This window comes from Carcharhinus amblyrhynchos, chromosome 19 (genome assembly GCF_965287045.1).
Source record: "Carcharhinus amblyrhynchos chromosome 19, sCarAmb.v2.hapA, whole genome shotgun sequence".
NCBI classification, from domain to species: domain Eukaryota; kingdom Metazoa; phylum Chordata; class Chondrichthyes; order Carcharhiniformes; family Carcharhinidae; genus Carcharhinus; species Carcharhinus amblyrhynchos.
In genome coordinates, this window is record NC_137342.1 from 23567456 (window position 1) to 23639544 (window position 72089).

Genomic DNA, 72089 nt, shown 5'->3' on the forward strand with positions numbered 1-72089 from the left:
AAAGAGTAATTTGCTTGTTCATTTCTGGCAGTGATCATACCGGAATTTGGCAGAGTGTCCATTCAGTGGAAAAATGGAGTGAATCAAGCCGATGGCTCTGGTGTAATTTCTGATCAATTCTTGAGCCTCATTTTTATGGCCACGAGAATAACGCCATGCCCATGGTGGCATTCCTCTGATTGACCTACCAAGGCTACTCTTAATTGCGCCAATCACAGGAGAGCTGCATACAAACAGCTCCCCAGCATTTGTTCCACAGCAACTGCAAGGGATGGCAGACAGGAAATCCGCACAGTGTTTCTCAGAGGGAACCCACACCAGACTCTGGATGGACTGGAGGAAAGTTGGGATGCTCCCTACTCCTGTTCCAGGAAGAGGCCTCCCACCAAGGTCACCAACCCCTCCTGGGATGCAGTGGCAGCCCTGGTGAGGGCAAGTTCGCTGTAGAAGAGGACAGGACAGCGGTACCGCAAGAAGATGAACGATCTTTTGTACTCAATCAGGGTAAGTCAACCCCATGGAATCTTTTTCTGGACACCCTCACACAACCCACCTCCACCATCATCTCTCACCTAATTCATAAGTCCAAAAGATATTGGAGCAGAATTAGGCCAGCCAGCCTATCAAGTCTGCTCTGCCATTCAATCATGGCTGATATGTACCTTAAAGGTGTCAGCCTTTGCCAACATCTGTAAGGAAGCCTTCCTCTCTCTCCCCCAATCACCATGCTACCACCCACCCCCAACCCCACAACCCGCTGCCATGCTCCTCACACTCCAGCTCCCACTCAAAACCCATGCCTGCCACATCTAATTTTAAATGTCACCATTGCCACCCATACTCTCCCTATCTGTGTCCTTACAGGGCAAACTCAACCACCACAAGCCTGAGCAAGCATGCCCAGCCAGAGTAATGCCAGAACAATACCAGATCTCATGTCATTTAGGGGAGAGACCTCCAATATCCATAGACATGATGGGCACCAGGTTCACGCTTACATAGAATTGGTGTAAATGGCACTGACATGGCATCACACTGGCACCAGCTGAATATTTGGTGTGGGCTCCGTATCCAGAGTGAGTGCTCAGTAATGTATGCTGATACAACTGAATTCAGTTCCAGCTTTTCCCCAGTGTGTTCCACACCGCTCTGCCAGTGAGGTTAGCCCAAAATCAGAAAACACCATCTCACCTGCAAGAATCGTGCTTTTCCGAACTCTCTGCATTTTCAGCCTGTGTCACCATTCTCATGGACAGCAAACATGGGCTCAGGATCTCACCTATGGATAATAATGGGACCCCACTAATGAAAAGAATTACCAACTGTACAATAGTGTTCTAGCAATAGAAATTTCTGGAAACACTCCACACTTAAGTTGGCATCTCTAAAGTAAGAAACAGAATTGACCTTTCAGGTTGACCGCCTCTGCTTCTATTATAGTTAAATAATGCTAATTCTCTTTTTTTAAAACTTCCTTTTTGTTCCAGTGCTACTCATCCATTTCAGCTCCTTTCTGGAGTAGGAAAAAGGTCCAAGTTGCCAAAAAGACTTGTGAGAGGGCTTACGCATCCAAACTCCACAGTAGTTAGGTTCTTTCTCTGTTATTCTTTTTTGTTACCTTTAAAGTTCCAATTCAAATTCCAAGACAGTATATAGAAATAAAGATGATAAATAAAACCATAAGTTTTATTCTGAAATCGAGGGTCAAAGAGGAAAATTTGGGGCCTTGATTATAATCAGAATAATAGAAAACTAAGGTAGATGTGTTCAGAAGGCTGATAATTGCATCCCTGTCCCTTTACAAGCAAGGATAAATTTCCATACCCTCAACTGAAGGGACTTCAAACCTTTATGTTAGCTGGGGTTATTATTATGTCAGTTTTAGCCCTGTTGCTGAGATTGATTTGGGATGAACAAAGCACAGTAAGAAGTCTCACAACACCAGGTTAAAGTCCAACAGGTTTATTTGGTAGCACAAGCCACAAGCTTTTGGAGTATTGCCCCTTCATCAGGTGAATGGGATTTGTGTTCACAAACAGGGTATATACAGACACAAACTCAATTTACAAGATAATGGTTGGAATGCGAGTCTTTACAGGTAATCAAGACTTAGAGATACAAATAATGTAAGTGGGGAGAGGGTTAAGCACAGGTTAAAGAGATGTGTATTGTCTCCAGCCAGGGCAGTTTGTGAGTCGTAGGGGTTACAGATAGTGTGACATGAACCCAAGATCCCGATTGAGGCCGTCGTCATGTGTGCGGAAGTTGGCTATCGGTTTCTGTTCAGTGACTCTGCGCTGTCGCGAGTCATGAAGAGTGCCTTGGAGAATGCTTACTCAAAGATCAGAGGCTGAATGCCAATGACTGCTAAAGTGTTCCCCAACAGGAAGAGAACAGTCTTGCCTGGTGATTGTTGAGCAGTGTTTATTCATCCGTTGTTGTAGCACCTGCATGATGTCCCCAGTGTACCATGCCTCAGGACATCCTTTCCTGTAGCGTATCAGGTAGACAATGCTGGCCGAGTTGCAAGTGTATGTACTATGTACTTGGTGGATGGTGTTCTCATGTGAGATGATGGCATCCGTGTCAATGGTCCGGCACATCTTGCAGGGGTTGCTGTGGCAGAGTTGTATGGTGTCATGGTCACTGTTCTCCTCAAGACTGGGTAGTTTGCCACAGATAATGGTCTGTTTGAGGTTGTGTAGTTGTTTGAAGGCAAAAGTAGGGGTGTGGGGATGGCCTTGACGAGATGTTCTTCTTCATCAATGACATGTTGAAGACTCCGGAGAAGTTGTTGTAGCTTCTCTGCTCGGGGGAAATACTGGATGACGAAGGGTACTCTGTCCATTGTATCCCATGTTTGTCGTTGAAGGCTCTAAGATGGCCTTCACTGCACATGACAGCGCAGTCGATGAGCAGAAACTGATAGCCAAGTTCCGCACACATGAGGATGGCCTCAGCCAGGATATTGCGCTCATGTCACACTATCTGTAACCCCCACAACTTGCCTGGACTTGCAAAATCTCACTAACTGTCCTGTCTGGAGACAATACACATCTCTTTAACCTGTGCTTAACCCCCTCTCCACTCACACTGTCTGTACCTTTAAGACTTGATTACCTGTAAAGACTCATATTCCAACCATTATCTTGTAAATTGAGTTTGTGTCTATGTATGCCCTGTTTGTGAACCCAACTCCCACTCACCAGATGAAGGGGCAATACTCCAAAAGCTTGTGGCTTGTGCTACCAAATAAATCTATTGGACTTTAACCTGATGTTGTGAGACTTCTTCCTGTGCATACCCCAGTCCAATGCCAGCATCTCCATATCATGAACAAAGCAGCCAGGAATGTCATACTGGGAATTCTCCAGTGAGCCCAAAGTTTGTTATTTCTTGAAAGCAATTTTAAAAGATCTTGCAAAACGCATGAAGTACAGAATTGACCCCCAATTCCATAGTGTTCACACCTCTCCCACTTCCATTGCTACTCCCCTCCTTAACACAGCCCCTATCAACCCCAGGACTTACATAATGCTGCATCCAGTAAGGGAAGCAACCCAATATTGTTGTAAACTGGCCACATATTTACTCAGACACACACACAAACACACACAAACAGCAACAAATCACTGTAATACATGTTTAGTAACTTAAGCTCTATTTCAGCCAGCATTCAAATCTTCCTGGGTGTTTACGTTCACCTCCGAAGTGCCCAGGGCTGGCACAATCCCACCACTTCACAGGACTCAGCAAAATCTAATCTATTTGTAGCCAGAACTAGTCCAGTTGTTTTCAGTCCAGAAAATCTAGAACATATGAACTATTGAATTACATGATGGAGGCACAAGAGGAGCAGTTGGCCTGAGACACAACTTAAGTCCTTAGTTGGTGGCAGAGTCCATGCATCTAAGTCCTATAAGGTCTACATTTTCCCCAGTAATTTAATGGTATGTACAATATAATATCACCCAGAATCATAGATGAATTTGCCACATAAAGAGACCATTTGACTCATTGGGTGGAATTTTCCCATCCCACTCTCCATGGGAATCGTAGTGGGTGGGACACGAACCATGACATTGACCTTGAGTGGATTCTCTGTTTTTGAGGCAAGCATGGCCAGAAAATCTCACCCATTGTGTCCATGCTGGTTCTCTCTGAAAGAACAGTGCAATTTGTCCCACTCCTCTGTCTTTCCCCCACTAGCCTTGCAAGTCTGTTCTCTTTAAGTAATTATCCAATTCCCTTTTAAAATCCAGAAACAAACCTGACTCCACCACACTCTCAGGCGATGCATGTCAGATCTTTATTTTGTAAATTAATTTTCCTAATATCGCCACTGGTTCTTTCACCAGTCATTTTAAATCATTGTCCTTGGGTTCTTGATCTTTCTTCTAATGGGGACAGTTTCTCTCTATTCACTCTGTCCAGACGCTCATGATTTTGAACCTATCAAATTTCCTCTCAACCTTCTCTTCCCAAGGAGAACAACCTCAACTTTTTCAATTTATCCATGTAACTGAAGTCCCTCATCCCTGGAAACATGTTCTCAAATCTTTTCTGCACCCAGTCCAATGTCTTTGAATATATCCCAAAGCACGATGCCTAGAACATACTTCCTAAAGCACAATGCAAAAGCCCTTGTTGAACACAAACTAGTGCATTATAAAGTTTGCCATAACTTCCTTGCTTATATACTTCTCATTATAAAGTCCAGGATCTTGTATAACTTTTTAACCACTTTCTCCCCCTGTCCTGCCACTTTCAGAGTTTGTGCACATAAATCCCCAGGTTGCACTGGCTCCTGCACTCCATTTTGAATTTTATCCTATCTTTTTCATTGCCTTCCCTTCTTCATTCTAATAAAATGTGTCACATCTCTGCCAGGTTTCTGCCCAATTGACCAGCCTGTCTATGTCCTCTTCTGAAATTGTGCCCTGAACACCCAAGTCTGTCATAATATAGATCAAGATAAGATTATTGTGACCCTCCAGTCCAAGAAATAACTCTTCACTAATACTCTCTGTTTCCTATACCTCAGTCAACTTTGCATCCATGCCTGACCTTTTTATTCCATGGGCTTTAATTTAGTTCCAGCCACTCCTCTTAATGCCCTATGTTCTGATCTCTGGTTATCCACAGAATCACAGAATTGTTATAGCACAAAGGAGGCCATTCAGTCCATCACATCTTCACTGACTCTCCAAATATACAATTTGCTTCATGCCCAGTTTCCACCTTATCCCCGTAACCCTGAATGCTTTTCCTTTTCAGTTAATAGTCTGATTTCCTTTTGCATGCTTCAGTTGAGCCAGCCTCTATCACCCTCTCAGACAGTCCATTCAAGTTCTCAACCATTTTCTGCACTAATTTCCTTGTGTCGCTTTTGCTTATTTTCCCAATTACTTTAAATCTGTGCCCTCTCATTCTTGATCCTTTCACAAGTGGGAACAGTTTCTCCTTATCTACTCTAGTTAGAAAACCGATTCATTCTGTGTGCCATGTAATTACACCAGCTGTGGACAATATGACATTTACAGGTACAGCATCTCCCATTGCTGTACTGCAGTTTCTGCCTAGTGACAAGGGTGGGACATGCTGCGAGTGTGTTGATAGGTTCCCCAGCTCAGCTCAAGGGTCAGTGACAAGCAGTTTAGGGGTGGAGTTCTCCCAAGGCCTCCACCGATGGGTTCGATGGTGAGTGAAGAATATGAGAGGAAGTTCAGAAATCAAGTACACGCCATCATGAATTTACAGCAGGGCCTTTGATTAGTATCTACCATGGCAGTTCGGAACATGTGCCAGAGGCCAGCAGGAACCTTACTTGCATCTAGTTAATGGGGTGTAGGTGGAGCCCCAATACCCCGCCCCGCCAATGCCAGATTCTCGGCGATGTCAGTGGAAATACACACTGGTGTGAAAGACATTTGGAACAAAGTGGCATGTAAATGCAGAGACTCATCTGAACAATTCCACAATTCCTGGAGCTGCCTCCGGAGTTCAGGATGGAGAACATCGGCAACCCTTGCCCTGGAACACAGCAGCAGTGGATCAGAGGTGCTTCTACAGGTGGACTTTCCAGATTCAGTGTCCTGGAGAGGGTCCATCTTCTAGCCCCAGAATGTTTCTGGAGATCCATCTTCACTTCTTTCTTCAATAGTAGTTAGTGGTATTGGTGCATTCTCGATATGGCACCCAGACACAACGGCAGACTGCCTAGATTATCAACAAATATACATTCATTTAAGTAATTAAAAACCAAACAAGAAAAAATGAGTCAACCATGGCTAACAAAGGAAGTTATAAATTGTATTATGTCAAAGGAAAAGGCTACTTCTAAAGCTGCCAATAAAAAGTAGCAAGCGGGCAGCACGGTGGCACAGTAGGTAGCATGACTACCTCACTACGCCAGGGGCCCGGGTTCAATTCCAGCCTGTGTTACTGCCTATGTGGAGTTTGAATGTTCTTCCTATGTCTGCGTGGGTTTCCTCTGGATGCTTTGGTTTCCTCCACAGTCCAAAAATGTGCGGGTTAGGTGGATTGACCATGCTCAATTGCCCCTTAATGTCAGGGGGATTAGCAGGGTAAATACAAGGATAGGGCCTGCGTAGGATTGTGCAGGTTCCATGGGCCAAATAGCCTCCTTCTGTACTGAAGGATTCTATGATTCTATGAAGTCTGGGTTTGGTAACCTTTTAGAATAGGAACATAAAAAAGAGTGTAAAATCTTCAATAGGTGTGAAAGAGCTAACAAAGATGAATGTAGGTCCATTACAGTCAGAGACAGGAGAATTTATAATGGGGAATAAAGAAATGGCAGGGAAGCTAAATAATTACTTTGTGTCTGTCTTCATGGAGGAAGATATAAAAAACACTCCCAGAAATAATAAAGAACCATGGAACTTGAGGGAATGAGGAACTGAAAGAAATTAATATTAGTAAAACAGTTGTACTCGAGAAATTAATGGGACTGAAAGTTAATAAATTCCCTGGGACCCAATGATCTCTATCCCAGAGTGTTGAAAGATGCAGCTATAAAGATAATGGATGCATTGATGGTCATCTTTCAAAATTCTATATTATGGAATGATTCCCGCAGACTGGAAAGTATCAAATCTAACTGATTAGGAAAGAAGGGAGAGAGAAAATGGAATGCTACAGACATCAGTATTAGGAAAAAGTACTAGAAACTATTATAAAGAATGTACTAGCTGGACATTTTGTAAATAATGATCTGATTGGGCATTGGATTATAAAAAAAATCATGTTCTACCAATCTGTTGGAGATTATTTTTGAAAACAGAATAGAAAAGAGGGAACCAGTGAATGTAGATTTTCAGAGGGCTTTCGATAAGTTCCCACTCAGGGGATTATTGAACAAAAGTAAAGCACATGGGGTCAGGGTTAATGTACTGGCATGGGTTGAGGATTGTTTAAAAGTCAGAAAACAGAGAGTAAGAATAAATGGGTCATTCTCAGATCAGCAGGCAGTGGTAGAAAATCACAAGGATCAGTGCTTGAAAGTCACTTGTTCACAATCTATATCAATGATTTGGTTGCGGGGACCAAATATAATATTCTCAAGTTTGCTGATGAAACAAAACTAGGCAGGAATGTGTATTATGAAGATGGTGCAAAGGTACTTCAAGAGGATTTGGACAGTCTTAGTGAGAGGGCAGGAATATAGCAGATGGAATACAATGTGAAGTTATTTAATAGTAAAAGACTTGAATATTGCTGAAAAAAGACATTTTGACAAAGCTTTTTGTCTTGTACTCATCAGGACAGTTGCAAGAATATCAACGTCAAGGGAAACAACAGGGGCGATTCTTCCATCCCGCCTTGCTAAAAAATTAGCACGGTGGGCCGGGAGGATTGCATGTGGGCCAATTTGTGGAATTTACGCATGCATTCCCACTGCCCATGCATCTCAGAGCGTTGGCTATCCGGCATGATCGGGACCACGTAGGAAACCGGCGGGAACACCAGGTAAGTGATTTAAATCTTATTTTAATGTTATTTACATGTGATTAGCAGGCCTGAGACTGAAGTCTCTGGGTCCGCTACCATCTCCCACCCTGCCAGTACAATTTCACCCTGGCGGGGTTCGGACTAGTTCCCCGCTATCGGGGAACTAGCAGGTAGACCCCGCTGAAGTGAAGGAGGCAGCTGGGGCCCCCCCAGGGGGCTGTGCAGTGGCTATGTTGCCCCCTGGGCATGAGCACTCTGGTAGTGCCAGCCTGTGTTCCTGGTACTGCCCAAGGGGTAAAGGGCTCATGCCTGGAGTGGGGTCTAGAGGGCAAAGCCTGCTAAGACCAGGGCCAAAGGGCAATCTGTGGGGGTGGGAGGAGATCTCACTGCCACTCTGCAGTCAAGGCTAGAGGGAGATTAGTCATTGGGGCAGGCTAGGGCGTTGTCTGCTAGGGGAGTCTGCCTCCCATGGGAGGTGAGTCTCCTGGGGTGGGGGATCTGCCTCCTGTGGGGGGGGGGGGGGGATCTGTCAGAAGGGGTCTGCGGGGTGGGGGTTGGGGGGGTTACTGAAGATCGGGCACTCCAAGAGGGGGGATTGGGGCTGGCCCACGATTGGATAGGGGGCCGCAATTGGATTGTGGGAGGGTGGAAGGGCAGCACTGCAAGCATTCCGAGCTGGCCAGTGATCGAGCTGGTCAGCAAACCGCAGGTTTCAAGGCTGCCATGCATGCGTAGAGTCCGGAAATGTCATCCTTTGGTGTGAATAGGTCCTGTCCCCCCTGAGCTTTCAATCACATTCCCGATTGCAACCTCTGCACTGAACAAGAATGTGGGAGATTGGAATGCGAACTCCCATTGAAAAAATAATGATGATTATTTAACAATATAAAACATTAGACAAGGGTCATGGGTGGAGGGGGGGACTGGTGGTGTTAAGATGGCGGCGCGGGCTCGTTGGGCCGAAGGGCCTGTTTCCCGGGCTGTTCTTGTTCTTTGTTCTTTGTTCTTTATTTACATCAGTTTTCCTGTGAATTCAGCACTTAGAACTTTTTGGGGGGGGAATCGTCCTCAACAACTTTATTCTGTATTGGAAGAGAGTGTTGATTGGCTAGTAAGTGGGCTCTGATTGGTAAAGACATTGCCATGGAGATTCCACCAGTTAATAGTGACTGACACTGCCAAGCAAAACCAGGCAGCTTGACTCTGATGGGTCAAGGCATCAGTCTGATGAATGGCTACATGTATTTTATTGAGCTGACACAAAGGGTACAAAGTGTTCCGAATATTGGAAATGTTGGGCAGAGTTTTCTGGCTCTTCCCACCAGTGGTCACCCTACAGCCTTACAGCTGTCATTCTACCAAATTCAATGAGTTGTTGAATTCACAACCTCCCTCAGCCCAGTAGTGTTGCTTTGACGATTCCTGCAGGGCACTTCAGAGACTTAGGGGGGAATTTTCCCACCCTGTCTGCCATGAAAAGTGTAGCAGACGGGGAGAGGAGGAGTGGGGGTGGGGGGTGGTGGGGTTGCGGACTGGGCAAAAGTCTATTCACCACTGGTGGAATTTGCCACTTTTGGGGAGAGTGGGTCCAGAAATTCCTGCCCTTAATCTGTAAAAGAAGAGGGAATGTTCCATTCTTTCTTTACAAGAGAAGTTAAAGGCAAGAGATATTACAAAACTTTTGTTAATTTTCAGGCCTGTTGTAGTAAAAGTATAAGGAACTTTAGGGACAAGAAATGTCCAAACTCCCTCCTCTTAATCAGCTGTGGGAACGGGTTTCTTCTGGTAGAGAGATGGTGACAATTGTGTAAGCATTGAAATATGTGTTCTCAAGAAACACCCCAATCACTGATCTCCCTCCAGTTTTGGCTGCAGAGTGGCAGTGGGACTTCCCCCCACCTCCACAGATTGCCCCTTTGGCCTGCTCCCAGAAGGCCTTGCCCACTAGACCCCACTCCAGGCATGGATCCTTTGCCCCTTGGTAGTATCATAGGCACAGGTTGGCACTGCCAGGGTGCCCATGCCCAGGGGGCAACACACCAACTGCACAACCTCCTGAGGAGCCCCAATTGCCCCCTTCACTTCAGCTGGGTCTACCCACTAGTTCCCCAAAAGTGGGGAGCTGGTCTGAACCCTGCCAGAGCAAAATTGTGCTAGTGGGATGTGAGATGCTAACTGACCTGGAGACTTCAGTTTCAGGCCCATTAATTGCATTTAAATAACATTAAAATAAGGTTTAAATCACTTACCTACTATTCCCACCTTTTCCTGTGTGGTCCCGATCATGCCGGATATCCAGTGCTCGGAGATGCACGCGCAGTGGAAATGCACGCGCAAATCCCACGAGTTGACCCACACGTGATTCTCCCGGCCCACCATGCTAATTTTTTAGCACAGCAGGGTGGGAGAATTGCCCCCTGCACCAAACCTGCTCCTCCCTCAAGTTTTTACAGGTAGGAAATTAAAAAAGCAAGATACTTCTTAAATGGTGAGACATTGGGAAATATTTATATTCAAAGGGACCAAAGTACTCTTGTACACAAATTGCAGAAAGTTTACATGCAGGCACAGAAAAAAATAAGGAAGGCAACAGTATGTTAGCTTTTGTTACAATGTGAATGGAGCTTAAGAGGAAAAGGTTGTCTTACAATTACAATGGTATTGGCAAGGCTATACCTGGAGTAGTGTGTGATGTTTTGTTCTCTTTATGAAAGGGCACTACACGTGCCCTAGAGAGAGGGCAACAAATGTTCATTACACTGGATCCTTGGATGATGGGATTGTCCTGTGTTGAAAGATTAAGTAGAGGGAACGACCGACACTCTCTGAAGTTTCGAAGAATGAAAGGTAATCTCACTGAAATATGCACAATTTTTAAGGCTCTCACAGGGTAGATGCTGAGAACATGTTTCCCCTGACTGGGAATCTAGAACACTGTTGCACTCTCAGAATGAGGGGTTTGAGTTTGCTTATTAGTCACAAGTAGGCTGACATTAACACTGTGGAAATCACCTAGTCGCCACCCTCCGGCACCTGTTCAGGTACACTGAGGGAGAATTTAGCATGGCCAATGATCGTAACCAGCACGTCTTTCAGAGGAAACCGGGACACTTGGAGGAAACCCATGCAGATATAGGGAGAACATGCAAACTTCTCACAGACAGTGACTCAAGCCAGGAGTCGAATCTGGATCCCTGGTGCTGTAAGGCAGCAGTGCAAACATTGTCCAACTGTAGGGTTGTCTATTGTGGGCTGAAATGAGGAGAAATTTCTTCACTCAAAAAAGCTGTGAGCCCCTGGAATTCTTTATCTAATGAGCTGTGCATAATCAAATATTCAAGATAGATTTTGGGTACCAAAAAAGTTAAAGGATATAAGAATAGTCTTGGGAGGTGGAATTGAGATACCAGACCAACCATGATCTTATTGAATAATGGAGCAGGGTCAAATAGGTCAAATAACCTTCTCCTGCTCCTATTTCTTATGTTCTTCTGTATGCAGTTAGTTTTACTTATTGTGTTCCCCAGCCAGATCATAGAATTCCTGCAGTGCAGAAGAAGGTCATTCGGGCTATCGAGCCTGCACCGACAAAAAACTCACCCAGGACCTATCCCTGTAATACCCCTGCTGATACCCCTGAGTAAGCATTGCATTCAACCTAGCCCACACATCTTTGGCATGTGGGAGAGCCCGGAGGAAACCTGCACAGACATGGGGAGAATGTGCAAACTCCATCCAAGGCCAGAGTTGAACCTGGGTCCCTGGCACTGTGAAGCAACAATGCCAACCACTGTGCCATGTTGTCACCCAAAATAAGTAGCCAGCAGAAGTTAAAGGAAGTTTGGAATGTGCAGTGAGTGCAGTGCACTTTCATTCAAAAACTCACGGGGTATAGTTTGCTTAAAAAGTAACAGCGTGTGAACAAAACTTGCTATTATTAATGTGCCAACCGACCAATTGTAGCAATGAAAAGATGCCCGACATATTGTAAATCTCCCGAGTTGCTGACCTATTTTCACCACTCTGAAATCAGCTTCAGAAAAAAAAAAATCTGGTCCTTAATCTCCCTCAGAGTTTCAAGCAGTTTCTACATTGGCATGTGAATTATTCATTCAGCCCACCACAAAAGTTAGGTCTAGTAATTAATATTGTAAGCACCCTGTTAATGATGCAATAATTGTTCATGATGCCATCCTCCCTTACCCAGAAGTTTATTAATTAAGTGAAAATGTGTAGATTTAATTTCAGGTAGCAAATCCATAGCAATTTTAAATATGTCAAATATTATAATTGAAAGCAATCTTCCTTTCTGCTCTCTTTGTTTTGTTACTATCTTAATTAATTTGTCTTTCCCTCTAATTATTTCTCTTTCTATACATTGCCTGATTTGACATTGAATTTGCCCACTCCAATTCCCACTTCTTTCAGCCCTTTGGTTTTTATTTCAATTTTTATAACTCTACTGAAATAGACTATTTTTCCCTATTCCTCATCAAGGTGCCAAATGTTCTGTTGCCTTCGATGCACTGTTTCAACACACACTTACAGGCAACTTTATGGGTAAAAGCTGAAGGGTTTGTCTCTAGGGTCACCGTTAGATGCCCTTCCTGCCTCACCAAATTTTGAGCCAAAATGAGTAGCTGTACCAGTTTCCCTTGTATGCTGTTCTGCAATAGATTTTTTTCAATGTTAAACAAGTCACTGTATGACAGACAATAGCTGCTATTTTATACTAAGAGTATTATCCTGTGGTTGTGTAATCTAGTCATGATGTTTCGCATGTGGTTCAAACAAGAAAAGGACAAAGAGACACAAAGCGTTAAGGGAAAACAAGCAGCAGAACAGAGAAAAAGCAACCCTGCAAGATATTGGAGGTAGGCATGAGAGTCACCTCCAACTTAACATGTGTGATGCCATTTGTAATACATATGTAGTTGAATCTTAGAATTATGGATTGATACAGTGTAGAAGGGGGCCATTCAACCCACCGTGTCTGTGCCATCTCTTTGGAGGAGCTATTTGATTAATCCCACTATCCTGCTCTTTTCACACACATATCTACTTTTTTCCCCTTTCAGTTATTTATCCAATTCCTTGGAAAAGTTGAATCTGCTTCCACTTTCCTTTCAGGCACTGCCTTCCAGATCGCAATAACTCACTGCACTTAAAAAAAATGCTTCCTCAAGTATCCCCTGGTCCTTTTGCCTGTCCTGGTCCCCCCATGCCAACACTATGGTTAAGAAAGCCCATCAGCGCCTCTACTTTCAGGACACTAAGGAAATTTAGCATGTCAGCTTCAACTCTCACCAACTTTTATAGATGCACCATTGAAAGCATTCTTTCTGGTTATATCACAACTTGGTATGGCTCCTGCTCTGCCCAAGACCGGAAGAAACTACAAAGGGGTGTGAACAAAGCCCAGTCCATCACTCAAACTAGCCTCCCATCCATTGACTCAATCTATACTTCCCACTGCTTCAGAAAAGCAGCCAGAATAATCAAGGACCCCATGCACCCCGGACATTCTCTCTTCCACCTTCTTCCATCGGGAAAATGATACAAAAGCCTGAGGTCACGTAGAAACCGACTCAAGAACAGCTTCTTCCCTGCTATTATCAGACTTTTGAATGGACCTATCTCGCACTAAGTTGACCTTTCTCTACACCCTAGTTATGGCTAACACTACATTCTGCACTCTCTCATTTCTTTCTCTATGAGCGGTATGCTTTGTTTGCATAGCATGCAAGAAGCAATTCTTTTCACTGTATACTAATACATGTGACAATAATAAACTAAATAAAATCAAATTAATCACCTTAAATCTGTGTCCCCTGGTTGCCATTGCTGCCTCATTTATTGAATACAGTTTCTCACACACCAGTCGCTACACTAAAATCCTAGGTTGCTCCACCAAGTGCTTCATTTAAATAACCTTACTCTCTCAGTGCAAATCAATTTTTATGTTCTATGATAAGGGAGATTGGATTCGCTCTCAAAGATAGTTGGTGTTTGGCTGGGTTATGCCCATCAGATTCAATTCATTCATTTGTGCAGCCAAAGCTACAATCAAAGTGAAAGAAACTATGAATGTATTGTTCAGGTGTAAAGCTATTCTGTACATTTCCTTCTGACAAATTTGTGTCATAGTGGAGTTGAAAAGGGAGGTATAACTATACTTGACTTTGTGGATGCTGCTGATTCAAAGCACAGTCAGAGCAATTGTGCTGCCTTCAATACGTTTGCCATTCTTTACTTTGCTGAGTTTAGATGCAAAATGCAAAGGTTCAAGTTCTGAACTTATAATAAGTCCAGGATCCGATTGTGACGGAATTGTGCTTTTATTGCACAATATGAAAATAAACACTAACCACAAGCCAGCGGTGAACACAACAGGTCCCAACCGGGTCTAAAAGGATAATGGACCCTCTCGAGGTCTTGCTTTATACATGGCTCAGTAGACGGGCTGCACCTGGTTGCCTAATTACCAATCCCCAGGGAGCTCATAATCAACAGGCCCAACTGAGAGGTCATAGAATCATAGAATCCCCACAGTGCAGAAGGAGGCCATTTGGCCCATCAAGTCTGCGCCAATCACAGTCCCACCCAGGCCCTTTTCCCGCAACCCCACGTATTTACCCTGCTAATTCCCTGACACTAGAGTCAATTTAGCATGGCCAATCAACATAACCCGTGCATCTTTGGACTGTGGGAAGAAACCAGAGCACCCAGAGGAAGCCTACGCAGACACAAGGAGAATGTGCAAACTCGGTACAGACAGTGATCCAAGCCAGGAATTGAACCCAGGCCGCTGGCACTGTGAGGCAGCAGTGGCAAAACTGTGCCACTGTGCCACCCCAATTAGTGATTCCCCATGCAGATCATGGGGGCTATCACAGAATTGAAATCAAGCCAGAATATTAGGCATTAATAAATATTTCAATTGTTCTGCTAGTAAGCATTTAGTTTTCATCATGTCATAAAGATTTCAAATATAACATGGACAAATTAAATTGTGTTGAGAGAAATAAGATTGGAATTCTGTTTCTTTGTGGCTCAATTGTTCAGACATGTTTATAATCATTTTATTATCCAGCACTTACGTAGTAATTTGACTAGAAAAGGCTCCTGGATATGCATCTCAAGTGCTATAACTTTCAAGGCTATGGACCAGATGCTGGAATGTGGGATTAAAATGGGTACTAGATTTTTTAATTTTTATTTTTCAACTGGCACAAACATGATGGACGAAATGGCCTCTTTTTTGTGCTGTAACTTTGCTATGGTTCAAGAATATTCTGGACTCCCAATGCATTTTAACCGTCTTCTGCAGTCATTCCTAGTTATATATAATTGCTTGGCCTGGGACAATCTTTGTCCAGATTTATAAAGGGGATTTTTCCAATTTTACACTCCAAATGGGGAATTTAATAATGACCAGCAAATCAATACCTTCCTCAGCCAAATTCTATGATATGCACTCATTAACTGGAAAAACCTTTTGATGTAAAACTAGAAAGTTCTTCTTTTATTGTACCTTTGCCAGTTATCATGCACAGGGTATATTTTTATAAATTATGATGCTGGAAGCTGTCTCAATATTGACATCGTCTATCAGTTTGTGGCCTTGTGTATGTACCTCTATTTTTCCAATCTATGAACATTTTTTTCATTCATCTTCTTTGTATAGGATTACTGACCTTCTGATAAAATGTCTTTCAATTTGTATTCAAACAGAAGAAAGAGTAAATGTTCTTGCAAAAAAACATGCTCTTGTTTCCAGTATCTTCCAATTGACATTATCATAAAATGCAAGCAAAAATAACTCAGCAAAATTGATCAGGGAATCAAATTTGTTCCGATCTTTTTCTGTTGACTAACATATTCATGCATTACAGATTGTGCATGTTCTTGCCAGTCTCAAGCGCTGGCTAAGGCATCTCTGCAAGGCATATTTTCATTTGCATCTGATGTACATTGAAGATTTATGTCTGCTACAGTTTGTGAAGTTAATCTGATTGTCATTAGGTAACTAATGGATTCGTTTCTTATGGCAGTTGAGATTCTAACAACATTACCTTCAAGAGGAAAGTTTATCCAAACAATTTCACTGAAAAGACATGATTGAACACTGTAACAGTTCAATCCCATTCATTTTTACAACATATATACTGGCTAATATTTGACAGAAATTACCTATAGCTCATCAATACTCGGTAGTACAGCAATTTTTAAATCTATCTCAATTATTGATGTCCATAGTGCTCTAGCAATCACAATTTAAAAACTGCCATATCTCTAAAATGATTTAATTATTAGAGAACACTTTGGCTGACCAGATAATTCAATCAGGCACAAGATGGCTGATTTTCTTTGTAAGTTTTGCTACAAAGTTTGCAAATTCTCCATGTGTCTGTATGGGTATCCTCTGGGTGTTCTGGTTTCCTCCCAGTGTCCAAAAGTGTGCAGGTTCGGTGGATTGGCTGTGCAAAACTGTCCCTTAGTGTCCCAAGATGTGTAGCTTAGGGGTATTAATGAGGTAAATGTGTGGGGTTACAGGGATAGGGTGGGCCTGGGTGGGATGCTCTGTCAGAGAGTCAGTGCAGACCTAATGGGCCACATGGCCTCCTTCTGCATTCTAGGGTTCTATGATTCAATGATTCCCTCTACATTCCACTGAATAAATTATTAGAACAATAATAGATGCTGATAGATCATCCACAAGATTCCTTGTGCTATAAATGTAATGGAGCAGAGTAGGCAGGTAGATTAGCCCAGAGATTGAGGGTTTTGAGTGAAGATATATCTGGTGACAGTGTGAGGACCAAACAGTTGACTGATTTTCAGAAGATTAATACTGTTGCATTCTGAAACCAGATGGTCTGCTGCTCTTAGTTCTGAGTGGGCCTGTTGTGATGCTAAAAGTTCTGCTCCTACATTGCTGCATGGGATCGCTAAACTCTTGGATGAGAAAGGATGTTTCTCCCTTTGCCTTCAGAAGAGCTGGCATCACAAAATCGAAGTTGGACAAAAGTTGGTCGAGGGGGGCCTGCAAGTAAACAATTTTTTAAAAATTCATTTAAGGGATGTGGCTTTTGCTGGCTAGGCCAGCATTTATTGCCCATCCCTAACTGCCCTGGGTAAGGTGCTGGCAAACTGACATATTGAACCACTGAAATCCATATGCAGTAGTTACACCCACTATTGTTATCAGGGAGGGAGTTTCAGCATTTTGACCCAGGACAGTGAAGGAATGGCGATATATTTCCAAGTCAGGATGGTGTGTGACTTCAAAGAAAACTCTCTGGGGGTGGAGTTCCCAGGTATCTGCAGCCATTGTCCTTCTAGATAGTGGTAGTCAAAGTTTGGAAGGTGCTGCCTAAGAATCCTTAATGAGTTCCTGTAGTGCATCTTATAGATGGTACGTACTGCTGACACTGTGCATGGCAATGTAGGGAATGATTGTTTGTTTATGGGATGCCAATCAAGAAGGCAGCTTTGTCCTGGATTGTATCAAACTTCTTGAGTGTTGTTGGAGCTGTACCCATCCAGATAAAAGGAAATAATTCCATTACACTCCTGACTTGTGCCTTGTAGATGGTGGACAGGCTTTTGGGAGTCAGGGGTTAGTTACTCACTATATGATTCTTTGGGCAGGATTTTACAAGCTCCCAGGTAAAAATCCAGCCTCAGAGCTCTTGTAGTCATAGTATTTATATGGCTGGTCCAGTTCAGCTTTTGGTCATTGAATGTCAAGTGGCAATTCTCTCTTTTTGGCAATGTTCATTGCCTGGCACTTGTGTGGCACCAATGTTACTTGCCACTTGTCTTGCTGCATTTAGACATGGAATGTTTCAGTATCTGAGGAATCATGAATGGAGCTGAACGTTGTATAATCATCAGTGAACAGTATCACTTCTGATGAACAGAAGGTCATTGTTGAAGCAGTTGAAGCTGGTTGAGCCTAGGATACTACCTGGAGGAACTCCTATAGTGAAGACCTAGAGCTGAGCTGATTGATCTCCAACCACCACAAACATCTTCCTTTGTGCTAGGTGCAACTGCAACAAGTGGAGAGTTTTCCTCCCCAATTCCCTTGACTCGAGTTTTGCTAGGGCTCCTTGATGCCACATTCGGTCAAATGCAAAGCAAGTAGGGCTGAAGGATTACTGATTTCAGAAAACCCAGCATCTGTCCTGCTGAGGTAAGAACAATATTTGTGTGGTTGCCCAGTTGAGTTTCTGGTCAGTGTTGATGGAGAGGGACACAGTGATGTTAGTACTATTGAATATCATGTTAGAGATGTTATTACCTGATTTGTGCCTCTTATCAGTCCAAACCATGCTGCCTTTGTGTGAGATATAGCTCAAGGCACTGGGGAGTCTTGTCCTGATCCCTCTTAGTTTTAGTTTAATTGGTGATCACGGTGTCACACACTATCAAATAATATACAGACATCAAGGGCAATCACCCTCATCTCAAACCTGGAATGCAGGTCTTATTTTTATGTTTGCACATAGGCTGTAATGAGGTTTGCAGCTGAGTTGTCCTGACAAAGTCCAAACTGAGAAGAAGTGAGCATGTTATTGGTAATTAACCATCGTCTGGTAACATTATTGATGCCACGTTCCATCACATTCCTGATAATTGGCTGCAGCTTGATAAGGCAATGGTTGGTCTGGTCGAATTTGCCCTGCTTTTGTTAATTTATTATTTTTAATTTCCTGCCATTGATTTAATTTGGTAGCATTTTAAATCATATTAACTTCTCTGACGAGATCCATTTGCGGTCTCAGCTTCACAGATTAAATAAAAATTTACAAGGTTCAGAATGGGATGTATTTCAGGATGACTTTTGTGTCAAGTATGTGGTCAATATAACAACCAAATCAAAACAATTTTCACAATCAGGCAATTTCTAATTAAGGAAAACAAATCAAGTTAGAGAAATGAATATTTCTCTCCTGACATTATTTATTGGGATTGAAATCTCCCCTTTGTTCTGGTGGGGCGTGATAGCATAGTGGTTAACATTGCTACCTCACAGTGGAAGGGACCCGAGTTCGATTCCCAGCTTGGGTCACTGTCTGTGTGGAGTCTGCACGTTCTTCCCATGTCTGTGTGGGTTTCTTCCGGGTTCTCTGGTTTCCTCCCACAGTCCAAAAGATGTGCTGGTTAGGTGCATTCTCAGTGTACCCTCATTCTCCATGCTACATTCTCACCCAGTATACCCGAACAGGCGCCGGAGCGTGGCGACTAGGGGATTTTCATGTTAACTTCATTGCAGTGTTAATGTAAGCCTACTTGTGACACTAATAAATAAACTTAAGCTTATAATAAATACAAGGGACTTAATTCTCCCATTGGGACATGGTTGGAGCCAGGAAGAGGGTGGTGAAATAGAAGGAGTAACATTGGGACAGCTCCTCAAAGCATTCCCGCCACTGTGGGACTTTTCCAGAGTTGTGCTAGGAACTGAATTACTGATCCACAGAGGCTGGCCACCAATTAATGCAATTAAGGTTCCACCTTAAGGTTACTTTGTGCTGGCACTGGTATCTTGCCAACATTCGAACAACTTCCCACAATGTGCAGAGGTTGCCAGCTCAATCAAGGCAAAACATTGGGAACGATCAGACCCAGGGTTTGCATGCCCCAGTGATGACGCCATGGGTTGAAAGGCCACCACCCTATCCATTAATTGTCTTGCAGCGAGCCTCTGCCCTTCAACCTGATAGCCCCACCAGCTTTAAGCCTCTTTGATTGATAAATTCTATGAAAATAGTGGTTAACACTGCTACCTCACAGTGGAAGGGACCCGAGTTCAATTCCCAGCTTGGTCACTGTCTGTGCGAAGTCTGCATGTTCTTCACGTGTCTGTGTGGGTTTCCTACAGGTGCTCCGGTTGCCTTCCATTGTCCAAAGACGTGTTGGTTAGGTGCATTTGCCGAACTAAATTCTCCCTCAGAGTCAAGTGTGGCGATTAGGGGATTTTCACAGTAACTTTGTTGCAGTGTTAATGTAAGCCTACTTGTTACACTAATAAATAAACTTTAAACTAACCTCTCTGACTCGGGTCTTTAAAATTTTTCATAATTTTTCCCTATTATCCTTAAAATGATCATGATAATTACAGATAGCGATGACGAATTGGATAAGGAACCACTTTTCTCTTTGGACTTTATCCTTTAAAACAATGGAAAACAGCGACAACAATTGCTAATTAGTGTTCATTCACAAACTTCTTCATCTCAAACTTGTTGCCACAGGAACAAAAGCAGGAAACGGTGAAGACAGAACAATATGATCACATTTCAAATATTGCATCATCAGACCTTGTTAAACACACAAGCTGCCTTTCCACATAGAATCAGTTGAAATGTGGAGCTTATAGTAAGATAGTAAAATGTGAGACATAGATGTAAAAACAAGTCAGAAAGTGACACAAAAGTCTATCAGCATTTTGTTTCTTTGTTAATTATACAGGGTGTGGAAGTGCTGAGTTCCAATAACTGGTGACCAATACTTATAACAACAACGGCTTGTTAAGTACTCTGAACAGCTCATAGTTTAAAGTTTCTTTATTAGTGTCACAAGTAGGCTTACATTAACACTGCAATGAAGTTACTATGAAAATTCCCGAGTCGTCACAGTCCGGCATCTGTTCAGGTACACTGAGGGAGAATTTATCACAGCCAATGCACCTAACCAGCATGTCTTTCAGATGGTGGGAGGAAGCTGGAGCACCCAGAGGCAATCCATGCAGACTCAAGGAGAACATGCAAACTCTGCACAGACAGAGACCCCAAGTTGGAAATCGGACCCAAGTCCCTGGCGTTGTGAGGCAGCAGTGCTGACCAATGTGCCATTGTGCCACCCATGCATCTTGTGTGTATTCACTCTGCCCTCGCTCCGGGGAGAACTACCATAATTCTACCACGCAACCCATTCCATCTGCCACAGGAATCGGAGGGGGTGAGGGCAGACCATCGAAAGCTCCGTTGACTTCAGATGGGATTTTCTGGTTTCGGGGCAAATGCGGCTGGAAAATTCCACCCTATAACTGACCTTTAGCTCAGTTGGCAAGGCAGCTGGTTAATGATGCGCAGTGACACCGACAGCATGGGTTCAATTCCTGTCCCAGCTGCACTTATTCATGGAGGCCCCGCCTTCTCAATCTTGCCCCTTGCCTGAGGTGCAGTGAGCCTCAGGTTTGATCACCACCAGTCAGCGCTCCCCCACAACTGGGATGGCAGCATATGGTCATCTGGGATTATGGTGACTTTTAGATATCTTGCACATCAAGTGAGCAAGTTTAGATGGTGAAGAGTCTATGTCAGAAAGCTCACCACACTTGGAATTCTATCCAGCTCGATACAGATGCTGAGCCTCATGGGCAATCAACAAGGAGGATAATTTGGAAGCTGCAACAACAGAAAACATGAAAGTCTCTGTCAGCCCTTTCAGTTACACTGCTCACATCTCAAGAGGAATTTTTGTTTAATTGTTTTAGGATGTGAAAATTGCCCTGGAAAATGCAGTGGGGTGAGTTGCCCTGTTGAGCTGCTGCAGGCCATATCATGTAGGTATACCCACAGTGCTGTAAAGAAGGGAGTTCCAGGTTTTTGGCCCAGCAACAGTAAAGGAATGGTGATAGTTTCAAGTCAGGTTGGTGTGTGGCTTTCAGAGGAACTTGCAGTGTTCCCATGCTTGTGCTATTCTTGTTCTTCTAGATGGGAGAGGTTATGGATTTGGAAGGAGATTTGGTGAGTTGCTGCAGTGCATCTTGGAGGAGTCCAACTCAAGTACTACAATATTGCGAGCCTTTATGATGATGATGTCTACATCTATGGAAAGAGTGGCTACCTGAATGATGCATCAAACTCATTAGTCAACTGAACGCATGCTTGTCCTCATCAATCACTTGAACACTTTGAATGCCATCTGAAGATCTAGCTCTTCTGTTCCCTGCTGATGTGTAGCAAAATGCTCCTCAACTCACTGTTAGTTGGGTAGTTTGGGTAGGCCATGAATGAGAAGGTGGAGAAAGAGAACATGGATATATGGAATTAGCTCAAAGTGTTTCTCACCCATTGCCCCACAAGCCCACAGTCAGAACCCACTGGCTGCATTCTGTCCGAATGGCCCTAGTCTGCACTGTGCACGTGCCAGTGGGGAAGTCACTCAGTAAACCCTCATAAGCTCCAAAACCCAAAGGATGTCCATTAAGGGTTTAACGGCAATCAGAGGTGGAATCTGAGCAGCCTGTCTCTGCTTCTGCTGAGGCCAGAGGGGCTGCAATACCTCAGAGTGGCAGGAAAATGAAGATTTGAAGTTGCACAAGGGTATACACATGACGTTAACACAATGTTACATTGTTTCAGTTTTGTTCAATTTATTCTTAAGGGAAAATAGATTTTTTTTTAGTTTCAAGGTTTTATTATAGACTAGTTTCATATCTTGGAAAAAGAATCCTAGGATTTTTCCTCCCGTATGTTTCCATTTTGCCTCTTCATGATCCATGATGCCAGCTGAGGTCATTAGAATAATGTACCCAAACTGACGGGAAGGCAGTAGACTATTTTGCCACCTTTCTAGTTCCTTTATGTGAATGTCAAATCTGGGGCTAATGACACCACACTTGTTCAGTCTGCCTGTGAGATTGACAACTATTTTCCCACCTCTATGGTCATCAATAATCTCAAATTCTCCAATATATCCATGCTTCATAATTACAGTCAAGAATCTCACAATCACTTTGGAGCATGGTCGGATGAGAACCTGGCATTTCCCATGTTTCTCTGCATTATTGATATTTGTCAGGGCATCGGCAAGTACATACATGTGCACCATGATGATTTGTTTGCACAATTTCCCCATAGTGCCTATATTTGCCACCTACCTGGAAAGTGAACTTCTTATTACTGATGAACGGTAATACTCGAGTTAAAGAATAGCAATACATGACTGGGTCAGAGATGCTTTGTTGATTACAGGACTGTTTTGTACAGGCAATGGGGATGATCAAATAGGTTTAGATTTTAGATGCCAAATGGACACAGTTCATTATTCAAATGGATTTGTGCCAAAGTTAACCATCCAGAGCAGGTGCGTGTGCTGCTGCTGGCTCCCTCACCACTTCAAGCTCCTTCCCCTCCTGTATGAAAAGATAATGTGCATTGCACCTTCTCTCTGACAGATCCAGTTCTTGTTATAACGCTATAACAGCACTATCAGTCTCAGTGCCCAGGCTGCCACATACTGAAGGATGCCTCCACATCTATCCAGGCATCTAAAGAAAATATTTAACAACCTGAAGATTGAGAAAATGGGAGAGGATCATGTTGCCTTTTTATTAGTATTGATTCACATTATGAGCATGCACCACCTAAACTCAAACCCCAACTCTTGTCTGTTCTTATTAACAGCCCAAGAGAACGCTCACCAACTCAACTAAAAATACAACTAACACTCATGGTCAGGCAACTCTCCTGCACATCACTGTCTGGGTTCCTAATAGGTATCATCAGCTGAATGTTCAATGGCTCTCGCCCTTGTTTACTCGGAGTCACCTCCACGTGAATGTGTGCAGAGCTTGGAGAGACCTGACTGGTGCATTGTGGCATTTCCCTTGAAAGCATACACCAACAAGAAATCTTTCTGTGATTGCACACGAGCTGAACATCAATGGAGTGAAAGCCCTTGTGACTGAGAAAGTGATCTGAGCTGATCCATATGGCACTTTGCTGACCATATGTATGAAGGTAATGACCAGGCCGAGTGCCCGCACTGGTTGCAAAGTGCACAGAAGTCTTGGCCCGGTAAACCTGGCGTTCTTCACCCGTGAGATGCATTCAACTTGTGGGAAGTAAGTTTTAAGTTTAAAGTTTATTTATTAGTACCACAAGTAGCCTTACGTTAATACTGCAATAAAGTTATTGTGAAAATCCTCTTGTCAGCACACTCCGACACCTGTTTGAGTACACTGAGAGAGAATTTAGCATGGCCAATGTATCTAATCAGCACATCTTTCGGATTGTGGAAGGAAACCAGACCACCTGGAAGAAACATATGCAAACACAGGGAAAACATGCAGACTCTGCGCAGACACTGACCCAAGCTGAGAATCATACCTGGGTCCCTGGTGTTGTGAGGCAGTAGTGTTAATCACTGTGCCACTGTGCTACCCATACGTATGTGGTGGGAATCTGCAAAAATATTTCCTGCAGATCACTGATAGGAACCGGAGGAGGAGAATTGAAGGATGGTGGTGACTTTGATTGCCTTTGGCAGAGCCTGCCCATCTAGTCCGCTTGGCAGGAGGACTTCTTCCAGGAGGCTGCAAATGTCAGAAACTACCAGACATGAAATCCGGAACCTCCTGAGACACCAGTACTCACTCATGTCCAGGCAGCTGATCCTCTTCTTATAGAAACTGTGTTACAGGGTATAATATTCTGCAGACTATGCGCATCCCCTCAGTCCTGCGGAGTGGCAGGTGGTTGAGAAAAAAAGGCTGCTGCTGCTCGAGTTGCTGGTTCATTTATTCCTCATCTGAAATCCAAGTGAAAACTGCCTAAGCAGCACCCATTTTGAACTGATGCTTGACAGCCGGGACACATAAATCAGACATAAAAAGAACTCCAAAGCGGTAGAAATGGAAATCACATGCAAGATAGTGAAAGCAGACTCTTAGAACAAGCCCTATGAGCAGAGGTTTTTCACTTAGCCAAGAAGGGGGTGTTGAAGAGAGTTTATTCATAGGACTTTTAGCCTGCCATTTCTTCAGTCATAGAATCATAGAATCCCTACACTGTAGAATGAGACCATTCGGCCCATCGAGTCTGCACCAACTCAGCATCTTCCCCAGGTGCACACATTCCTATAACCCCGAATCCACCTTCCTATATAACTTGGGACACGAAAGGGAAATTTAGCGTGGTCAATGCACCTAACCTGCACATTTTTGGAGTGTGGAAGGAAACCATAGGGCCTTGAGGAAATCCACGCAGACACAGGGAGAGGATGCAAATTTCACACAGACAGTGACCTGAGGCTGGAATTGAACCCAGTGCCTGGCACTGCAAAGCAACAGTGTGAACCACTGTGCCACTGTTCTGCTAGTCCCTCGGTTCCCCCCATCTTGTCACCCTGCTTTCATTGTCGAGTTTTAACAAGCCTGGGAAATAAATGCACCTCAGATGACCACGCTAAGCGCCTGCTCATTCTGACTGGTTGCAAAGTGCACAGAGGTCTTGGCCCTGGTAAACCTGGCATAGTCACCTGTGAGATGCACTTGACTTGTGGGAAGTAAGTTTTAAGTTTAAAGTTTACTTATTAGTGTGACAATTAGGCTTGCATTAACATGAAGTTAGTATGAAAATCCCCTAATCATCACATTCAGTTTGGGTACACTGAGTAGAATGCATCTAACCAGCATGTCTTTCGAACTGTGGGAGGAAACTGGAACACCTAGAGGAAGCCCACGCAGACACGGGGAGAATGTGCAGACTCTGCACAGACAGTAGCCCTGAGAGTTAAAACAGCTGTTAATGACCTTTAAACTTGTTTGAATTGACAAATCTGAGTGGTTTCTTGAAGAATCCTGATTCACTATTGAGAACACCCCTGTTAGTCTGGTGCCCTCTCCCAAATCCACTCACTATTCTAGGTTAAAGTTCTCATTGCTGAGTCGGTCAACCCTAGAGCTGACAAGATGACAGCATTGCAAAAGCTTTTAACATTGATCCTAAATGGTGCTCTGTGACAGTAAAAGGCTTTGTGCCTCTTATATAGATTGCAATTATTCAAAATTAGTTTTTGGTTATCCCTGGAAAATAAATGGGATTTGGTTTCCAGTCAAATATTTCATGCTGCTAATCACATTTCAGTTAGAAAACTATTGTGCTGGTTCAACTTATTTGAGGAAGCTAATCTGGCAAAACATCAGGGCTTTTTTTATGAAGGCAAACTAGGCTATGCTATTTACATAGGCACAACCATTAAATCCATCCAATTATTTAAAATATACAAACAGGGAAAACTAGAAAAGCTCAGCAGGTCTGACTGCATCCATAGGGAAAGAAAACAGGGTTAACATCATGGTCGGAGTTTTCCAGCCATGCTCGCCTCAAAACCAGAAAATGCTGCCCGAGGTCAACAGATCGTTGCATGGTCCACCAGTGGGGTGAAAAGTGAGGGCAAAGGGGACCCTGTCATGGTTCCAGGATGAAGAGGAAGAGCAGAGAGGCAGGAAGTGGGTCAAATCCGGCTAAGTTCCCTGTCAACCACCGTGGGGGTAAAACCTCAGTTAAGGAAAAAAAAGAAGACGTGTCAGCGTCTGTAGGGGATTGGTCATCAGTGTGTTGTTAGGAGTGAAATGTTTAGGGTAGTGCAGGGGGAGGCGGTGCTATTCACAATTTCTTGCAACGCAATGACCCAATCTTTTAGAACTGAAATTGCTGGCAGGACAGCATTAATGTCATGGGACGCCCCCCTTCACATTTTCTCAGCAGCTTTGGGGCTGGAGGCTTTATCACTGCACCATTCTGCTGAAAAATAGGAAAACTCCATTCTATGTTTACAGTCTGAGCCCATCATTATATGCTTCATGGCTTTCAGACAAGTTCTGTTGCATTATAATATCCTAAAGCAACAATGCAAAACTCAGGAAACTATTCTGTAAGGCCAAGAAAAGCCATCGCCTACAGTCATTGTGGAACAAGTGCTGGGGAGCTGTTTATATGGAGCTCCCTACTGACTGCAGCAGTTAAGTTGTTGTTGAGGGGGTGAATCAGATGGAACATGTCGCAAATGCCACATCATACTCGTGGGCATAAAAATTATTACCAGTGAGGCATAACATTTGGTCTGAAAACACACCAGTGCTACTGACAGAAAACACATTTTACGTGCCAGAACTAACCCTCTGCCATTTTTTGGGTAAGATTTGTCCATTTCAGATGGTGGGGCCAATGTCTGCTGATTCCTACTGAGTTTTTAATGCTGCCTCTCTTGAAGAAACTGCTTTGTCGTTTACTCAGTATTTTGCTCAGGAACACGTTTGAAATTAGACATTTGTTGGACACTTTGCAAACTGAACATTCCACAGTGTAACATATAATGCATCACATATCTTTTTTTCACTAGTTAGATAAATAGCCCTGCTACATTGCTGAAACTGTTCTCTGAATTTATATTTGTCCTTTATACATGTGGCTACAGATGAGACAGAATAAGGTAAATCAGTTAGCAGTTTTTGTAATGTTACGCATAGTAATCAATGTTCTGGTGAAAGCAAAGAAGATAGTGTAGGGCCAGAAAAGATTATTTACTTCATCAAGTCCATTCCGTTGATTATTAAGGTTAGTTCAAGGACAGTTCATAAAAACAGTCTAATAAAGAGTAATCAACATTGTGTGTGTGTGTTATGACTGAAAGGTTAACAAGGCCATTAAAAAAGCAACCAATCATGGTTCTTTTATTGAGGGATAGAAGTGAATGGTGTTCTGGAAGTGTGCCAATGTCAAATATTACATTCAAATCCAAAGATGTGTAAGTTAGGTTGATTGGTCAAGGTAAATTACCCCTTACTGTCCAAAAATGTCCAGGTTCAGTGGATTAGGCATGGGAAATGTGTGGGGTTACGGGGATAGGATAGAGCCTGGATAAGATTTTCTGTCAGAGTATCTGACAGACCCGATGGGCGAAATAACCTCCTCTGCATTGTGGAGATTCCATGATTTGCTGGACTCGCATGTGGAACTTTTTGACAAAAGATGTTTTAAATTGTCTCCTAGAAGGCTTGATCACAAGTGGCTGAGGAGGTGAGCAGTAGGACTGATGCTCCCCAATCTTAGATGCACTGTCATTGCTGGGACAAGTGTATCCCTCTAGCTCCTGGCTGCGCCAACATTCAAGGGAAGCATCATTGAATCTGGATGGTGGCCTTGCTCTTCATAGAATCAAAGAATTCCTACAGTGCAGAAGGAAGCCATTTTGCCCATCGAGTCTGCACTGACAACAATCCCACCCTCAGCCTTTCCCTGTAATTCCACGTATTTACCCCTGCCAGTCCCCCGACACTAAAGGGCAATTTAACATGGCTAATCAACCTTTTCTAACCTGCACATTTTTAGATGTATGATGAAACCTGAGCACCCAGAGAAAATCCACGCAGGCACAGGGAGAATGTGCAAACCCCACCCAGGCAGTGACCCTAGGCCAGAATTGAACCTGCTTCTCTGGCAGCAGTGCTAACCCTTATGCCATGTTAAAAATGTATTGGCTCCTTTTTTTCCCATTGGTATTATTAATAATGTCATACTGTGCACATCACACCTGAACTGTGTACAGTTCTAGTCACCCTATTATAGAAAGGATATTATTAAACTAGAAAGAATGCAGAAAAGACTTACTAGGATGCTACAGGGATTTGATGGTTTGAGTGAGAAGGAGAGGCTGGATAGACTGGGACTTTTTCTTCTGGAGCATACAAGGTTTAGGGGTGATCTTATAAAGGTCCATAAAATAATTAGAGGCACAGATCAGCCAGATAGTCAATATCTTTTCCCAAAAGTGGGGGAGTCTAAAATTGGAGGGTATTAGTTTAAAGTGAGAGGGGAGAGATACAAAAGCATCCAGAGGGGCAATTTTTTCACACAAAGGATGTTGAGTGTCTGAAACAAGCTGCCAGAGGTGGTAATAAAGGCGGGCACAATTTTGTCTTTTATAAAGCATTTGAATAAGATGGTTATAGAGGGATATGGGCCAAATGTGGGTAATTGGGACTAGCTTAGGGGTTAAAAAAAGGAGTGGCATGGACAAGTTGGACCAAAGGGCCTGTTTCCATGCTGTAAACCACTATGACTCTATGATTCTAGCCTTTGGAAGCACAAGACCCAGAGGGAAGTTATAACAACTTAATCAAGTTTAAATAAGAGAACCTGATCCGTTAAGTGTTCTTCCAGGTTTTCGACACACACAAAGTTGCTTCCGCCAACCCCCGTCGGTCTTTGCATCGGAGAGTATCCAGCTAGGTTATGAAGGCCATGAAGGACATTATGTACTGGAAGCATAGATATAGGTGTTTGGAACTGCACTTTACAGTACAAATGAAATGGTAAGATCTTTCTACACTGCTCTTTCAGAGAGAACGACAATCCATTATCTAGTCTACCGAGACTATATAAAAAATAGCTTCAGGAAACATTACTTTTAATTCATACAAACTTTCATTGACCTAATGAATTCCCACTTAAGTGACATCTGGTAAATGGATGTTATTTTCTTATTTCTATGATCAATTAAACATTTTTTGGAGAGTTGGTGTGCTTAAAATTAACATAATTTCCAATGTTACATTTTCCATTGTGGACGATAATCGTCAGTGTATTATCCAGTTAACTCTGTTGTGTCAGAACTTCTTGTGAGCAGGGAATATCCACATATTGGATTTATAGAAATTATTACAGCAGTGAGGCTGTTAGCGTAAATACTAATAAGCAAAAAATTGCAATTAGCTCTAATGATAATTCCACAACAATATTTCTAGATTTACATCATTAGTGCATTTAAGGCATTTGGGCACATTGCTAAATTAGTTCATAGCAATCACATCAAGATATTAATCAAGTAATTTTAGGAATATAGATGAGGTTGTAATGATTGAGAATGCAATTAACAATAGAGTATTCAATGAATATAAAGGATTAAGTAAAGAACATTAAAGGTAAAGACTAATAATATCAATGACAATATTATTTATATATAAACTGTCAACTTTTTTTATTTTGACATAAAATATGGTAAAGGAAAATCTCTGTTATTGCATTGGATAAGGAAGTAGTACAGCATGAAAGGGAAACCTTGTGATGCAGTGGGTAGCACCCATGTCTTTGTGTCAGAATGTGGAGATGCTGGTGTTGGACTGAAGGGGGCACAGTAAGAAATCTAGCAACGTCACATTAAAGTCCAATAGGTTTATTTGGAATCACGAGCTTTCGGAGTGCTGCTCCTTCCTCAATGAGTGGGGGAGAAGTGCTCCAAAAGCTCGTGATTCCACATAAACCTGTTGGATTTCAACCTGGTGTTGTGAGACTTCTTACTTTGTGCCAGAAATTCTGGGATTGAGTCTCACCCAAGACTTAATGACCAAGGAGCGTGTGTTCACAATGCAGCCTAACAGGTTGATTATGAAGCTGCAGATCCTTCCAATACAGTCCAGTATCAGGTGGTGCAATTTCTAGTCAGCCATATGATAGAGAGAACACTGGAGCCCCTACCATCACTATCTACAGCTCTAGACCACAACAGGCGCTTAAAAGTCCAGTAGGCACAGCAACCCAGAGTGAATTGGAGTCCACCATCACAGCATGCAAGCAATGGGAAAATGTTATTTTGATGCACTGTTTTCAGGGTGCGTTATACCATTAAGTTATGTGTTTTCAAGAGCAAAAATCATGTTGGTCAGCATGGTGGCACATTGGTTTGCACTGGTGCCTCACAGCATCAGGGACCCAGGTTCGATTCCTAGTTTGGTTCACTGTCTGTGTGGAGTCTGTATGTTCTCCCTGTGTTTGCGTGGGTTTCCTCCAGGTGCTCTGGTTTCCTCTCACAGTCTGAAAGACATGCTGGTTAGGTACATCGACCCGAACATGTGCTGGAGTGTGGCAACTAAGGGAGTTTCACAGTAACTCCATTGCAGTGTTAACGTAAGCCTTACTTGTGACTAATAAATAAACTTTACTAAAAATATACTTTTTACACAGTATTAGTGAATGCAGTGGAATCAGACTACTAAACAGCACCACAGAAAATGCACTTTCATCTCGAAGGATTCATTAGAACAGGTAATAATTAAGCGTTCATATCTAAGCTCAATACATGAAAAAACATAAGGGCTGAAATTTTAACATCAAATCTGCCACAGGAATTGGAGTGGGTGAGAGGCAAACAATGGGAAGGAGCATTGACCTTGGGTGGGATTTTATGGTTTCAGGACGAGCAAGACTGAAAAATCCCACCCAGGGATTTGGTCAAAATTAATTTTGCCCTGGTCTGACTGAATACAGAAGAAATTCGATTTCAATTACTTTCCCCCAAAAAAATACATGTTGTTCTGTCCTGAACAAGTGAGTTTTGAATAAAAATAGTGGAAGGTCGGCAACAACATTGACAGGTGTTGGCAGTGGGTATCACCATCGTGCAGCTTGTCACTGGTAACCTCACAGCAGGTAACATAACTTTGTAACTGCCTCTATGCTAGCTTCATGTCTGCAAAGGCAGTTTTCCTCAGTAATTGCCTCTCAGCATGTCAGGTCATGCAAGTGTGGTGTCATAATGATAGGTGTTAGCAATTGGGCCCGGTGCCTGCAGATTTGCCTGCCATATCTTAGTTCATCCTGTACCTCTTTAAAATATCAAAACTACAATAGCTAAGGGAAGTTAAATCCATCTGCACCATCAGTAATTTTACTTGACTTGGAGATTGCAGCATGATACCTAGCATTTGGATGCCTTGTCAATCTCTAAGCTTCAGTGAAGATAGACAGATAGGTAATTGGTTTATTGTAGAATGATCTTGGTCGTGGTTGTTGCATTATGATGACTACAAATAAAACAAACAATCGTAATTCAAAACTTAGTCATGGACTATCATCGAAATTGAAATATAAGTCGTATAAAATACGAAAAGGATTGCATCATTTAGATCATATCAGCATGTAACTAATTACAATATGTTGCAAAATGCCTGTCTATTGCATTTACAGAGTAATAATGAAAGGTCAAGTGCACCCTGCATTTTGTATTAAAATCCATCATCCAAAGATGTGTGGGTTAGGTTGATTGGCTATACTAATTGCCCCTCAGTGTCAGGAGGATTAGCAGGGTAAATATATGAGGGTTACAAGGATAGGGCTTGGGAAAGGTTGTTGTCCTTGGAGGCTTGATGGGCCGAATGGCCTCTTTCTGCACTGTAGTGATCCTATGATTCTATGATATGTTGTCAGGTTAGATTCATTGAATTCTCAATTATTTACATCCATTTAAACTTTAAGAGCTCCTTTTCTGCTCCTGCTACCTCACAGCACCAGGGACCCAGGTTCAATTCCAGCCTCAGGTATTTGTCTGTGTAGAGTTTGTACATTGTCCCTGTGTCTGTGTGGGTTTCCTTTGAATGCTCCACTTTCCTCCCACACTCCAAAGATGTGCAGGTTAGGGGAATTGGCTACTCAGTTTGTGTGAGTGTAAGTGTATGTCCTGAGATGGACTGGCATCCTATCCTAGGTGTACTCTGTCTAACATCCAGTCTCTGTCGGGTTAGACTCTGACTCCCTACAACCCTGAATTGAAGTAAGCGGTGAAGTTCCTTTTCATTTTCTTCACTCTCCCTGCTCTACTGAAGTTGCAAAGAAACAACAAAGCCTCAGAAATCAGCAATACCAAAGCACTGACAAAAGATCAGACAAGAAAACCCGTGGCTGCTTAAATAGTTCTTTAATGGGTGGAATCAAAGAGTCTGGGATAAATTTCTATCCTTAATATGTCCAGAGGAGAGCTTTGTTTACTGGCAGTACTAAAAACATGATTTAGCCACAATAGGTGAAAATCCCCAGCTTTCAGACAGTCTCTTAATACAGAGGCTTGAAATTGAGTGAAATCTTCCTTTGATAAGATTATTAGGTTATTAACCAGAATTCTAATTAACTTCATTTGCAACTTGGCAGTAAAGTGGGAAAATTTAGGAATAGGAGACAGTATAGAAAAGATACCAAGAAAACAAGACAATGGGAAAATTATATCACATTTTATAGCAAGAGATCCGACTTGCAGCAAAAAGCCGAAACCTTGAGGCTGTCTGTGGGAATTCATTATGTATGCAAAAACACAGGATAAGAATGCCTAGGCCCCTGTAGGGGACGAGACCTTGGTGCCTTGAGATAAGAGGCAGTCGAACCAAGATGGACGTGAACAACATTATATAATGGTGTGAAGCTCACATATAAAGAAACTCTGGTTGGTCAAGGACACTGTGCTCAAACATGAGGCTTTAAATGACTGGGGTGAGGGAAGGTTAATTGGATAAGAAACAGGATAAAGGAGACCCTGACTTTGTCTCTGTGTAGTGCAAAAATCTAGAGGCCGCCAAACAAGACAAGAACATGACAAGAGATAAGGAAAGACAGAAAGACAAACAGAGAAGAACCCAAAGATCAAAAGCTGCAAGAAGGGAAGTCATTGTCCACTCCCTGTCCGATCGTATAACCCGTGTTATAAATCATTACCTCGGTTTATTGCTGTAGCTTACCTGAAAAATTAAAACAAAACGTGGTCTGACTTAATGTCACTAAAATAGTCCCACGATTGAACTTTTAGCCAGTTTCATTCCTATAACAATTAGGGATTCAGAATCCAAAAAAACCAACACCTTAATTGGAACCACAAACAATTCACTTCTTCATACCCACCCTAACAAGATGAGAGGAACACATGGTGCCATTCCATATTAAACAGGTAGGAAATTGTGTTATAGCATATAGCAGGTATTTAAATTGCTCATGCTATTATAAATGAAGCAGGTCTAATTGGGACTAAATTCCCCAATGACCATGCTAAAATCCTGGGGAACAATGTTGTGTTCTGTTTAACCATCACGGACATTCCACAAATCTGATCATAAATATTACAAGATCATTGTCTAGGTCTGCTGCCTGCCTACATCTGGTTAATTAACTACAAGATCTGTATCTTCAAATCATTCCATTGTATCACTACCATCATTTCGAGACTGTATCCACAGTTCCTCTAACGTTAGTTTGCTGCTTGTTCCCTACTCACCCTGCAACGGCATCTGAAGTTGCATCACGCAGTTACCATAAAATTGCTCTCTGGGAATACCACTCATTTCTGTTTTGCCTGTTACCACAGGGTAGGATTCTCCCACCATTCATGCCAGCGGGATTCTCTGGTCCTACTGCAATGAACAGAGATTTGGCTGACTGCCAAATTCTCCGTACTCGCTGGCAACAACGATAGGGAATGAATGGCTGGAAAATTCCAGCCTATGTTCCTTCATCACCTGAAAATCCTGTTCTTTTTTCTCAGTATCTAACTCTTTGCTTTATGAAGCATGCACCTAGATTGCTTTGCATATGGCGTATTCTGCAGATAAGTTTTGTGGTATGTTCTACAAGGAATTGGACATTTATTTAGGAATGGGATAAAAAACTCGAGCAGAAAACCTTTCTCACGAATGGTCATTGAATCTCCACAAATGTTGCCTGACCCTCTGTGCATTTTTAAAAATTCTGTTTATGTTCGATACTAAATATTACCTTTGTTAGATCTGGCACGCACTGTTCGCTTCTTGCTTATATTTACTCTAGGGATGGAATTGCCTGGAGACAACTACTACTGTGGTCAATCAAAGTGACTAGGAAAGGTGTGAATGATCACTGAAATATCCATACTAACGTCTAACAGGTTTATTTGGAACCACGAGCTTTCAGAGTACTACTCTTTGATCAAGTGACTCACCTGATGAAGGAACAGCGCTACAAAAGCTTGTGATTCCATATAAGTCTGTTGGATCTTAACCTGATGTTCTGAGACTTCTTACTAAATCTCTTTGAAGGGTAACACGGATGGGTAACACAGTTTCATGCAAACTGGTGCATTTGTCAGTAGTAATGCTTTTCTTCATTAGAACTCATTTCTCTAAGCTGGATCTCTGTACTTAATATATGAGCAAAACATTTCCCATCTTTGAGTAACTGATTGACCCCAGTTGTCCCAAGATAGATCAAAAACCAGAATTACGTACAGAGTGAGCTTTTAAATAAAACATGGGGCCCTATTTTACCATTTTGATTCTCAGTGCTGGGCAGATTTGAAACTGGGAGTGTTTCAGATCCGACTTTTAGACCCGTTCTCAGGCACCCCCATACGCACTCTGCCAGAAAAAATGTCAGTGATTCTGAAACATGCTGCAGAAGCCCATGAATGGGGCTTAATGCACCCAAAATCCTACCGATCCAATCGGCACCTCCAACTGCGCATCCACAGACAAAAAAAACGATAGAGTCAGCTCCCCTGCCACATCCCTCCCGGGACAGAAAATGGCTCCCTTGGCCCCCACAGACATTGCCCCACACCCACAACGTTACTGACCCTTATCCTCCCACTCCCTCCGCCATCCAGACCAATTGTGGGCCCCTCACTGATCACAGGCAGAGTAGCAGCAGACCCTCCTTCCCCGTTATTGATTTCAGGCAGAGTGGCAGCGGACCCCCTCCCCCTTTACCCCGCCCCACTGATCTGAAGCAGAGAGCCGCCAAATGCTCAGCACTTGCCTCCTCACTAACTGAAGCGCCCGAATCAGACTTTTGTAGAGCATGTCTGTTTCATGCCGATTCTGGATGGGCGAACATGGTGGTAAAGGGGGAAGTGCCGGTAGGGTTGGGCGTGCAGTCCATTAAGTCAATTTAAATGTATGCAAATGTACTTAAGTGGCCATCACGCCCGTTTTGGGTGCAGTCCCGATTGCTGCCATTTTCTGGCCTTGGTAAAGGGGTATCCAGCGTGGAGGTGGGTGCGGATCACACTACTCACCTCATGCCTGACTTTACTGAAAGTGGGCACAACATGATGGTAAAATCGGACCCACAGATTTAGATTCTGGAAATAAGAAACAGTAATTATCTTAATTTTATAGGTTTTAAACAATTTTGTTCAGAGGGAGGTTTTAAAGTTGGATTCATATTAATAAACACTGAATTCCACTGAATCAGATTAGAAAGAAAAATGTTATTATTACAGTGATTGTGTAGGAAGACATAAGCCCCCAAAACATCTGGAGGGGTTCATCCAATTATCTGCACTGGAAACTGTCGAGGACCAGTGTAAGCTGCAGTTTGTTCCCTTTCTCTGGGGTCTCAGTTAACATTATGGAGATGGATTTGGGCAATCCCATGCTAAAATTCAACACAATCCCCAGCCTTCCTTGCGTCTCTTTACATTTTAACCAAAGGAGATGAATGCATTTTAGGCAAATAATGATTTTTCTAATTTATTCATGAAACAATTTGGACGATCCATGAGATAGACAAATTTGATTTATATTTCATTTGCTATGAAATCGCTCTCATTTGGCAGATTGAACAGCTAGAATAGAGATACTTGTCACATCATACTGAGCTAGAAATCATTCTGTAGGGTACATAACTGCTGTTCTCACAATCTGCTGCTGCTATCTTCAGCCAAACTGCCCTTTTAAATGCTGCAGTCTAATTCTCAAACTCTCGTGTTTTACAGAGATTTTCTGACAATCAAAATTTCAAAGCTTATGGAAATGGGAGAGTCCAGGAAATCACTGTGTAAATCTCTGTTCAAATCCCTGTGTAAATCCCTGTGTAAATTCCTATGGAAATCTTTGTGTAAATCCCTGTTTAAAGCTCTGTTTAAATCCCTGTGTAAATCCCTATTTAAATCCCTGCATAAACCCCTGTTACAATTGCTGTGTAAACCCCTTGTTTAAATCTCTGTTTAAATCCCTGTGTAAATCCCTGTTTAAATCTCTGTTTAAATCCCTGTGTAAATTCCTGTTTAAATCCCTGCGTAATTTTCTGTTTAAATCCCTGCGTAAACCCCTGTTAAAATTGCTGTGTAAATCCCTGTGTGAATTCCTGTTAAATCCCTGTTTAATTTATAGTGTAAACTCCTGTGTAAGTTTCTGTCAAAATCCCTGTCTAAATTCCTGTTTAAACCCCAGTGTAAATGCTGTGTAAATTCCTGTGGACATCCCTGTGTGCGAATGCTAGTGGAAAACGACAGAACTATATTTACCGCTGGTGTGGCAGGAGTTCACACAAGAGTTTACAAATCTGCGGTGTCTTCTGCCAGGTTCAACTGGGGAAAATATTCTGGATTCCTGGTCAAACAGTGGCAAAATGGACTCCCTGCCAGAGGGGCTCAGGCCTTTCAGCAGCCATATTCTTTACTTGGGGGTCTATCTTAGCCCTGCTGAGGGATCCTGGCTGACGAACTGGCACGAGATTGCGGCCAAATTCAGCACTCACTTAGGGTGCTGGTCAGGACTGTTCTGGGTGCTATCCCAAAGAGTTTGAGCGTTGGTCATATGTAACTGATCATCACAATGTTGTGGTCTAGCTGGTCACTTTCATCCCTCCCCCAGAATTTGTTACTAAGATCCTCGATTTCTGTTGGGTCAAAAAGATGCACTGGATTGCTGCTGAGGTTCTGAGTCTCTCACTTAGGGAGTGCGGTCAGGCACTGATGTGCATTCGCAGCCAAGTGACCACTTTCCACCTTCAGCAACAGTTTTACATTGAGCTCCCTCTCCGGAGGTGTGCTCTGGTGATCTATTTCTTACACCAATTACAAGTCCTCAGTTATGACCTGTGGCTCCTGCTAATAGATCTGGGAGACTCCATACCTTCTTGAGGAGTTGCCTGTCTTTTACTAGAAACTGATCAAAGACTGGATCATGGTTGCCTTCTGTCAGAGTTCTGCCCCGTCAGTAGGAGTGCAATCATCTGAGGGCCACTGTTTAGGAATCTACTCCACCAACAGGATAGGTTCACTTGGGTGGTGGAAGAGGGCTCAGGCTGTTATGGGCACCAGAGTCAAGGTGGCAACAGAGAGAGTAGGAACTTGCACCTTGTGCATCTGTTGATGCCCAGCTAGCAGCCAATGTCATCCTACCATGTCAAAAAAGCTACAAAAATAGAAAACACTGGGGAAACTCAGCAATGTTGGCATTGAAAAAGGTGTTCAGTCTCGACTGGTGTTAAGGCCACTTCAACGTGCAGTGAACTCCCGCCTTCACAGATCCCCTAAAACATTGCTCCCAAGTCCCGACACCTCACTCTGGAACCTTGGTCCCACAATTTGAGCTGTCTCACAGAAATCCCCTCAGTGTCTTTCCATTCTGCACAGAGGGTTTTCTCTGTGGGCTGCTGCTGTGCCCTCTTCACTTCCTCGCCCTCATCTGCCATCCGCTGTTCTGCTATTCAGAGATGGCGGGGTCCTCAGTGGAAGGCTGTCTTTCTGGTAGTCCTCTTCTTAATCATTAAGGACTGGGCATGAAAGGTGCTGCACGTAGCAATCCCATACAATTGTAGCTTAAGACTCCCAGGCCGCTTGCATTTTCTGCTGTTGTAGAGTCCGTGTTCTAAGGTTACATAGGTTGTCAGTGGTTGAAGCTCCTTTTTTGATTATTTGAAGGGGCTATTCTTCAAATCATTCTTGCACTCCATGCTACCCCATGCTGCTAATGTTTGGCCAGCCTGTGTTAAGCGTGGGAGGAGTGGGGGGGTGGTGGGGTGGGTACATTGGATGAGGAGGGTTGGGGAAGGGGGTCACCCTCATGGCCTCATAGGTCTCCCTCTGGCTCTGACCAAAGTTGCCATTAACAAGCTGAAGTGGCACAGGGCGGGGGCCGGGAGGGTTGTTAGACCTGATTGTCTGCCACAATTCCACGGATACATTTGCATTCACACCCATCCGTTATCACATGCCATCCGCATCCCGTGGGCACCACAGGGCTGGGGTGCATTATCAGCCCTGGAAGTGACATTTTAATTGAATTAGGTAAGTCTCATTTACAGTGCTCCTTTGAGGGGCTGTCATGTTGTTAATTGTTAATTAGCTCATTCTATCGGCTTATTGTTTATTTAAAAGAGAGTAGAAGGTGCAACATGGCAGCCAAAGATATAGTCTAAAGCCATGCAGAGTGTCATGAATAGTTACAAGATCTTTCAGCTCCTTTTTAATATATTAATATATTTAGACATTTCCTATTTACATCTGCAAATATGGTGAACTCAAATTTGGAAGGTGCATAATTTCCTGTTTACACTGACAAGAACTGACAGACATTGAAAATAATGGAATGGTAATCATCTTGCAGCCACTAATTATACTTCTCATTTATACTTGATAATTCCTACCTAATTAGCATTTTATTTTCAAACAAGATTATGATGCATTGGATACAAATAAACTTTCCTTTGAGTTAATTATAGTTGCGGAAAGAACAATTAATTTTACTTTTTTTCAGTTTGAAGCCTTCCTTCAGCAAATGTATTCGACGGCTCAATATTTCTTGAGTAACAGACAGTTGTGTTTCACGCAGGAAGGTGGTGAGTAATTTGCCTTCAAAGGAAAAACCCTGCACTTTAATGGACCTTCAAATCGATGTATTTATTTAAAACACTTAGGTCCAGCATGTATATGTCACATCTCAACATGTCAAACTTAAAAGGATTACACTTGAAAGTACCATGTGTGGAAGGAGTCTGTCACATTGAGACAAGATTGACTTGAGTAGTTTATTCATAAAACACAACCGTACAGATAGGAACTCTGCTGAAGGACATTGAGAAAGAAGGCAGGAAAGTGGCCAGCTAAGAACTATCAATCAATGTCTTTCATCTAACAGTGGCCTGCCTTCTTAGTCCCCTGGGAATAAAGCATTAAGAGAAAAATTAAAATGCAGGCAAGTTATAAAAGGGTCAGTTGAAGCAGCTTACACTGGTTATTGAAATAAAGAGTGTGGTCAATTTTAGACCAGACACAGGCCACGCATTCAGGGCAAACATTGCCTGCACAGTGACAATTCTTTGTTCAATATCTTTAAGATTTTATGGGGAGAGTCTCAGCTAGTTGACTATTGCCTTCATTGATGTATATAATGTGATGTATATCTTCAAAAACCACCATTTTAATGTGATGCACACATCAGTGAAATTCGTGAAGATTAATTGTCCTTTGAATATTGAAGTTAAACAGTTTTAAGCCTCTACATCTTTAAATGTCACACTTTCCTTTTTGGTACATTATCGAAAATTGGAGCAGAGGAAAATCGGATAGAAAGGTCTGCCATGTCTCTATGCCAGACTTACTTGTTCCTGGACCAGCAGAAAAAACTACCAGCTACTTCTTCACAAAGCTATAAACTGTGGAGGAGAAATTTGCCCAGGAAACCACTTCAATTTCTGTGCTTTTCACTGCTAATGCCATGGATCCCAGGATCATGAGCTGCAGGGATGTGATAGTCCCTGGGTAACAATAATTCTCCTTTCAGTGGTAGGGGGAAGAAAGTTCTCTCCTTGGCCCCAACCAGCTTCTTTGTTTAGGATTTGATGTCACTGTAAGTTTACCCTTCTAAGGCTCTTCATCATCCTTCATGATGAGACCGTCTTCTTCTAGTATTTTTTTAAATTATGATTCCATGGGTTGTGGGCACCCACTGACTGGGCCAGCAGTTATTGCCCTTCCCTAGTTCCCCTTGAACTGAGTGGCTTACTGGGCTATGTAAGAGTCAACCACATTACTGAGGCAGGTATTCTTCCATAAGCAGTGCCACATCATCTTCCTGGGCAGTGCTGGGCTCTCTCTTGACATTGTCATACAAGTAATAAGTTGGAATTATGGAGCAGTCTGTGAGATGAATGAAATTTTTACTCCAATCATCCTCTGATGGGAAAAGAAACATCTCAGCTTAAAATATGTATTTATATAACACCTCACTAATATTTGGGATGCCCCCAAAGCACCTTAAGGCCAATTAATTATTTTTTTGAAATGTCACAACTGTTACATATGCAAATATGGAAACAAATTTCTCATAGCAGTGTAAACAACAATGAGATATTTGAATATCTGATCCAGAGATATCAGATTAATGTTAGGCGGGGCAGTGTAAAGATTTTCTGCCCATGGTGCCCTAAGATCTTTTACAACCACTTTGTCAGGTAATGACATACTAATTGAACATCTTTTCCAAAAGATGGCATCCACAGGAACATTGTATAACCAGGCAAATTATCAAAGATTTTTGAATGTCTATGCACGATTCATCCATTGCATTACCCTTGTCTACACTTCCTATTGCTCCTCCAAAAAATCCAATAAGGTGAGCCAAGTGTGATCTATCCTTATGAAAGCCATGCCTGCTATTCATTACTGTATTTTTCAGTTTCTAGATGTTTTTTTCTATTACACTCTTGAGTAAATATCTCAATACCTTTCCCACTATTAACATTAATCTTGCTGGTATATAGTTCTATGATTTATTTGGTCAGTCTCTGTTTTCTTAAAAATAAGAAAAATATTATCTGTCCATCAGTCCTCTGGTGCCATTCCTTCTTCTATTCATATTTTGTTTGTGTAACAGTGACTTTGCTATCTATTCTCTAGCTACTTTCAATATGCAAAGATGCAATCTATCTGTATCATGGTTTATAACTTAAAAGTTTGTCTACTTTTTCAATTATCTCCACACTTTTCACCTTGAATGGCTTGATACCCTTTTGATCTCTTGTTCTACAGTCATGTTGAACTTGTTAGTCATCCAAAGTTAAAGTAATTTTTTAACGCTTTTGCCATTTCACCTGAAAGTTCATCTTGTGCTTTCTCTGGTGACCCCCATCCATAGCTTAATTTTATTTTTGTTATTAATGTGTCAGTAAAATACTTGTCTATTTCTTTTTAATCTTACTTGATAATTTTATTTCAGAGTTCCTTTTTGCCTTCCTAATTAGTTTTGATATCTTTCCTAATTGTATTCCATTTTGTCATCTATGTACGTAGTGCGTACTTTTTATTCTAGTTTCAATTTTATCCTGATCTCATTAATCATCCATTTTGATTCATTACTAGCTAGTGTTTCATTATTTTAATAGAACATATTTTTTGCACTCAATCAATTTTTTAAACATTTCCTACAACTGTCCTATCTCTTTGTTTCAGAGTAATTTTACTTTACCTACCCAATTCCATTCTCATTCACTCAATTAGCTTTTTCCAATCTTTTCTTTTGATCATTGCATTATTTTTAACTCTGGCCTTTAGCATCTGAAGACACATTATGTTGTAAACCCTATTGCCTGCATGCTTCCATTCACTTACCTCTCTTGTCTTTTCTGGTTCAGTTCTCAACGGGCCAGAGCCAGCAGTTGAGCTTTCTATTTGGTGGCTAAGAAAGAAGTCCAGTGCTCATTGTAAAATTCTGTTTCCATTTTCCATTCCTTTACATTGCCGTACCAGTTTATTTGGAGATAGTTGAGATCTCCCAAGATTATTATGCATGGTGTCACAGCAGTTAGCACTGTTGCCTCACAGTGCCAGGAACCTGGGATCAATTCCCGGCTTGGATCACCGTTTGTGTGGAGTTTGCACGTTTTCCCTGTGTCTGTGTGCATTTTCTCCAGGTGCTCCAGTTTCCTCTTACAGTCCGAAAGACGTGCTGGTTAGGTGCATAGGGCATGCTACATTTTCCCTAAGATTACCCTAACAGGTGCTGGAGTGTGGCAACTAGGGGACTTTCACAGGTACTTCATTGCAGTGTTAATGTAAGCCTACTTGTGATACGAATAAACTGCTTTTTATTTCCACCACTTCATAGATTTGTCTCCCTCCAATTCCCTTCTGCAGTTAAGTAATTTGCCCTACACCTCAAAGGCCATTTCTTCTTATCCTTTATCTGAATCCACATGGATTCAGCTTCCATTTTAGTATTAGTTAGGCCCTTCTTATCCTCCTGCCATTAAGATATCTCCCATTAGAACAGCTACCCCACTATCTGCAATTATTTGGATGGTACTGCATGTTATTTACTGCAGGGACCAACTGTTATAAAGACTTTTGCCAAATGTTTGCTACTATATGTACTGTGATCAATTCTAGGAGAACAACTTGTTAATTTGTTCCCCTGATGTATCCTTTTCTGAGTAAGGATGGCACCTAATCACAACTGTGGTGCACTAGCAAATATCAGGTGAGAAACATTAGCAGATAGACACTGCATGAGTATCATGTAATTCTCAATCTATTAATAATAAATTACCCTATAGAATATGATTGTTGCAGATTTTGAATAGAAACATTCCGCTGTGTTATAAACATGTTAATCATGTCTTTTGTTCTGCAGAAAACTCTCTTGATTTTAATTAATTTAGGTGAATTAATGTGCTCCGCGATGACTGTCAGTTTACAGAGCAGCATACAGCAGCAATTAGGAAATAAAACGGAATGGGTAAAAAGCATAACAGCAGTCCAGTATCTAACTCATGCATATTTAAATAGAGGCATGACCCCAAATTAAACCATTGATGAGCTGAAAGGGCATTTATTACTCTGTTCATTTATAAACAATTTATCTTTTCTTCTCCCACAATGCATCTTTGTCCAAAAAAATGGAGGTGGGAGCTCGCATCCAGCTGTGATTAAAACTATTTTGCGACCAGTAGAAGCATAAGAATGATGTGTCATTTTGTCTTTCCCTCAGATTTCACTACCTTCCTTCAGAGGACCAATACTGTTTCAATATTTAGTTCAAAATTGTTAACTCATTTGTTAATTGTTAGCTCAATTGTTGCTTGTTAATGGCACGGTGACACAGTGGTTAGCACTGCTGCCTCACAGCACCAGAGACCTGGGTTTGATTCCCAGCTTGTCTATGTGGAGTCTACACATTCTCCCCGTATCTGCATGGGTTTCCTCTGGGTGCTCCTGCTTCCCAACAAAGAAGAACAAAGAACAAAGAACAAAAACAGCCCGGGAAAGAGGCCCTTTGGCCCAACGAGCCCGCGCCGCCATCTTAACACCACCAGTCCCCCCCTCCACCCATGACCCTTATCTAATGTTTTATGGCCATCCACATTGAGGGAAACTAATTTAGGGACAATTTATTACTGCCAATCAGCCTAATAGCACATCTTTGGGGTGTGTGAGGAAACCGGAGCACCCAGAGAAAACCCACGCAAGCACGGGGAGAATGCGTAAACTCCCACAGACACCGGCCCAAATCCATGTGTCTGCACAGCAAACAGTGATAGTCACTGATCTGTCGTCTTGCCCAGTAAGTGCACAGCATTTCCCCCGAAAGACGTTCTGGTTCGGTGCGTTGACCATGCTAAATTCTCCCTCAATGTGCCCGAACAGGTGCCGGAGTGTGGTGACTCGGGGATTTTCACAGTAACTTTATTGCAGTGTTAAGGTAAGCCTGTTTGTCGCAGTCATTTAAAAAAAACTATGGTTATTTCACGTCTGTCTCCAGCTGATTAATGTTCCTATTGATATCAAAAAGCGTAAACAATTCAGGCAAAGGCTGAACAAGGTAGCCATAGTTTCTGGCATAGGAATTTTTATGTATTCCTTACTGATAACATGTGAAATGAACATAAAGCAAACCAGTTTAGCAGTGGGTTGTGCATAGGCTTTGGTCCCACTTTCAAAGGCCAGCATTTGTTGTTCAACCCTAATTACGCTTAATAAGGTGGTGATGAGCTACCTTCTTAAATCATTGCAGTCCATGTGGTGTAGGTACACCCACAGCACTGTTAGGGAGAGAATATCAGGATTTTCAACCAGCGACATTTAAAGAGTGGGGATATAGTACCAAGTTAGGATGATGTGTGGCTTGGAGGGGAATTTGTAGGTGGCGGTGTTTCCGTGCATCTTTGCTCTTAGAAGTTAGAGAGGTTGTGGTTTTGGAAGGTGCTGATGATAGAGCTTTGATGAATTGCTGTAGACACCTTCTGTATGATACACACTGCTGCTACTGTACATTGATGGTGGTGGGAGTAAGGGTGGAATCTTCTGCTCTCATGAGTGGTGATCCTAGGGGTAGGAAGGGCATGGAATTAGGCAGGATGTTGGCGTACTGGAATCCTGCCACCTTCTAAGATTTGCAGGTGCAAAATTCTTTTCAAGGTTTGCTGTCAAACATGGCTACTGGCCAGTATATCTCAAGAAGAATTCCCAGGAGTTTACTACACTTTGTACTCCTTTTGAACCATACTGTTTTTAATTACTTCTCTATCATTGATGACTTTGCCATTTGAAGAGCAAGGCAAGAACATGACCATAATCTGCACTAATTGATCTTTCTGAAAAGTTTTCATGGGAGTGGATGCAATCATCAGTTCAATGCTAATTCTGCATTGGAAAAATCAAAGTACATACTCTTTTCTCTGTATCTGCTGATGAAATAAGTCTATGGATTCTATTGGTTGTGGTTGCAATGAAATGAACTCTAGTTGATGAATATATAAGTTTAACTTGATTCTGAACTGGTCCTCCAACATGGTCCATATCTTGTGGAGGTCCTTTAGCTCTCCTGTTGGCAATCCCGATGTGTTCAACTTGTGTGGACTTTCGTTCTTGATTGTCTGGGTCAGACACACCTGAATCAAGAAATCATATTGCTGCTTAAACATTTTGAAGTTGGATATTAGGCCAGCAGCTCCTCAATTTAAACTGAGGGTTTATGTGGACATTCTGCCAATTTCCCTTTGACATTCCTCCTCTGATACCTGGAATGTGTGTCACTGTGGCCACTTTCTCGCATATTTCCAAAGCTCTGCCCATTATAGTTGCTGCCTTCCCTGACTCAACTTTTAACCAGACTTTTCTCCTCTGCTTTTTTTGTTTTACTCTCCCTCACTCACTATTGGTCTGGTCCACAGCCTGGTGACTTGCCTCTCCTGGCTGAGTTAGCCCACTGCTGATCCTCTCAGTGCATTGACCTATTCACTGAACTGACAATCTCACCACTAGGGATCACGGCGGCATGGTGGCTCAGTCATTAACACTACTTACTCATAGTTGCAGGGACCCCAGTTCAATCCTGGCCTTGGATGTTTGCCTGTGTGGAGCTTGCACATCCCCATTTCTGCAGGGTGCTCCTGTTTCCTTCCACAATTATGGTCATGTTCTTATTATCTCTTCAAACAGTGGCAATGTCACCAATGATAGAGACACATCCTGGCACAGTGCATGATAAGCAATCACTGTGAGCTTGAAAGAAATGCTTACTATCAGATAGCCCAAAAAGAAGTAATTGAAAACATGTACAGGTTAGGTGGATTGGCCATGCTAAATTGCCCCTTAGTGTCCAAAAATGTGTAGGTTAGGCGGATTAGCCATGGTAAATGCATGCAGTTATGGGGATAGGGTGGGTGGCGGATTGGGCCTGGGAATGCTGATCTTTTGGGGAGTCAGTGCAGACTCGATGGGTTGATTGTAGGGATTTTATGATTCTATCTCTTCTCTGTATTTTCATTTGAGCACAATCCCAACACTGTATCTTCAAAACTTTTTGTGCAGTCATTATCCCACAATTTCAATACCCTCCAATGCTGCAATTCTGTTTCAATCTGGCCAAAATGTGAAGAGGCATCACTTGCTAAGTAGTGTGATCTAAAACTGTTCACCATGTTGTAGCTGTACTTAATCTTGCTTCCAGGCTGAGCACTGTGGAACGACCACTTCTGCACACCTTGTTATGTTTTTAATGATGATATCAGGGAACTAATCACTCATCAGGGATTGGGTAACATGTTGTGGGTTCATTTCCTAAGACGAGGCATGTGGGAACATTGATACAAGGTAGAAAGCTTAACTGCTATGTGTTCTGCTGAAAATCAAAACTGAAACTAAAATTGGATCACATGACACACTTCCTTTCAAGTGATGTCACTCAACAGGCCAAGTGACAGTGATACTGTTACTTAAAGGCATATTACAACACTTATCCAGTTTGGCCTGCACGGGATTCTAGATACACAGCAATGTGTTTGACTCTTAACTGCTCTCTGAAATGGCCCAACAATCCATTCAGTTCAATGGCAATAAGGGAGGGCAAATAAAATGCTGGCCCTACCAGAGATAGCCATGTCCCATGAGAGAATAAATTAAAAACTAAACTCCATTTCACATGATTTCCCTGCCACAAAATAAGTAATTGCAGAGACCTCCTCTCAGCAGCCTCATACAGGCCTTCTAAAGCCCTGAGACCAAGTGAAATACAGACAGAACCAGGACACCCATTCATAATGTTCACAGTCCACTGGAGCCTCCCCTTGGTATTGCTTTGTCCTGAGACTGCCAGAACTCTGATTAAAACCTCTTACACCTCTTATTTTTTGTAGTTCTGATAAAAGGTCATCGATCTGAAACTTTAACTCGGTTTCTCTTTCCGCAGATATTGCCAATCCTGCGAACCTTTGTTTAAAATCTCACTGTTGTGTTTTAGGATGGGTTGTGACTATAGTAAAAGTAGAAGTCACCTGATTTTCACTTCTTTCTTCTTTTTTAGCATTACAAACAACACGGGATGCCTGTGAAATTACTTCACCAAGTGCTTATATTGCACCATTTTCTTCATAATATGTAAAGAAAAATTCTCAATTTGATGATATACTGAATAGTGGCATTCCAAGGTCAGTTTTTGCTTTGATACACTAAGTTATGCATCAGCATCCTCTTATTTCCATTGATCTGTAATATAATATTACTTGGTTTGTCACTTGCAGATCCAATTAACATGCTGCAAACCCATGCCTTAAAGTAACTGAGATGAGTAGAGGACACAGATAAATTCTGCTGTTGTCCTATTGATCCTTTGGGTTTGATTAAGTCCATCCTCTGCAAATCCATGATGACCTTCAATGTGTTTATATTTTAGAAGCTGTAATTAGGACCCGAGCAAAGAATATTGAATACATGGTAAAGTAGAAATTCAAATGTCCAATCTTATGATTCATGCTTTCCTAAACAGAAAATTGCAAGAGATAAAAATGCATATTAAGATAATCTAGTAAGAATCCAAATAATCTCACACACACATATACAAACACACATATGCACACACACATTCGCAAACATGCATACATACGTACACATATACAAACATGTACACATATACACAAACACATATATCCACATATACTCATACATACAAGCATACACATGCTCATGCACACTCATACACACGCACATTTACACATACACAAACACATACACAGACATATGCACACATACAAGCACCCATTCAACATACATAATCAGTAAAGGAATTAAGGGTTTATAGGGATAAGCATGATTGAGTTGAGGATAATCATATCAGATCAGTCATAATCTTACTGAATGGCAGAGCAGACTCAATGGGCTGAATGGCCTACTTCTGCTCTTATGTCTTATGGTCACACACACACACACACACACACACACACACACACACACACACACACACACACACACACACTTATCTTTTAAAGAGTTCTATGGTATGTGTTTTACTGGTTTGCTAAAAAAAACATGACTGATGAGCAGCAGCAATTCATTTCCCTCCATGTCTATTGTGCATTTATTGGCATTGCACTGATGGACATTTCTCTGAAATAAGCTAGAAGCTTCCAGATTTAATTTTTAATTGTTTTTTTGTAGAAAAGTTGTCAACATTAATTTCATTGTGTTTAGAATCCTGACAAGCATGTGGATTTCCAGGAAATGAGATGCATAATAACAGGTTGCTCTTGCCTCAGGAATCCAGTATATTAGAGGTTAAAAGTGATCTATTTAGAAATCTACATACTATTGCCCGATCAATCATTTTACTCCTTAGTCAGTGTAAACGAATATCGAGCACAACGTGTAACAATGCTGCACTTTGGCAATGCCAGCCAAGGTGAGTTTCTATCCCATTTTCACTGCTAATCGCTGCTTCATTCTCTAGGAGCCACATTTGTGAAAAAAGTTTTTCCTCTATTTCCAGGAAGATTAGAGCTTGAACACAAGTCTCTATACAAGAGTCAAACATTTGAACAGTACAGCTAACAGGCTGCTAGCTACTTAAACCGTTAAATAAAAATCATCCAAGTGATGGGGATTTATGATTTTTTTCTCAGTTCTGAAAAGCCCAAGAGTGAAATATCCAAAGTAGCGACTTTAAATACAGGTAAAAGATTGGTGTTAATGGTATGATGTTTTATTTATTCTAATTACATTCTGTTAAAATACATTCTGGAAGATGTCACATGCAGCAACCTATTAAATCTAATTAACTGCTGTTAGTTATTTCTTTTATTGCAATATTGCATCTGGAGGTTGTTGCTAACACTTCTAGAATGTTTTTTCGAAAGAGATGGAAGGGTGATGTTCACGTGGCTTCTAATCCAAGTCAGTAATGTCATATGAAAATTCTATCGTCTCTGGAGAAACCAAAGTTGCTTGTATCATCAGGCTTTGACTTACTTTTCCTTTTAAAAATGTTCTCGGAAAAGTATAATCAGAACTCCTGTCCAATTTCCATACAAGCAAAGAGAAATATGCGTGTCAACAGCTTTGCATTTGCACAATACAGATACTCTATGCACTTTGCTTAAATCAATTTATTGGCAAATAATGTCCTTTCATAATAAGTGGTTCGGAATAGGAATGCAATGGCTGTGAGTATAATGGATACAGATCCAATCATAGCCTTCAAGTGGGAATCAGATATAGAACAGAACCTTGCAGCTGTTCACATTACTGGGATTTTCTGGTCCCGCTGCAGTGAATGGAGATTTGGCTGGCCACTAAATTCTCAGTCCTGGCTTGCAGCAGGGTGTAAATGGCTGGTACAATCGCACCCAAAGATTGGAATGAGGAAATTTGAAGTGAGACAGGTAGTGGGATGACTGTGTTACTCTTGGAAAGTGCTGACACAAACTCAATAAGTGGAATGTCCTCTTTCTGTGTGCATAATTCTATGTACACTGCCTGATTCTCTCTGAGCTGACAATTTTATACCAAAAATGCTACACTTCATTATTGGGCTACAAATATTATTATTTTGCTTCAAAATCATCTTTCCGTCAGTTCATTCAGGAGTATAAAATATAACGAAAGTAGATTGGACGTTGTCAGCAAAGCTGTAACACCCATTCATGCAGGAAAACAAAGTTGTTTTCTCTTATTCTATATGGTTGTAGAAGTGTCTTGTCATCAGGCGGACATCAGAGTAAGCCATTTCTGCGATTGCTACATATAATGTCAATAATCAATAGCAGAAAATACAGCCACAACACATAATTTTCACATAACATGAAAAACAAGCCCAGAGCATAAAATATTGAGAATGTTGTCTTTTCATTGCTGTTTGCATGCACAAACTTCATTTATATAGTCCCTCTAATGTTGGAAAACATCCCAAGATGTTTCAGAGGAGTTATGAAACAAAATTTGATACTGGTCCAAAGAAGGTGTATGAAGACAGGTGACCAAAAGTGATAGGTTTAAAGGAAGACATTTTATTCATCTGTGGGACATGGGCATCGCTGCCTTTCCCCATTTACTGTCCATTCTGACTTGCCCAAGAGCAGTTGAGAGTCAATCACATTGCTGTGGCTCTGGAGTCACAGGTAGGCCAGACCAGGTGAGGACAGCAGATTCTCTTTCCTAAAGGACATGAGTGAACCTTAAAGAAGAAGAGAGAGATAGCAAAGCAGAGAGTTTCAGAAAAGGAAATACAGTTAGGTTAAACAATGAAGGCACAGCTGTCGATGATGGAGGAAAAGAAATTGGAAATTAGGAAGTGTGCAATTGATTGCCGGAATTCTATCGCCTGGCCCGCCACAAAATTGGAGTGGGCGAGGGGCGAAGAACAGAAATTGACCTCAAGCAAGGCCATAAAATCCTGCCCGGGTCTGAAGTAACTCTGCAAACGATTCCTGAGCTTTCATAAACCTTTGATGACAGAATTTCAACAAAATACCAAAGGACACACATCCCAAAAAAGACATTGCAAGATCAGAATTGTTAAATTAAATCAATTAAGTTGCTAAAATAATTCTTGCAGTATGCTGAAAATTAGCTCATGTATGCAAATCCAGCACTTGTATTGATCATTCCGATAATTTGATTTGAGGTCTTAATACTTAGGGGTCATGCATAATTTTCTCCACACCCTCTTATCCTTAAGTATCCAAATTCAGATAAACAGATGAAGGTATGTGGTGCCATAGTCTGGGAGCAATCAATCAATTTCAGTTTATGCAGCAAATAATGCCAAAAAAGCACATCAAACTAAACCTCTTCCCTTTGGTCGCACAAAATCATTGTTTAAAGACTTCAATTTGTCAGACAGAGAAAGTTGAATGTATTTCTCATGGTTTCAGAGTTTATTTTCTCTAAATATTGAGATGAGAAACACCTTGCCTATTATCCATGAGCTGCAAAATGACATGAGTTTGTTGCTTACTTCCCTTCCCTCTTTGCTTTGTGATACATGCCAAAAGCAAATAAAGGTATGATCTGATGAAGGTATAAATGCAATAATGAGTTGTGAAATGGTATTTTGTCCACCAGGGTGTAATAAAATTGGCTTTCTGCAAAAGCTTGCTTCTTTATAGCAAGGTACATCCTGTACTACTAACTTATATCTTTGAACAAAACATTTTGCAAAGTGCTGAATTAGTACCAGCAAATTGTATGAAGTCAATTTATACAGAATGGTAAATCAGGCGCACAGAACTTCTTTCCTCTGCCAATTATCCAGAAGCAGAACATATTTTGAATTATTTTCTTAAAATACATGAGTGCAGTGTGGAGTGTTTCCATGAACACTCAGTTTGTGTGATCTAATTTATTAATAACTCAAAGCAAACTAAGTTATGATTAACTCAGAAGATTAACTTATTCACACTCAGAATGGAATGCAACGGAAGATAGTTTGCAATGTCCCACTCCACTACAAACACACACAATACGGAGGGAAAGAAAAGTAAAATCTACAAATACAAATGGCAACAGTACAAGAACCATGGAAATGAATATTAGTTCACATGATTATCACTGTCCAGAGTCTAATGAGGGGTTCTTTCACAGAGGAGCTCAAGTTCAGCTGGCTGTATACTGGAGATGTAAAGTTTTAAAGTTTATTTATTAGTGTTACAAGTCAGTTTACATTATAACTGCAATGAAGTTACTGTGAAAATCCCCTAGTCGCCACACTCCGGCACCTGTTCAGGTACACTGAGGGGGAGTTTAGCACAGACAATGCATCTAACCAGCACGTCTTTCAGACTGTGGGAGAAAACGGAGCACCCGGAGGAAACCCATGCAGATGCGAGGAGAATGTGCAAACTCCACACAGACAGTGACCCAAGCCAGGAATTGAACCCGAGTCCCTGGCCCTGTGAAGCAGCAATGCTAAGCACTGTGCCGCCAAGTCGCCCTATAAAGTTCTCTTTATTGCTAGCACTGATACTGCAACTTGAAGCTGGAACCCAGACACTAGGGTCAGTTCTGTAGGCAATGGTCAGAAATCTTCACACAGAGACCAGCTTCAAATTTTTATTCAGCCTAGAGTTCTGCTTCTTGGTGGTTCACCAGCTGAATGTTTAGCAACAGAATGAAGATTTCTCACTTCTCAAAGGAATGTAGAGACTTGAAAATGGACCTTCCAACCCATTTCACCACAATGATAACAAAGGGGATGTTTATCCTACAGCAACTGCAACCTATAACCGAGTCAAGGAGAGCTTCCAGTACAATATGGACTATATATAAACTAATGGAAGGTTCCCCATTGTTAAAAATGGGGTCTTGAAAATTGACTTGTGCATTCTGCCCATTTAAGGCTACCACACCCATATATCAGCAAAGGGTGTCTGGGGAGCAAAATAAAGGAACCCATGTTTTAACAGCGCCTGCAGTTCTGATTCCAAATGCTTCTTACTGAATCTTGTTTTCTCCCAAGAATTTTACATTGGTACAGATCAACTCTGAAGACGTTATCCTTCAGATTTTAAGGCAAGGTCTCATTGCGGAAGTAGCTAGTTAACAAACAAGAGTGGTTAAATTAGATAGCCTCTGAGACTGGGTGCTTGGAGCAAGGTGCCTGGTTAACACACATACATTACTTCCAATGCAGGCAGCATGGTTGTGGGAATCTGGAATCAGGTGTTGGGTGGTAGAAGCGGGATCTCTCACATAGTTCAGAAGCATTTAGATGAGCAGTTGAAATACCGTAACATACAAGTGCAGGAAAATGGGATTAGAACAGAGGGGCATTTGGTCAGTACAGGAATGATGGGCCAAAGACACTTTTGCCATTCGGAAAAATATTTGACTCTTTGGTGTTGCCTTCCAATTTGTCCAATTGCTGTGTACAATGCTAGCCATTTTGTTGAGTGGTAACACATCTCAGCAGGGGGCCCAGATTCAGCAGAAACTAACACCACCTAAAGCCTGAATCTATGTCCAAAAGGAAACTATTGTCGAAGAGCCTGAGCAGCAAGAAATATGGTGCAACAGGACAAACCATACTCCAAAGTTCTGAGAGTACACTGGAGGCTTCCTAGGAGGAAGTGGTGAGGAAGAGAGATGTAGGGGGTGATTCTCCCAAAAAAGTTCTAAGTGCTGAATCTGCAGGAAAACTGGTATATATCACCATTGTTTTTTTCAGTGGTTGTTCAGATTTGAATATCCCCACTCTGCAATGCAGAGATCACAATCGTGAATATCATTAAAAGCTCGGGGGGGGGCAGGACCTAACACGCCAGAGTCTGACAGTTCCAGAACTCTGCGCATGCGCATTGGCCCTGACCTGTCAGCCTCTAGTTGCTAGCCAGCTCGATCGCTGGCCAGCCGGAACCCTTGTGGTGCTACCCCTCCAACCCCCCCCAAGGCCAAATTGTGGCCCAATCACAACTCCTGCAAGCATTTCTGGGCCACCCCCAATGCCCCACCCACCCTAGATCACTGCAATCTCCAACAAACCCTCCCTCAGCACAATCTCTGGAATTCTCTGCCCGTTGAAGTGGTGGAGGCTGCCTCGCTAAATATTTTTAAGAAGCGGGTTGATGGGTTTTTGATAAGAGAGGGGATTAAGGGTTATGGGGAGAGGGCGGGAAAGTGGAACTGAGCCACGACAGATCAGCCATGATCTTATTGAATGGCGGGGCAGGCTCGAAGGGCCAGATGGCCTACTCCTGCTCCTATTTCTTATGTTCTTATGTTCTTATGTTCTTCCCCACACCTGCACGTCGCCCCCCACCCCCCCACCAATGAGAAGCAGACTCCCCCCACCTCGGGAGGCAGACCACCAGGAGGCAGACTCTCCCCTCTGGCAGACCACCCCCTCCCCCCGTCCTGATCACTGACATCCCTTCAGTCCCGATCAATCCCCATTAAAAGTGGCAGTGGGACCCCCCCTCCCACCCCCGATGGTCCCTTGGCCCCACCTCCTTGGCCCTACCACCACAACTGGTCTTGCCCCCTTGGTGCCCAGTAGACAGTGCCAAGGTGCCCCCAGGCATGGGCATTTTGCCCCTTGGTCACTACTGGGGGTAAAGGCCAGCACTGCCCAGGGAGCACCATCCCCCACTGCCTGACCCCCTGGGGGTTCCCAATTGCCCCTTCCCTTCACTCCAGCAGGGTCCCCTACTTGTTCCCCGAAAGTGGGGAGCTACTCTAAACCCTGCTGGAGTGAAATTCCCCTGGTTGTGTTGGAGATGCTATCAGGCCCAGAGAATTCAGTCCCGAGCCTGATAATCACACTCAAATTACATTAAAAATAGATTAAGATTACTTAACTGGTCTTCCCGATGGTTTCTAGCATGGTCCCAACCATGCCTGCTTCCCAGCAGTGGGAGATGCGCATGCACTGGGAACACATGCATGAATCAGTGCACATGTCTGTCCCCCATTCCAGCCCACCAGAAATTTAGCAGGTTGGAATTGGAGAATCATCCTCCCCTAATCTATCGACAAGGGCCAGGAGGCCTTTAAGACAAACTTAACAAAGGCAGTGGAATGGCCAAGGTGATCAATAGCAAGTATCTGTCCCTGAGGACCTGGATGCAGGACATAAAAAATGACACCACATGAGATTTCAAGCTCAGTGAATGCATCTTCAAGTATCATCGAGCCCATCAATTGAACCACTAGCCTCACGCACTTCACATTGCAAAGCACCTCTTTCACTCACCTGCCAGAATCTCTATCATGACTTATAATTTCACCCCACCCTCACACTGCTGACAGTGTCACATCCACATCTCACAGCTTACAATTACCAGCTCATAAACTATGTCGCGTATGTGGTGTCTGTCCCTTTAAGACAGCACAATTGACGAGAGTCATCTGACTCGAGGCAACTGAGAGGGTGAAGTCCCCTCTCAGACAGAATCATCCAGCAGTCATGTAGTTAACATTATAATGACAGGAGCAATACTCCAGGGCAGTCTAAAGCAGCCACTGCTGTACTTAGTTTCTCTCAGCAATACATAACTTCTGTCCCTAACAAAGTCTGAAATCTTTTGACAACACTCGAATGCTACAATATAACAACCTATTGGCAGCCACATCAGCCAAGCACATTGCACCACTTTCCTTGCCATTGGAAGTGCATATCCAGAGACAGCAGCAGTTAACCGGGTGGGACAGGCAACATTGTTAGAGCAAATATTACTGAGGCCATCTCGAAGCATCGGAGAGATGAAGATGATGGCCACGATTGTCCTGATTTGGAACTAAATGCCCAACCCAGTGGGGAAACTAGAGTGTTTCCCGCTGATGTTGGTAGCATCTGTCAGGAATCACCCACTTGATGAATGCAAATGTGCGCATTCCAAGGAACATCCTGCTGGAACCAGACCAGAGCCAGCCGGAGCATCATGACGTGTTTGGCACCTAACCAGTTTTTTTGCCCAATGTCCCACTCTTTTTGATTCTCTCCGGCAACTAATGAGCTTGTGATTCCACACCACCAACCCCCATTCCACACCCCTAACCCCTGCTTGTCCCGTATCTTCATATCTGAATGTCATTTTCACGTCTCACTTTCTCATCCCAAAAGCTTCTTTGAGTTATAGGCTGCAAACATGCACCTCCTGTTTTCCAACCCTCCCCTCACTATGATCCTGGCTTTCTGTTTTTATCTTTTCAGATATCCAAGGACTGCTACCTGGGAATGGCAGAAGAAGAAGAAGTGGACGACCAGGGAGTCAGTGTTACAGAACAAACAACATTATTCAGACCAGCCATGATCTTATTCAATGGTGGAACCTCTCTGCTTGTTCCTATGTTATGTTCTCAAATTTCCTCTGCTTGCTTCTATCTCATGTTCTCAATTTCACACTGCGAGTAGTTTAGAGCAGTGTTGTCCAATACAGTGACTACTCTCCACCCTTGGCAAATTGATGCTCTTCATCAGGTGGGAGATTTTGGCCAGATGGACATAGGAATCCTGTTGAAGCCCATTTGCCTAAAGATGCAATTTCGGATTCTGTCTGACAATCCCTGGCCATGTCAAAAGTAAGCAGAAAATCCTGCAGGATGAACAACACAAAAACAATTAGGCAACAATGGATTTCTGCAACTTAACCCTTCTATTGGCACTGTGCCTCTAAAAAGGGACAGCTGCATTGTTTCTGAAGAAGGTTACTCAGCTCCCTGGAATGAGCGGAGAATGTCTGCACTGAAATGAATACTGAGGCAGTGTGGCCACCACTCCACAAATCATGGAAATATGATAGGTAGTCCCACACCCAAAACTCAGAACAAACACATTTTTTACCCAAGGGGTGGAATTTTACAAGACTGATTCTAAGTGTCCAGTCTGCGTGAACATGGGAGAGTTCCTGATCTGTTTTTGGGTGAGTTTTCACACAATCTTATGCACTTAGCCATTGAAAAAATTGTGTAGACTCTTTCCAGCTGCTGCATGCAGTGAGCTTAATTCACCAGCCAGCCTGCAGAGGGAGCTACTGCGCAAGTGCAGACCTCTAACTCTGCACATGTGCAATTTCACCAGTAGGGTCTGACAGAGATAGAGAGATGTCAGGCCCTTCCTACTGGAGCCAGCCTGAACACAGCCACCAACCCCCCTCCCCCACTTCCCGCGCAATTGTGGGGGGCTGCAGCCAATCGCAAGCCATGCAATTTATGGACATCTAGCCCCTGACACCTCCCCAGACTGTTGGTCGGACCAATCGCGACCCCTCCCCCAATCTAATCCTGTTACAGAGTGCTCAGAGGACCCCCTCCCCTGAATAGGCCATCCCTTCATGCACCACCCCCTTCACACTCTGCCCTTCATGCCCTTCCCCTTCTGGACCCACCCCTTCTGAACCCACCCCCATAGCCCCATAGGTCTCACCCCAGCACTGCCTGGTGGGCAGTGCCAAGAAAGCACAGCCAGGCTGGCACTCCCCAAGCTGGCATGCCCTCAACCTTCTTGGGGGGCCTCAACGGCCTTCAGTTCCACCAACAAGGCTAACACGACTGTTCCCTATTCATCGGGGGCAGGCATTTTCCTCACCAGAGAGACCCTCTCCTGGTGAGGTCAATAAGGCAAGTGAACAGATGTAAATGAGCATTTCTGTGCATTGAATAATTTATTCAAATCTCTTGTCCATTTCCAGAGAGACGCCGACCTCACAGGAAATCCAACTCGCATAAAATCGCGAAAACCACAAAATCGGGTGTGATCCTCATTTCTCAGCTCTTGCACGACTGTACCAGTTCACTTCCCCCATCGGTGGGCAGGACGAACAAATAAAATTCTACCCATAACCTCTGCTTCCAAATCTAAAATCATCATCTTTATGCTATAGTATGTGTGTGTTACATAAAATTAATTAAATTGGATACAACAAACATGGGGCCGGATTCTCCGACCTTGCCTGTGGTTGGGATTATCCGGTCCTGCTGCAGTGAACTAAAATATGGCTGAGTATCAAATTCTCTGTTCTCGCAGACAGCAGCGGAGGGAGTGAACGGCTGGCAAATTCCAGCCATCGTGTCCCACATTAATACAATATAGAAACGTGTCATGTCCAATATGCTTTAAATTAAATCTATGATCAACAAACCTACCAAGGCCACATTTTCACTTTTTATGGAACTGCAAAGTTGTGTGAAAGTCAAGATTTGTAATTGTCATGAACCACATTATTTTAAAACAATTTGGTTCATTTGTATCTTTTCTATGTAGTTAAAACAATTCCATTTTAAATTGAAAAGTTTATTTCAGCCCCAAACCACAGCGGAGGTAAATTGAACATGGTTTATATAACTTCATTTCCCATGATGGCTTTTTTTCTATTGTTCGAATCCTGATGCATGCACAGACATTGACTCAATAGTTGCATGCCTCAGTGAGCACTTGATAGCTCTGCAATCTGAATCAGGTTCTATCTCATGTGCCGTTGGGCAAACAACGATCCGAACTGGGATGATTGATTCTTATTGAGAGAATGAATCTCCCTCTTCACCAGACAGTAAAAATGAGGAAGGTGCCAGTCGGTGCCAAGAATCAACAGTAAGTTCCTGAATTGTGACAGGAGGGTCAAAAATGATTCTTTGATTTGAATGGACCCATTTATCTCATCCATCCAGAAAGATCTTAAAGTATTCCCATTGCATCATAATTAGCTTCTCAAATGCTTCTTAGACTTTCCTCTCTACCATTGCGTCTTAAAGGCTATCCCAGATTTTTCCCTTCTATTATTTAGCTCAAAGTCCGAAGATGTGGGAGTTAGGTGGATTGGCTGTGCTAATTTGCCCCTTAGTGTCAGGGGGTAAATACCTGGGGTTTTGGGCCTGGGTGGGATTGTTGTCAGTGCAGGCTCGATGGGCTGAATGGCCTCCTTCTGCACTGTAGGGATTTTATGATTTTACTGTGTATTGGCTGCTCGTGCTTAGTTTTTTACCTGCTGAGATTCTAACTTCTCTTTTAGCTTCATTCTTAACCAGAATCACAGAATCTTTGAAATACAAAAGGAGGCCCTTTGTCCCATCAAGTCTGCATTGGCTCTCCAAAACTGCATTCTATCTCGTCCCACTCCTCCTTTCTTAGCCTTATAACCTTGCACATCCTTTCTTCTGAGGCAACAATCCGATTCCTTCTTGAATTCCACGATCAAACCTATCCGCACCACCCTCTCAGGAAGTTCATTCAAGATTCCACCCAATCTCTGGCTGAAAACATTTTCCTCACATCACTTTTACTCCTGGTTCCAATTACTTCAACTCCGATTGAGTGCATTTGTCATTTACTTTTCCTTCCTATGTGGAGTACTTTTCAATTGGTTGCATTAAACTTGTTCAATGTATTTTTAGTTAGCCCAACAATTTAGCAAAACAAACCTGTTGTTAACCACTGCCTTATATATAAAATATTAGAACACAATTATCTTCAATTAGATATTAACTTCAATTATTTAAATAATTTATTTCTGTGGTTAAGACTGAAAAATATTGAATTAGGAAAATGTCAAGACTTGTTTCGTGTCAGGAGTCTATGTTGTGTTTTTATAGTGGTATAAAGGCACAAATCACTGATAAGGGAATGGGTGAACAATTTGTGAGTTCATTTATTAAGATTTAGGCACACGAGAACAGCCTTACAAGGGTAGAAATCTTGAAAACATCATCAGCAGCACTGCTGTGTTTGTTGTGTTCTGCTCAGAGGCCAAAGTAAAGCTGAGACTGAATCAGATGATACACTTTCTTCCAGTATTGACATAATGCTATTTCCTCAACAGACTGGTGGTTCCATTTTCAAGTTTCTGATGTTTGGTTTAACTCAGACAAGAACTGGAGTTTGGATTAAATTACTAAAGTAAACCATTAATTTTAGCAATCTAATGCACTCCATAACTAAGGTAAGGGCAAACAAATGTATGTAATTTCTGAGGACTGCAGATTAAACTTTCCACATAAAATAGTTAAATTTGGGCTTCCAGATTGATACATTTATTTGTCAAGCAAGTTGTAAGTTAGCATTAGAACATAGAACCAGCACAACTTGTAGGAAAGAAGCAGTTTTTACCCAGAACCTTTCCTGGCCATATCCCCGTAACCTCATACATTTCCCACAGCTAATCCATCTAATTTTGGGACAACAAGGGGCAATTTAGCATGGTCAATCTACCTAACCTGCACATCTTTGGAATGTGGGAGGAAACCCACGCAGACACGGGGAGAATGTGCAAACTCCACATAGCCAGTCACTTACGGCAAGAATTGAACCAGGTCCCTGGTGTTGTGAAGCAGCAGTGCTAACACTGTGCCATTGGCTGCCCTCTTATCTTATCTTCTAATGTTATCTATCTTATCTTCTATCAACAGTCTTATCTTCTAATTTTCTCAACTCCCTGATTTGAACCCTGGCTAGCAGGAAGACACGGAGCAGGTATTACAGTGTCTGTTGACAGAGCAAAGGACAATCAAACAAAGAGGCTCCTCTCCAAAGTCCTTAAACAAATTGTTATCTTCTAATGCATTCCCATCTTTCCAAAAACTTTCTCTCTTGGCCTTCTCAACGTGTCTGCAGCTTATGACATTGTTGACCACCTTACAATCAACTCCACTGTCATTCAGCTGAATGGGACTGTTATCTAGATAGCTAGAATATCACTTGCAATGGCTTCTCTTCCTGGTCCCATACATTGTGTGCCCCAATGATCTACATGATGCCCCTTAGCATTATTAGCCAAAGGCACAGTTTTCACACCCAATCCTACCTCACAGCTACCTCTCTCAACACCTAAATTATCAAACTGCTTCTCCAACATCCTGTATTAGATGGGCAGACTAATCCTCTTATTAAAGATTGAGAAGACTGAAACCATGCTTTCAAACTTTGAGCTACTGACTCCATCCATCTCTGTGGCAACAGTCTGAACATAAGCCAGTCTGTTCACAATTTTTGTGTCACATTGGACCCAAAGACCAGTTTCTGACCTTGCATTTGTGTCATCACTAAGACTCCCATTTGCTGCTCTGTAACATCGCTCAACTTTGCACTTGTCTCAACTCATTTGCTGCTGAAATCTTCATTCATGCCTGCATTACCTCTAGTCTCGAGTACTCCAGTGCATTCCTGGTTTATCTCCTAAATTCTATCTTACATAAACATAAGGTCATCCAAAGCTCAATTATCCATGTCTTATCTTGCAGCAAGTCCTGTATCCCTATCATATCTGTGCTCGCTGACTTACATTGATTCCTGGTCAAGCAATGTCTTGACTTTAAAACTCTCATCCTTGTTTTCAAATCCCTCCATGGTCTTGCCCCACCCTTACTCTATAATCCCCTTCAGCTCCATAAATATCTGAGGTATCTGTGCTCCTCTAATTCTGGTCACTTACGTATTCCCAATTATAATTGTTCCATCACTGGTTGCCATGCCCTCTGTTATCTTGGGCCAAAGCTCTGGAATTCTTTTCCTCCACTTTTCTGCCATTCTGTCTCACCTTCCTCCTTTAAGACACTCTATAACTACCACTTTTGGTCAGCTGACCTAATACCTCCCCATGGGGCTCAATGCAATATTTTGTTTCCACAAAAGATTTTAGCATAATGCGCGTCCTATTCGTTATATATACGATAATTAATTGCATGATAGCTATAAAGCCATAAACTTAAACCTTGACTTAATAATATATGGATCTAGTGCTAATGGAACCGTTGATGAGAACTTAAAGTAAAAGCATTCATGAAGGAGTAAGCTAGAAAACACAGCTCACCCTGTTAATTAGGAAAAAATTGAATAAGTCTTACACAACATACCCAGTAGGCATATCAAATGTTTCCTTGAATCCGATCAAAGAGCCTTATGGCTCTTACTTCTAAATCTCATTTCTTCTGACATTTTATGGGCTAACGCGGCCGAAAGGAAAGGGAATTACATTTGGTGACAGATAACAGTAATACGTTGTTGAAAGTAAATGTTCAGTATGGCATTTCTCTGAATTAGTATTAAGGATTAACATCGTGAGTAGGCTTTCATTGACGAGTCTATAATGTTGAACACAAAGTGGAGAAATAAAATATGGAATGCTGAGATGATGCATGCTGCCTGTCCAAGAAGAAAAGCATTATAATCAATTAAATATTTAGAATGTGTGTATCACAAATGGGATTCAGCAGATTAGCATTTTGCTTTGGGTTGATCATTCTATTTCTACGGATTCAATTAATGCTTTGAAGTAAAGCCTGGGCAATGAGATTTGCAGAGGCAGATACTGTCATTATGGCCTCTGGGGTTTGTTAGCTATTGCTGCTTATTGGGTCAAGGTATCTGATCAATAACTACTGGTGGAGCGGCACAGTAGCACAGTGGTTAGCACTGCTGCTTCACAGCTCCAGGGTCTTGGGTTTGATTCTTGGCTCGGGTCACTGTCTGTGTGGAGTTTGCACATTCTCCTCGTGTCTGCATGGGTTTCCTCCACGTACTCTGGTTTCCTCCCACATTCCAAAGATGTGCGGGTTAGGTTGATTGGCCGTGCTAAGAAATTGCCCCTTAGTGTTAGAGGGATTTGTGGGTATAATGTGTAGAGATATGGGGCGAGGGCCTGGGTGGGATTATGTTCGGTGCAGATTTGATGGGCCGAAGGGCCTCTTTCTGCACTGTAGGGTTCTAAGATACTCATAAATATCAATGCTTCACTGTCTGAAATTAATTGTAGCATCTGTGAAGTTTGGAAAAACATCCCTATTAACTGCCCCTATTGTAGTTAAGAATTAGTACATTTATTCTGCATACGATAAGCTATTGAAAGGTCAGATATTGAATGACATGGGGAATGTAGGAAGGAAGATGCAATTCATAAATAATTTACAAATTATTGTAAATTATTCCAGCTTATGGAAAGCAACTGGCCCAGATGGGATAACCAGATGAGCACTCAGCTTCTGCATGGACCAGCTGGTGGGGTATTTGCAAACATCTTCAATCTTTCTTTACACCAATCTGAGGTTCCTATCTGCTTCAAGAAGATGACCATCATCCCGGTACCAAGGAAAAGTGCTTCAAAAGGTTAATCATGGCACAAATCAATACCTGCTGTTCAGATTGCCTGTATCCACTACAGTTGGTCCATTGCCACAACAGGTCCATAGCAAATGCCACCTCCCTACACTCAACCCTGGAACACCTAGATTGTAAAGACGCCTACATCAGACTCATACTCATAGACTACAACTCAGCCTTTAACTCCATTAGTTCTGTATTAATACATGTGACAATAATAAATCAAAACAACTCAAATTATGTTAGAGTCAGAATGGTTTTTGGAGTAAGCTATTGGTTATATGGGCAGACAGTGTTTAGAATGCCATTGAGTCAGATCACAATTATGCTGTTGAATCTATGTTGCTTTCTAGTGAATGAAAGCCCACCATGTGTGCTCAGAGCTCCACTCTTTAACATCAAAGTTTTGGTCAAATTTTGATGCCAACATGGATAGCTCATTTCTGTCACGGGACATTATAGGATCATTCCATAATCCATTTCTTTACTGTACAAATCAATAGAACTTTCTAAACTAGATGGCTCTAACAACAATAAGAAATTGTGGGGTTCACCACTGACCCCTGTAGAAGGCTGTCCACAAAGATCTAGTGACTGTGTGGCATGAATTTGCCTTTCGCAAAATCAGTTTGAATCTGGTGTCAAATCAAAGGGATTTCTAGGGATTCAACAGCAATGATGTCATCAATGATGTGGTTGAGCAGCCAATTGCATTGAACTATTTTCATAGACGGCAAACTAGGAATTAAAAACCATTTAATCCCTTGGGACATAGGCAAGGAATTAAGGTAGAATTTAAAATATCATAAATAAACCATGCAGGATGTGAAATTTCTCCTCATAATAGAGAAATTTGGCATTCAGCAAGTATAAAATTACTCTTTCAGGACCAGTGAGACTATTTAGCAGTAATTATGGACTTAGCATGCCATTAGAAACTCCAGCCTCATTAAACCTCATTAAATAAGGTGTAGCTTTTTCAGGAGTTTTTATAGCGAGACAAAGAGCGCAAGAATGAAAGTACTTATCATTTGATTTGATATAATCTACGGGAACTTCAACATTCGAGCATATGAGCTAGTGAACGAGGAGCAGAAGTAGGCAATTCAGCCCCTCAAACCTGCTCTGCCATTTGATAAGAATGCGGCTGATCTGTTCATGTTTCAAATTCTGGATGCCCATCCACCCCCAATAACCTTTGATTCTCTTACCTCACAAGAATCTATCCACCTCTATCTTAAAGATATTCAGTGAACCCGCTTCCACTGCCTTCTGAGGCGGAGAGTTCCAGAGCCACAGGATAGAAAATATTCTCTTCACCTCCATCCTAAAAGAGTGATTTTAAAACAGTTATCCCTAATTCTGGACTCACCCACAAGAGGAAGCATCCTTTACACATCCACCTTATCAAGACCATTCAGGATATTATCTACTTCAATCAAGTCACTCATTCTTCTAACCTCCAGTGGAAACAAGCCCAGTCTGTCTAATCTTTCCTCATTAGTCAACCTGTTTATTCCCGATATGAATCTAGTAAAACCTCTGAACTGCCTCCTTCCTTAAGAAGACCAAAACTGCACACAATATTGTAGAAGTGGTCTCACCAAAACCCTGTACAACTGAAACATTACATTCTTACTTTGATTCAAATCCCCTCATAATGCACTTTATGAGAAAGCAAAGAATCACTGACAGCATTTTCCTGATTTCCAGATTTAACAGCGCATGTATGGATTCCAGAAATTGCTGTCACATTCAGAGAAGTAATGATGGTGAATGCTGCCAGTTTTGCTATCACCACTGTGGCAGAATTTGGGCAAAGATTTGAATCCATTCTGTTTTCAATATTGTTGTGAAGCAGTCGTTCTAATATGATCAGTAGTTATTTTTACGGTGATTGTAAATTGAAGATATTAAGACACGTTTTTATCTAAACAAAGAATACATCACAAATTCTAGATTTTAATTTCAGGAAACAGATTAACATGACCTTCAGGGAAATTCAATTACAGGGGATGCAACAAAAGGCTTTTGCAAAAAATAGACTTTTAAGCATTTTAGGCTATATTATAGAAAACATAAATGACTGATTTTGGTCACTATATTTTTAAAATTTAAACCTTAATTATCGTGAAGGATATAGATTCAGCACAGAAAGCTAACTGTTCCTAAAAATACCTAACTTATTGTTATGGACAGGTTCTCGAGGGAAATGAAACCCTTGCATCTTTTCTTATAGTCCATCAGTCAAGGGGATCTTCAACAGTGATATCATCAAGCAGGCTAAGCAGCCAATTGCATTGAACTATTTTCACAGACAGCAAACCAGGAATTAAAAATCTTGGAACATTAACATGGAATTAAGGTGGACTTTAAAATATCATAAATAAACCATAAGTGTTTTTTTTTGGAAGGAAGCTGTGAATACCCCTGAGTACTTGTCATTTTTAATAATCAACAACAAGCTTTCATGAGTTTAAATAGATTTATAGATTTAAGGTGAGAGAGGAGAGATACAAAAGTGTACAGAGGGGCAATTCTTTCACACAGAGGGTAGTGGGTGTCTAATAAGAACATAAGAAATAAGAATAAGAAATAATAAATGGTTAGCTTATGAAAAGAGATTTAATAGACTGGGCCTGTACTCGTTGGAGTTTAGAAGGCTGAGGGGAGATCTTATAGAGACTTACAAGATAATGAAGGGGCTAGATAGGGTAGAGGTAGAGAGATTATCCCTGCTTAGAAAGGAAAACAGAACTAGAGGGCACAGCCTCAAAATAAGGGCAGGGGGGATGCAGTTTAAAATGGAGTTGAAGAGGAATTTCTTCACTCAAAGGGTGGTGAATCTCTGGAATTCTCTGCCCGTTGAAGTGGTGGAGGCTACCACGTTGAATATATTTAAGTCACGGGTGGATAGATTTCTGAAAGAAAAAGGAATTAAAGGTTATGGGGAGAAAGCAGGAAAGTGGAACTGATCCACTTCAGATCAGCCATGATCTTATTGAATGGCGAGGCAGGCTCGAAGGGCTAGATGGCCTACTCCTGCTCCTATTTCTTATGTGCTTATATTCTTATGGAGTTTGCATGTTCTCCCCATGTCTGCGTGGGTTTCCTGTGAGTGGTCTGGTTTCCTCCTACAGTCCAAAGATGTGCAGATTAGGTGGATTGACCATGCTAAATTTCCCTTTAGTGTCAGGAGGACCAGTAAGGTTAAGTGCATGTGGTTATGGGGTTGGGCCTGGGTGAGATTGTGGTTGGTGCCTTCTGCACTGTAAAATTCTCTGATTAATACAGTAATGAGCCGTACTCTCCACCAGCCATTTGTGATAATGGACCATCCATTCTAAGTGGTTGAAGTATTGGGATAATTGACATGTTCAACTTGTTTGCAGAAATATTTGTACAAGCAAACAAGTTGAATCCCACTGGGGATTTGTACAAAATGTTTATACTTTGTTAGGTTCTTTCCAAGTTGTTGCTGTGACATACTGACTGGAACTCTACCACCTTGCCCGCCATGGAATCCGCATGGGCAAGTGTTCGAAAACGGAAATCTCCATTGACCTCAGGCAGAAATTTCCAGTCTCATCCTGCCCAGTACTATCTTTTACTGGCATTAGAGATTATTATACAAAACTTTCACAAAGCTTATTTCATAATGGCTTGGAAAAGTACTGAAAAGTACTGAAATAGATTAATATTTCAACTTAAATTGTTCAAGATTAAAAAAAAAGGACATGTGTGTGAGTTACAGAGAAGTTAGAAGATAAACTTGCATAGAATCCAATTAAACGGAGCATTGAACCAACCACTCCAGCCTGGCATTTATGATCCACTCAGTCATACTGCCATACTTCTTCATCTAACTCTTATCAGTATAGCCCTCTCATTCCTTTTCTGTCTGATCTTAAATGCATCCAAACAATTCCCCTCAATCGCTGCTGTGGTAATGGGTTCTAAATTTTCATGATTCCCTGGATAAGGAAGTTCTCTCCAGATCCTCTAATTGGCTATCCTATGTTGGTGGCCTCCAGCATTGCACTTCCCCACAAATGGAATGAGTCTCTCCTTGTCCACTCAATGTCAAAATTTTAAAGACCTCTATTAGGTCACCCTGAGCCTTCTCTTTTCAAGAGAAAAGATCCTCAGTATTTTTACCCATTTCTGATAGGCATAACCTTATTTCTGGTATTATCTTTGTCAATTTTTTCACTCTACTTGGTGTCTGAGCGTCCTTTTGTGGGCCCAGGCTGTACATAAAGCACGTCGAGTCTGACTGAACAAGTGTTTAATTCAAGTTTGGCATAACTTCTCAACTTTTTAATTCTAGCCCTGAGAAATAAACCAAAGTGATTGGTTTGCTTTTTATGGTGTTATTAACCTGTGTTCCTACTTTTATTGATTTGTGTACATTGTACTCCTAAATCCCTTTTCTCCTCTACCTCATTTAGATTCTTATTTTCCAAGCAATATGTGGCCTCCTTATTTTTCTATCTATCTGTGCTGAAGTTCATTTGCCAATTATAGACCTAATTCTGAATTCTATATTTTACAGGCATGTCGATACGCACCTTTGCTCAATGCCTCAACACGCCAAGCTACTGCTTTCATTCAGTTGGAAGAAGAGCAGCTTAACAGTGTTGAATGATTATTGATATGTTAATAATAGGATTTCTACTGAATTTTTGTGCCAGGATTCCAGAGGTTTATTGGAGAGGAATAAATCAACTTTGCTGGATAAAACAAAACCATGGCCTCTTCTGCTATTTTCTTCTTTTATACTAAATATATTTATTATACAAGGTGGTGCAAAACTGATGCACAAGGAAAATAAGGGAACAAAGTAAGTATTTTTGTTGTATGACCAAGAGTATTTGAAGTACAACAGAAAAATAGAAAAATAGGAGCAGGAAGAGGTCATTCAGCCCTTCAAGCCTGCTCTGCCATTCATTATGACCATGGCTGATCATCCAACTCAATCGTCTGATCCCGCCATCACCCAATATCCTTCACCTCAAGTGCTATAGCTAACTGCAGTACAGTAGAACTCTATTGGTTAGTAAGGGTAGATAGCTGGGGTGTGCTTTTGGTATTAGATTTTTGATCTGGTAGTAGGTGAAGCATATATCTACTGAGCTTTTCAATAAGAAATTTATCTCGTCTGTTGACCACTACTGCAAAATGAAGCAGTTCCAAGCCTATCAGTCTGATTAACTAAGGGAAGTCTCTTCTGAGCTCTAGGAGCAGAAACATAGGAGCATAGGAGATAGGAGCAGAAGGAGGCCATCACAATCATGGTTAATCATCCAACTCAATAGCCTAATCCTGCTTTTTCTCCATAACCTTTGATCCCATTCACCCCAAGTGCTATATCCAGCCACTTCTTGAATACATTACAGGGAACATAACACCACTGGATTTTCTTCCATTTTATATTCTATCCTCACTTTGTCTGGTGCATTGATATGATATATCCTAGACCCATGGGCAATCCATTTTGGAATTTGGCCAAGCACATAGGTGACAACATCTGTCACTTTACCTAGTACACAGAGGCAGGTACCTGACACTGTAATTTCTTACTGTTGCCTTCTGGGCACAACTGCAGCTTGAAAACATTGAAATACAACATTAAAAGTCATCTGCTGAGTACCCAAATCCTGTCCACAAGTCAGGAGTGTGATGGACCACGATTCACATGCCTTGATGAGTGCACTTCCCTTTCTGGGCCAAAGAGATCAATTGACGTTGTTTAAATTAATGGTAACCACACTGTTAATTGTGAAACACAAAACTTTGTGACGGGTTTGATAGACAACTTAATATGGAACTTCAAGAAAGATCTTAAAGATAATGGGAGATTGTTGTACAAGACAAATGGCAGAGTGGTGTAAATCAACCAGCATTTTGTCAAGCTAAGTTTTTTGTGCCATATATGTGTTGTAAGCGATGTCAGCATGAGTTCATCATAAGAGAAATATATCATTGGACCCAGTTATAATTTCACCTTTGCTTTGAGCAGAGCACGCGCACAGTTCTGAAGTCTTCAAGTTTCATATCCATATCTTAACAAATGAACCCACAATGTGTTTACCCAATCCCTCATGAGCAATTAGATGTTGTATCATTATAATAACACAACAGGGAGGACACAATTTCTGAAAGAGATAGAAATTCTAAACATGATAGGTGGGATTTTCCATGCAATCTGCCATATATTTCAAGGCTGTACAAGTGACCCACAATTGTCCAGTGGCTGGATCTTCTGATCCTGCCATCATCAACAGGATGTCCCATTGAATGCACCCCTCTCTGCTCAGAAACACATTCCAGGGGTGTGCCAACGGTAGAACTTGAAGATCCCACTAGTGTGAGCAGCCTGAAAATTCCAGCTGGTATTTATGACCTAGAAGCAGCTACTAAATCTTGCATCCTTATGTCTTCCACGGTAAACAAGTCTAATGTTTTATATCATTATAATAATACAACATGTTGACCGATGGTCATAGGAGAGATAGCAGCATGTTTACGTACAGGTACAGCCATGAATGGGACAGTGCATTGAGAGGATCAGGACTTGGAAAGCTCAGGCAGGAAAGGCAAATGACCAGGGTGTGAGCCAAATCAATAGTGAGTGAGGTAAACATCTCTAGATGATGCAACGTGGCATGAGTCAACCCTTGGCATTTTGGTATAAAATAGAAGATATTAAAACCATGTCAACTACTCAAGATCATAGAATCATAGAATCCCTATGGTGCAGGAGGAGGCCACTCATTCCAGCGAACCTGCACCAACTCTTCGATAGTGCATCTTAGTCAGGCCTCATCCTGAATCCCCATGTATTTACTATGCTAATCCATTTAACCCCACATATTTGCCACTCTAATCCCCTAACCTACACACCTTGGGACACCAAGAGTAATTTAGCAAGGCAATCCATCTAAGCTGCACATCTTTGGACTGTGAGAAGAAACTGGAGCACCTTTGGACTGTGAGAGAAAACCCATACAGACACGAGGGGAATGTGCAAGCTCCACATAGACAGTCACTCGAGATAGGAACTGAACCCGAATCCCTGGTGCTGTGAGGCAGCAATGCTAACCATTGTGCCAGCATAAGTATGAATTTCAAAGATGCCTAGGTCTCTTTAATTTCTTGTCTCCATCCATTCCTGATTTTGGTCAAAACTTTTCATTCCAAAATAGAATTGCTGGGAGAAGTTGTGTTTTTACCATGACACAAAGATAACCAATACTTCTTCAAAGCATCAAAACAATCATTATCAGAAGCATCAACATTGCAATTTTACGATCCGAGGGAGACAGTTACCCTGGAGACAGATGGCTCTAGAACCATGCCTATTTCAAACATACAAACCGATTGCATTTGCTTCAAAAGATCTGCCCATAACTCAATCTGACTACTCCAATGTCAAACGGGAAGCATTAGCTTTAGTGATTGGAATCTTGTGTTTTCCCTTTATCAAAAAGGTTTGTGATGGAGAAGAATTATAATCCACTGAAGATGACTTGGTGAAAATCATTGACCAGTATACTGCCACGTTTTGCAATGTCTCTCAATAAAGATTCAAGGTTATTGTTATGATATTCAGTACAAACCAGGTTACTATATCATATCGGATACACTCAGCGGATCACATAATCCAGGAATAGCAGATATATCTTTACATAGAAATGTAGAAACCAGAAGCAGGAGTAGGCCATTTGGCCCTTCAAGACCGCTCTGCCATACATTTTGATCATGGCTGATCATTCAATATCCTGATTCTCCCCATATCCCTTGATTCCTTTAGCCCCAAAACCTATATCTAATTTCTTCTGAAATCAGGTGTTCTGGTCTCAGCTACATTCTGTGATAGTGAATTCCACATATTCACCACTCTCTGGATGAAGAAATTACTCCTCACCTCAGTCCTAAAAGGTTTACCTTTTATTCTCAAACTATGACCCCTATTTCTGAACACCCCCACCATTGGAAACATTCTTTCTGAACCTACCCTGTCTAACGCTGTTAGGATTTTGTATGTTCCTATGAGATCCCTTCTCATTCTTCTAAACCCCAGTGAATATAATCCTAACCGACTTAGTCTCTCCTCATATGAGAGAACTGCCAAGCCAGGAATCAGCTTGGTAAGCTTTTGCTGTACTCCTTCTATAGCAAGGACATCCTTCCTCAGATAAAGACACCAAAATTGAACACAGTACTCCAGATGTGGTCTTACCAATACACTACACAATTGCAATACAACATCCCTACCTCTATACTCAAATCTTTTCGCTATGAAGGCCAACATACCATTTGCCAGCTGTACCTGTGCGCTTACTTTCAGACATACAAATTGACTTCACTAACATCAAATTTGAAGATTTTCTCCAAATTGATCTGAAAAATTTTGCATAGCGCATATGCCAGCAGCTACAAGAAGAATTAGTGAGAGAATAGGATTCATCGGACATGGGCATTGCTGACTAGCCAGCATTTATTGCCCATCTCTAGTTGACAGAAAACCACATTGCTGTGGCTCTGGAGTCACATGTAGGCCAGACCAGGTAAGGATGGTTGATTTTCTTCCCTAAATGACATTAGTAAATCAAATGGTATTTTTCCAAACAATCAAAAATGGTTTCAGAGCTATTGGTAGATTCTTAATTCCAGATTTATTTTTTATTGAATTAAAATTCCACTATCTGCCATGGCGGGATTTGAACCCAAGACCCCAGAACATTAGCAGAGTTTCTAGATGAATTGGCAAGCAATATTACCACTGGGCCATCGTAGATTAATTTTACTGTGGGCAATAAAAGAAAGCTTGAGACAATCATAAGATCTGGGTGTACCAGCAGATTACTTTTGTGCTTTAGACGCTCACAGATTCATCAGTTCCATGAACTTATAGTAACGAAATGGTAGTTAATGGTAATTGAACATGAGCAAGCATTGTAAATAATGATATTCCTTTGGAAGGGGAGAAAGTATCTTGAAAAAGAAAGGATGTGTTGCAATATGCATTTAAGGGATATCAGCTAGATGTCACTAGAATGGAAATTTGCCATTTTGTCCAATTTTAATTTCATTTATGTTTACAGCAGAGTACACACACACACGCACAGCTCAGATCTTTTTAAACCTCATACCTATATTTATATATCTGTTGTCATGTGCCTACTCTTAATAAATGAACCTATAACATATTAACCAATCCCTTGTAAATGATTGGTGTCTTGAGCCTTGTACAATAGATAAGCCCAAGGTATGCCTGATGGGTGAATTTTACAGCCGCTCATGCCAGCGGGATTTTCAAGTGCTATTTCAGTGAATGGAGATATGGCTGAGCGCCAAATTCTCAGCCCTCGCATAAAATTCCGGCCAATATCTTAATCCCCTAGACTTAGGGCCAGAATTTTGCACAGTTGGAAAGACAGCATTTTTTTCCAGCAGGGGAAGGGGTGGGTCACGAATCACACTGGACAAAATGCCAAAT

The 72089-nt window shown here is 41.9% G+C and overlaps 1 pseudogene; it reads right to left on the bottom strand.

Annotated features, from left to right (window-relative positions):
- Positions 1–22341: 22341 nt before the first annotated feature.
- LOC145355606 (small ribosomal subunit protein uS8 pseudogene) lies at positions 22342–22824 on the bottom strand (annotated as a pseudogene).
- Positions 22825–72089: the final 49265 nt, after the last annotated feature.